The sequence below is a fragment of the Helicoverpa zea genome, chromosome 27, assembly GCF_022581195.2.
Source record: "Helicoverpa zea isolate HzStark_Cry1AcR chromosome 27, ilHelZeax1.1, whole genome shotgun sequence".
NCBI lineage: Eukaryota > Metazoa > Arthropoda > Insecta > Lepidoptera > Noctuidae > Helicoverpa > Helicoverpa zea.
The window spans coordinates 509208-581296 of NC_061478.1; the positions used below are offsets into that span (position 1 = coordinate 509208).

General features: G+C 39.0%; 2 protein-coding genes across 2 annotated transcripts; one reads left to right on the forward strand and one right to left on the reverse strand.

Moving 5' to 3' along the window:
• The first annotated feature begins 16286 nt into the window (after window positions 1-16286).
• On the forward strand, window positions 16287-38058 carry LOC124643245 (cysteine dioxygenase type 1). Its single transcript, XM_047182141.1, has 7 exons — window positions 16287-16578; window positions 20346-20442; window positions 21022-21171; window positions 31113-31259; window positions 35459-35751; window positions 36399-36568; window positions 37259-38058. Exons 2-7 carry the CDS (start codon window positions 20351-20353, stop codon window positions 37295-37297), a joined length of 891 nt encoding a protein of 296 aa, XP_047038097.1. The 5' UTR covers window positions 16287-16578; window positions 20346-20350; the 3' UTR covers window positions 37298-38058.
• LOC124643244 (chitin-binding domain protein cbd-1-like) lies at window positions 37898-53035 on the reverse strand. Its single transcript, XM_047182140.1, has 7 exons — window positions 52899-53035; window positions 47327-47556; window positions 46301-46832; window positions 45224-45402; window positions 43988-44245; window positions 41012-41422; window positions 37898-39305 (listed from the first exon to the last, which is right to left on the reverse strand). Exons 1-7 carry the CDS (start codon window positions 52903-52905, stop codon window positions 38496-38498), a joined length of 2427 nt encoding a protein of 808 aa, XP_047038096.1. The 5' UTR covers window positions 52906-53035; the 3' UTR covers window positions 37898-38495.
• Window positions 53036-72089: the final 19054 nt, after the last annotated feature.

Sequence of the window (72089 nt, forward strand, 5' to 3'; positions counted from 1 at the left end):
CAACCCAATAACCCCTTAGTAAGACAGACTTACTGGTTTCTGACTACCCGTAACGACTGCCAAGGATGTTCAATGACAGCCGGGACCAACAGTTTGTCGTGTCATCCGAAACACAGTCATTAGTGCTGAAGGTATGCCTACTTAGAAAGTACATACAAAGGCACAAAGTTACCATAGTTAGATTGGTATCCTGGTGTCTGACTTTAATTGTACCCACACTCATACTAGGAAAGTTGCTTCTTTATCCACTAGACCACCACAATATTAACTTACTCAATACTTTTTTTTATTCATGTTATTATTCTATTTTTCTCTTTTTCTTTTTTTTGAACTTAATTGTCCAGAGAAACATTCTCCGAGCCTTTTCCCAACAAAACAATTAATATGCACGAAAAAGCACCTTATCTTTTCAGTTTTTTACCTCATTAACTTAATTTAAATTTAATTTTAATCTTTCAGAGAGAGAACTATTTCTTTATCTGCAAGAATGCGATTTATGTTTTAGTTGCTGATCTCCTTAATATATTTGTTAATTTAGTTTTATATATTCGTAAGTGTCCACCGATTACATACAAAATAAAGTTAATGTTATTTTCTGACCTACAAGTAGGACTGCCATCTCGAATTTCGCCAAACTCGGACAAACATTAAAAATACCCGGACATTTGGCGTAAATCGCATTTTTTCCCCGAACGAGTACGATTTTGTTTAAACAAAATAATACCTAATTTGTAATTTATTTACTATTAACATATACTTAAATTCAATGAGGTGCTTCCTTATACGAAAAGTGTCCGGGTTTTACCCGGACACTTCTTGAATCCCCGCCCGGACGGCCTCCAAATGAGGACAAATCCGGGGAAACCCGGACGGATGGCAACCCTACCTACAAGCAGAATTTACGCATAAAAACCACAATGTCATTAGAAAATAGGTCCCCAAGATACAGGCACAGCCTAGTTTGGGGACCACAGAACTGATAAAAATGACTCTCGTAATATAGTTTACGGTTTACCTTTATTGTAATCTACCTCATAACATTAAGAAGTGATTTGCGAATGTAACTGTTGGATCAATAAACGAATTTATTATTTATTATTATAAATGTATGTCTCTTCCAGACCTCGGGACTATAGAGTCCCGGATTTTTGGGAGGCGAACGTGGGGCCGAAGCCAACACGCTGAAGCCCTTTTGAGACAACTTAAATGAAATGGTGACACAAAACCGACGATTATCCCTGTATACACTATAGAAATGTACCCAAGGACAATCCCCGGTTCTGTGCTAAACTATTGCTAACTATGGATGAAAACTACTTGGGCTATTGTGATGGGATGCTAATGGACTAGGAATGGGAAAACTATGGCACCTGCCGATAACAATGTAATAAATACACGTAAAAATGGCAGATGGAGACTCGCCACCTCACTTACTGGGCCCCCGGGAATCAGTCACTGAAAAGCAACAAGAGGGCAACAGGGACATGAGCGGCTGAGAAGGGTGAGGATACCTCGGCGGACTTTAAACGCAGATCACGCGCTCCCTGTGGGTCCCGCATCACCGGCCCACTCGCCACTTAACACGAGGCACCTACCCTCCGAGCGGGCTGCTAACCCTACTCTAGCGACTCCACTCTGACCGGCCGATGAAGGCAAGCCAAGAGGCGGGAGACTTATCCCCCGTCATGCTTCACTCCGGCAGGCCGGAGATGGGGGACAGTATACTCTCCCTGGAGCACTCGGATATATAGCCCCGCGGGGTCACTACTCCCCGTCATCCGCCTCAGATGCCCTGCGGGGCTTATTATTATTATTTATTATTTAATACTTTTATTGCTTTCCACATGTATTCTTAGGTAGTAGGTATAATAGTTCACATGGACCCTGTCGGGCACAGCAAAATAAGTGGGTTAGGACAGAGGAAGCTCTTATTGGCTATGCTACTTATAATATTGTTATTATCACACTGAGTAAATATTTCTCGTCATAACCTCAAACCGATTACAATCCAGATAAAATTGGTATTCCACTAGTTATTTTATCATAACGCTTTATAACTAGAAGTTACCGGTGAGTAGAAGTTACCAACGGTCACAGTTCGTAGTTAAAGGTCAAAATATGGTCAAAACATTATTAATGAATAAACGTGATTGCTAAGACCACACATTTGATAGTTTATAAATGAATGCCACCTATGTAGACAGATATATATGTCACCGGAAAATAACATGATCCGTAAGTTTATAAATTTACTAGGAAGTTTATAAACTTTCGTAAGATTCTAAACGGGAGATAAATTGTAATATTTTACGTCCACATTTTCGTAAATTTATCAATTTCCGACGTCATACGGTAAATTTATAAACTAACGATTATCTATTCGTAAGATTTTATATGGTTCGACCAATCACAGAAACTCTTTTAAATATACGATCTTTGAAATACGTAAAATAACACACTGCTCTCTGATTGGACAATGTTCATAGTGGCAATGCTTGTCTCCATAGGGCGGCCGCGAGGAAGGAAAAGTGACACGTGACAGCCAACCAATCGGATCGCGCGTAGCGTTTCGTTACTGCTTACTTATTATTTTACGAGTGAGTTCAGTAAGTTTATAAATTTACGAAAACGTGGACGTAAAATATTACAATTTATCTCCCGTTTAGAATCTTACGAAAGTTTATAAACTTCCTAGTAAATTTATAAACTTACGGATCTTGTTATTTTCCGGTGACATATATACTAAAATATTTGCGTAAAAACGGAACACCATTAGATACTAGGATAGGTACCTAGACTAGAATAGGATATTTTATTTATCTGAAGGTACTATTTGAACGATAATATAATTGGTAGGTATGTATGAGTCTATAGTTTACGATTTTGTTGTTTTGGGGTATAGAATTCTTTAAAAACACTGGCAGATATGCTGCAGAACTAACTTGCTAAAAATCCTATATGTATGAACCGTAGGATCTACTTAGAGCAGTCGGATAAATGGGCTAACATTCGAATAAATATTCAAATCGGAGTAGCGGTTCCTGAAATTAGGTATAACGCCCAAATAAACTAATAGAATAGAATAGGGTATTTTTATTTGTAAAACATAGGTATTGACAAAATAAAGATCTTATGTGTGTATAATTAAAACGCTATATTTTGTCATTAAGACGTACAAATGTAGTAGAGAAAAAAAAACTTAACATTAAATTAACGAAAAAAATAGTAATTAAAACATCAGAAAACAAAATAAACAACAATAAATACAATAGACCAGACGGCATGTCGCTATTTCCGTGGAAGGTGGGTAGGACTTTAGTGTGGGACGCGACATGCGTCGACACTCTTGCGCCATCTCACCTTCCCGGAACTGCATGTTGTGCTGGCTCCGCCGCTGCACAAGCAGAGAACCTCAAGCGGCGCAAATATAGTAACCTTATAGGCAATTACACGTTTGAGCCGTTTGGGGTTGAAACTCTAGGGCCGTGGGGTCCGAGCGCCCACCTTCTTGCCAGGGATATTTCCCAGCGCCTGGTTGACACTTCCCGGGACCCAAAGGCTGGCTTTTATTTCGCACAGAGGTTGAGCATTGCCATCCAACGTGGCAATGCTGCCAGTCTTTTGGGTACATTACCCAGTGACAGCGATGAGGAGCAATTTTTTGATGCACTGTATTAGTTTTAAGTTGTATATATATATAAGTTTTTTTTTTTCAATTAATGTAAGTATTTTGTGAATAAATGTGTTCTCCTAGCAGTAAAAATACAATTCACAGAGACATATCATTCAAATATTCATCCAAAGAGTAGTAACATTTTTCGGTTAATACTGCCTGAAGAGCCCTTTTGAATTTACTAAGAGGTAGTACTAAAAGGGAGTATTACTAAGAGGTAGTATAAACTTAGGAATTATAACCAAATCCCATTCATCACAAAGTTACTATTAATATATTCCACAACTACCTACACTTAGGTACTTAAACACACTTCAAATGTTTAAATACCTAATTATATACAATACACGTTCAAATTCGCGTGTTCACCTATATTAGAACTATGCTATCAGAATTTTTATTCACTCAACACCAACTCTTAACTCTAAAACGTCTTAAGTCAATACATTTTAGCTACACTTACAACATTTTAATATTTAGTCGAAAAATATAGTATACTACTTTTGCTCGATATTGTTAAATTACTAAAAGGACGTATGTGTATAGGAATTTGGCAAAAGGATAAGTCTTTTTGGTAATAAAAAGGTTTTAACTCGGTTTAAGAAATAGTATACTACTTTTCGCGCGAATTGTCTGTGGTTACAAAATGGCGTAAGTGCAGTAAGATTGTAGGAAAAAAATGTTGTTTTGGTTTTCAAGGGTTTTGGCTGATTTTTTTGAAAGCGTAACAGAAAAATTGCTTTCGTTTACGAGTTGGTAATACTTAAAAATGTTTTTGTATTTTAATCTGGTTAATTCAGCGTTTGTTACACTTTCTCTATGGGATAAGAACTTTTTAAAATACCCATGTGCATAGTTATTTTTTAAGGTTCCGTACCCAAAGGGTAATACGGGGACCTATTGTTTTCGCTCCCGTGTCCGTCCGTCTGTCACCAGGATGTATCTCATGAACCGATACAGTTAGAGAGTTGATCACAGATGATGTAGGTATTTCTGTTGCCGCTGTAACGGCAAATACTGAAAACTAGAATAAAATCAATGTTTTAGGGGGCTCCCATACAACAAACGTGATTTTTATGCTCATTTTCTAAAAAATGGTACGGAACCCTTCGTGCACGATTTCGACTCGCACTTGGCCAGTTTTATACCGATATATGGAGAAATTTCCCCTACGGGTGAAACAACTAGTGTAGTACACTCATTGAAATAGAATTTCCGCGCAATAGGCAACAATGTGCCAAATATTCGATAAAACAAAAGATAATTACAAATCTATACCTATGTAAGGTTATCCTTGAGTTAATTAATACAACACATACCTTGATAATGCGTAGATTAATTATTTTACGATCTGATTATGTAAATATAAACATTCCAACAATTAAATGTGGCTGTGTTACAATCGTGGGTCGAAAAGGAACGATCCATTTTGCCTGCCAACAGTAGCTTTTAGTAAAGAGAGTCATAACTTTAAAAGTAAGTGGTATCTAGATGTGGAACCACCCACCCCTACTCCAAAATTCTGGACAAATAACATCCATCATCATCTCCAGAGCCTTTTTCCCAACTATGTTGGGGTCGGCTTCCAGTAAGTTTGACACCAGTCTAACCAAGGGGTATTGGGTTAGCCGGGTAACTGGGTTGAGGAGGTTAGATAGGCAGTGTCGCTTCTTGTAAAGCACTGGTACTCAGCTGAATCTGGTTAGACTGGAAGCCGACCCCAACATAGTTGGGAAAAAGGCTCGGAGGATGATGTTGGGGTCGGCTTCCAGTCTAACCGAATGCATTCGAGTAAGTACTATTTTTTTACAAGCAGCGACTGCCTATCTGACCTCTTCAACCCAGTTACTCGGACAACCCTTTGGTAAGACTGGTTGTTAGACTTTCTGGCTTCTGACTACCCGTAACGACTGCCAAGGATGTTCAAATCCCAAGCGCGAACCACTACTTTATCGTGTCTTCCAAAACACAGATGAACTCGTCATGGCAAGATAGTCACCATCCACGAACTGACCTCTTTTGTTGCTTAACATTATGATCGATCGATCCGCAAGACTTCCTTCTTCTTCCTCCTGCCCTGTTCCCAATTTTATTTGGGGTCGGTGCAATACGTCTTCCATTTTCCCCTGTCACTCGTCATACTGACACTTACTCCCTTCTTATTCATGTCATCTTTCAGGCAGTCCATCCATCTTTTCTTAGGTCTTCCTCTCCATCCATCTACATTAATACTTAGCACACATCCCTCCTCATTACATGCCCATACCATGCCAATCTTCTACTTCTCATCTTTTCTGTAAGTGGCGCTACTTTCAGACTTCCTCTGATGTAATTATTCCTCACTTTATCCATTCTTGTAACACCACGCATCCTTCTCAGCATTCTCATTCCTCATGCACGATCCGCAAGGCTTCCATTTTACGTGAAATAGTAACAAACTTACGTACATTCTTACTTTCCCATTTATAGTAGGATTAGCTTCCGTCCGCGGCTTCGCCCGCGTAGAGTTCGGTTATATTCCGTTTCCAGGAGAATTCTTCAAAAGTCCGGGATAAAAACTATCCTACGTTCTTTCTCAAGGTCAACTCTGTTTCTGTACCAAATTTTATTCAAATCAGTTCAGTGGTTTAGATGTGAAAGCGTAACAGACAGACAGAGTTACTTTCGCATTTATAATATTAGTAGGGATGCTACTCAGAAACAATGTAGCTTACCAACAGTGAAGGAATTTTTCATATTGTACTTACTTTACGGAGCCTTTGAGTACAAACAAACAATTAAATATTTCCTCTTTACTAAATTAATATGTATAGTAGGATATACCTTAAATAACCGTAGTTCTAAGACACAGAACAAGTTTCCTACATAAAAGTTAGACAAACCGGTTTGTCCTACCACAACGAGTTTGTAAAACCTTGCGACTGCACTCGCTAATGATCAAGCAATGCAGTTTTATGCATAGATGCAGGTATTCCTATTCGATTTCAAGATCTATCTAGTTTCCTTCAATTTGTAGACATTTATAACATAAAACTAGCTTTTCTTAGATAATTTTAAATGCGTCCCGTGGGAACCGTTTCGCACTTTTGGATATAAAGTAGCCTATGTCCTTTTTTCGCGCTTTTGGATATAAAGTAGCCTTTTCAAACTCGGAATTTAAGCTCAAAATCATTTATTCAAACTTAGCTGCAAAACAACACTTTTTGAACGTCAAAATCTACAAAAGACAGCCCCCAAAACGCCCACCATTATGTGTTTTTGCTGGGAAGAAGAAGTGGTGGAACAAACTCCCTAGAAATACACGTCTGTCTGCAAGTTAGAGGAACCATTTTTTCAGGCTCTAGGCTTTCTTCTATAAAATGATCGGTTCAGTAGTTTCAGCATGAAAGATAGACGGAAAGACTAAATTAGTTCCAAGTGCCAGTGGCTTCACTCGCCTACCGGGAGTCACTCTTTTACACACATGGATAAAAAGGACCTACCTACGGCTTCCTTCGATAAATGGGTCACTGAAAGTTTGATTGATAGATTTGTAGTCCCTGAGATTAATTCATTCAAGTAAATAAACAAAATCTTCAGCTTTATAATGCTAGTAAAAATAGGTACCTAATAAAGTAAGGATGGTATGGGTTGATAAGGAACGAAGCGCAAGTTTTGTAAATATTCTCAAAAGTTGTTTTGTAAATATTCTCAATAGTAGAGATATAGTTAGCGGATGTTCAGAACACCAGTTGACCTCAACTTGTGTAGAATCTTCAAGTTTCTATGTAAATAACATTCGGAAGATAATCTAGTAATATCCTACTAATATTAAAAATGCGAAAGTTTGTCAGGATGTGTGTTTATTTGATAATCTTTCTCTTTCTTCTCCATAAAAGTAGCAAATATGTGATCCTGATGCATAGGTAAGCTTCCGGTGTTGTCGGATTGTCGTCACATCGCGCTATGAGAGTGAAGGAATAGTTAGTGCACCTGTGTCTGCGCAATTGCTCGTGCACTATAACCTGTCCTGCGCAGTTGGCTGACCTCCTTAAATGAGAATAGCCAACGCAGCCGACGCCATCATATACTGCCAAGTTTTATAGAAATCAGTTCAGTATTTTTTCCGTAAGAAAGTGCCAAGTGTAATTTTTTTGTGCTTTTACATCTACGTATCCATATTTTAACTTTTGTAATATTAGGTACCTCTTGTTGGTTTACCTACATATAATAATAAGTACCTACCTAAAGATAGTTTTAACAGACCACCCCTTTTGAACCGACTACCAAGAAGGGCTGAGTATATACTTATCTTCACATAAAGTGATATCTCAGCACGTGTTTTCAGCGTCTATCAAAACGTGTCATAAGCTGAAACTGAAAACAATTCCGTTTTATAATTAGTTAATTACATACAACGTAAATGTAAGATAATAAAATACTAAATTTTATGATACTGTTTACGGCGTACAGAAAGGTATAGAAAATATTATAAAGTCTGAAAATGATATTTGTTCTTCGTGTCTTAATTAGGAATCTAGAGAAACCATAAGACACACCTATCTTATTTCTTTGACTGCCAAAAACCCATAGTTTTTTTATTATCTTTTTTAACCGCAAAGAACCAGCCAAAAAACACTTATGAAGTTGCGAAAGCCGAATTTGAGTTCGATACTTATAAGTTTCATTATTTAAAGATCTAGGCGGCTGGCTGAAGCGACAAAGGATCAGCATGGCCATCCAACTAGGTAATGCTACCAGTCATCGTCATCATCATCATCATCTCAGGCATAGGACGTCCACTGCTGAACATAGGCCCCCTTAGATCTCCACAGATACCTGTTGGAAGTTAGTCAGCTAATACTTTCAGTAATAACACGTGGGAAGTGATGAAGGGTGGCGTGTTCTTGGGGCTGTCCCTGACATTCGAAAAGTTCTGTTTTTCAGCCTACTTACTTTGAAAAATAATTTTTAGGGTTCCGTACCCAAAGGGACCCTATTGTTTTCGCTCCTCCGTCCTTCCGTCCGTTTGTCACCAGGCTGTATGTCATGAACCGTGATAGTTAGAGAGTTGAAATTTCACAAATGATGTATTTCTGTTGCCGCTGTGTAACTAGAATTAAATAAATATTTTGGGGGGCTCCCATACAACAAACGTGATATAATTTTGTAACACCCTTGTCCGTCTTCGTCATACAAACAAATCAGTCGCTAATCTAGAACAAATATTTTCGTGTGACGCACCGAACTACGTATAATATAATATCTACGTATATATATAATAATGTGTGTGTTGATGTTTTGTCAACTTCTAAGACCTAGCGACCTTTATCTAGAAGTAAATACAGTTCGCGAAAACACGCGATCTTGTGAAAAATTCCCCGATAAACTGATAAGGCATATTTTTAGCTACACCTAGTTGGTTTAATTATAATAGGTAAGTAACTACATAATTAGTTGAAGTTATTTTGGTTCCTAAGGATTATATGTTATCGGCCTAGCCTCTTCCCAACTGTGTTGTAATTTAAGTCCTCATGACTAAATGGTCACCCACAGCTCAGGACAGCTCCAAGAAATGCTTATCCTTATGATCGACGTACCCGTGCGGCTGTAACTGAAAAAAAAAACACAACGAAAAAGCCTTTATTCATAATTAGTTGAAAAACAGTACTTACAACATTACCTACATGAAACGGCTATCAAAACGCCCGACCTTCTCTATTCCCTTCTTATGTATCGTTGCTTGGAAGAAGAAATGGCAAATAAACTTCCCAGCAACACACGGTAAGCCCACTTTTTTCGTCGTATGTCAATGGTTTACTACCCTTTTTTATAGGAAATCATCAAATGACTCCTCCCGCTGTGGGTGCAGCATGAGGGAGTGTCAGTCTCTTACTGACTGAAACCCACCATGTTCCTTCTTAAACCCTTTATGTACCAGCGCCGCGGTAACTCGCGCGGACAATCCCGCAGTCTCTTCTTGGTTTTCTACCCCTGGCCTGGAACCTTCGAGATCAAATCCGTCAGATTCACTTGAAAACCGTTCGCAAACAAAGTGCGATGTTTCATAAACATACTTCATTCAGAAAGCAATGTACTTTACTTCGAAATATGTGTGTGTTGTGTAAATCAGCCTTATTAGGTGTTATACTCATTTATTACTAGAAGAGTCGTGGTGGCCTAGTGGGTAAAGGACCAACCTCAAGTACGAGGGCGCGGGTTCGATCCCAGGTCAGGCAAGTACCAATGCAACTTTTCTAAGTTTGTATGTACTTTCTAAGTATATCTTAGACACCATTGGCTGTGTTTCGGATGGCACGTTAAACTGTAGGTCCCGGCTGTCATTGAACATCCTTGGCAGTCGTTACGGGTAGTCAGAAGCCAGTAAGTCTGACACCAGTCTAACCAAGGGGTATCGGGTTGCCCGGGATACTGGGTTGAGGAGGTCAGATAGGCAGTCGCTTCTTGTAAAGCACTGGTACTCAGCTGAATCCGGTTAGACTGGAAGCCGACCCCAACATGATTGGGAAAAGGCTCGGAGGATGATGATGACTCATTTATTACTAAGTTACCTTTTGTTTTTAATTTCAAGTTTATTCTATGTCTTACTTTCACAATAAACTATAAGCTAGTTGTCATATTAATATCATTTATTTGTCGGTGAACTGGGGCTTCAAATATGATATTATACCTAGGTACTGTGCGTTTTGCAAATTAAAAAAAACTCTGACGCTAAGACTTGTTGGATAAACAAGAACATATTTAGTGATTAAAACAAGAAAATGTATTACAATTACAACTCATTTGTTACCAATAAGATTGAGTGAATTCAAAGCGCTACTTACTTAGTTTATAAGGCTTATAGTATTGAACCAACTGGTACCAGAGTATGCCAGATACCATGTAGTACCAGAGAGCACATTTTCAGGCCTGCACCTGATCTCTCTCCGGTGGTATCGGATTGTCGTCCCATCGCGCTACGAGAGTGAAGGAATAGTGAGTGCACCTGTGTCCAAGCAAATGCTTGTGCACTATAATATGTCCTGCGCAGCTGGCTGATCTCCTTAAAATGGGAACAGCCGCCGTGGTCGAAATCGGCCTCCTTATAAGAAAAGCCGTTGTTATCGAGTTGTTTAAATAGTCTTAGTTCTAAGGACAAGTGATATAATGACGTAAACCAAAAACTGGATAAAACCACACAAACAATGCAACAATTATATTATTATCTTGCAAGAGCAAGTTAAATATTGTCAATAAAAGTAAAAGAAAGGAAAATAAACAAGTAAATGGTACCAAGATGTACAGGATGTGTCGTTCACAATCACATTAAATCTTATCACATGTACTTTATGATATTCTATGGCGAATTGTAAAAAAAATAACCTAATCCATTCAGTGGTTTGACCACAGGAGTCATTTTTCGTATTTTTTATAATTTACAACATCATGTGTAAAGCAGAGATAAAGTTAGGAGTATCGAATGTTATGATCAGTTGACAGCTGTCAGTTTTCAAGGGAGGATTTCAGTTGTTTGTAATGACTGACTCTTATATGGTGTTCTAATTTTCGCACATTTTTATTCTATTTACTTTTTTGTTTGTGTAATCGACATATATTAACCAGTATATTAACGCCTTTCATTTAATGTGATTGTGAACGACACACCCGATATAGGTCTGAACTTATTGTTCTGTTGTCAAGTTTCTGATTGCTGTTGGAAGGGTAAAGAACTGTTACATTGTAAATCATTGACGAATAGTTATGTGAATAAGTAAACGTAGGTTTTCGTCCTTCGTCCTCTGATATTAAACGATTAGTAGTACTAACCGTACACAGATAGTCTAGTCTGACCCCTGAGAAAGGAAAAACTATTTTAGTAATCAAAGATGAGTGAACATTATTCCATGAAAAGTTACAACTGCATTTTTGATTTCATAAGGCACGTTAAATATTTTGCCTAAGTCTAAATAAGTTCCGATGTAGGTACGTTTCATATTTCAGCATGTTTGGCTGTCGTCACGGGCAGAAGCTAGAAATAGTGACAACCAGTCTTACCAAAGGGATATTGGGTTGCCCAGATAACCCAGTTGAGAAGGTCAGATGGGCAGTCGCTCCTTGTGGCGCACTGCGTAGCTGCGTCCGGCTAGACGAGAAGCCTCGGCCGAATATGGTAATGGAAGTATAGAAAAAGAATAAGCAAATGTTTCGGCTTAAAAACACTTAGTTTTCGGCCTAAAATGAAATAGCAATTACATTCGGCGTGCAGCAAGCACATCTCTACGCAGGTATGCCACTAATGTTCATTGGGTATCGTTTCTTGCTATTTGCTACTAAAGGTAGCCTTCCACGAGTTTTTAAGCAAGAAATTATTACAAGACTGGGATTTTTGGAATTACTAAAATAATGGCAATAAACGACTTTTTCTTCTCTCTTTGGATTGTATAGGTTTACAGTTTAACTTTCAGTTGCATTGTATAACTGTGTCAGCTTACTATTGTTATGTAATAGACTGTTTGAGAAAATATTACTTTTTAGAGTGTCTATGGAGTTTCTTGCCGGCTCTTCTCCATGAGACCAACTTTTTGGAACCGTGCAATTAGTGTGACGTTTCATAGGAGCCTGCAAAGGCCTATTTGAAATAAACAGATTTTGATTTTGAATGAAAAGGTTTCAGTTATTGGGGTAGGTTTAGTTTGTACGTTACAGGCTCCGAAACTATAGAAACGATTTGGAAAATTCTTTCACTGTCGGAAAGCTACACTCTTCCCTACATAGGCTATATTTTATCCGGGTATGGGAAGAAGTTTTTGGGAGACGAGTGAATCCGCGTGATTCGCTAGAAACTAGAAAATTCAATTTGAAAAGATTTTTGAAAACAGTTGTTTTAAGAAAACTGACTTTTATGATGTTGGTACCTAAACTCTCATGAACATTTTCACCAACAATCTCTTAGCGTTTCCCTAACTAAGTGTCACTTGGAATAAGGGCTTCCCCAACAATAAAGGTTATTTAAGGGACACTTAAACTTTGGTGAAAACGAAATTCGTATTAAGTGTTCCTAAATCCTCTTAGGGGATCCCTAAATTTAGGTATTTTTTGGTGAAAATGGGCATCAGTCAATAGGCCACTACCTAAGTACAAATGATTGCTTAAATAGGTACCTATATATCAATAAAATATTTTTATTTGACCCGATATTTATCACTAAGTTGTTAAGCAGTTTTTTCCTAGTAATTTACTTAGTTCGGGTAAAACCATTTTGATATTTTTTCATATGTTGATGTTAAACTATTACGTATGCAAGTATTAATTGATGATAAAGATGTAAATTTCCAATACCTAGTTATTTTATATTTAAATACAGAGTACTTTTTGATACAGTCAAATATAAAACTCCTTTGCTAATATACAATTCTATGTTAAGGATATTATTTCATAGTTGATTTTCTTCAGTGAATAACAAGAATCTGTGTTTCCGAGGAAAATTAACGCTTAGCGAAGGAAAGCAGATTTTTTCATAAATTGTGAATATCTTTAATTCCTTTACCAATTATCATTTTTGAATAATCTTCAATCCTTTTTTTTTATGGGAAATCATCAAATGACCCCGCTGTGGGTGCAGCGTGAGGGAGTGTCAGACTCTTACTGACTAAAACCCATCATGTTCCTTCTTAAGCCCTTTATCTACCAGGTTCTTAGAAGTAGCAGTTAGCAGTCGAAGTTGCTTTTATACATGTATAGGTATTTATTTAAAGCTTGGAAGTTGGTGATTGATACACTCGTGTATCGGAGAGCACATAAATGTCGGTCCTGCGCCTGATCTCTCTCCGGTGGTGTCGGATTGCCGTCCCATCGTGCTATGAGAGTGAAGGAATAGTGAGTGCACCTGTGTCTGCGCAAATGCTCGTGTACTATAATATGTTCTGCGCAGTTGGCTAATCTCCTTACATGAGAAAAGTCGCCGTAGCTGATAATCGTCTAGGAGGACATCATTTATTTTAATTTATTTTTTACTTAGTTTAGGCTTAATTGAAAGTTTTTAGCCCACACACAGAACACTATCTCCCTATCAACGATTAAAAATGGCGCATCCATATCTTATCAATGTTTTCATTTAAAGTCATTAATATATTATTGTACTGCTTATTTAATATTATTATTGCGCGACAAGTATTTAGATAAATTATAATCGCACTTTATTACAATCGTGGGAGGCCAATTATTAGAAGATAAAATTGTTATGGTGTTTTACTGAACACGTCAATTAGGGATTAGAAGAGTGACGCATAGTTACGGACGTAACAAAAAAAATTAAGAAGATATAATATGTATCAAATTGATAAGAAATCACGACCGAAGCGACCGCAATTTTTCAGTTAGGTATTGAGGAAACCTGGACTATATAGTCTGAAATCACCAACCCGCATAGAGCAAGCGTGGTGATTAATGCTCAATCCTTCTCCGTGTGAGAGGAGGCCGCAGCCCAGCAGTGGGACGATACAAAGGCTGTAACAGTAACAGTACAGGACAAAAAGTAAAGGTACTTTTTAAATACTAGCTGCCGACCGCACATACCGCGGCTGCATGAAGTCGGCCGCAGCTGCACCACTGGTTTGCATGTATTTACATGAAACCGTTGTGGATCCAAGCGGCAGTAAGTGCAGTCGCTGTCAGATATCAATTGTTTTCATGTAGTTGAAATCTAGCTAGTATTTAAAAGTTAAGAAAGAGCGAGCGAAGCGAGCACGAATTTTTTTTTGTGGAGTCATTGTCAAAAATTTAAATTAAGAAGAAAACACAAGAGGAGTAAGCGCAAATTTTTCAGCAATTTTACCTACTTCATAACTCAAGAGAAATATTTCTCAAGTTCTGTTTCTGAACATCGTTGACAGTCGTTACGAGTTGTCAGAAGCCAGTAAGTCTGACAACTATTCTTATCCAGGGCAATCGCTCCTTGTGGCAAAACTGGTACTCAGCTGTATCCGGTTAGACTGGAAGCCGACCCCAACATACTTGGGAAAAAAGCTCGGGAGATGATAGTTTTGTGAACACGTCAATTATTAGAAACTATAGTTAGTGACGTCACGGGTGTTCTTATCATCTGTTTGGTAAGTTACAATAAATATCGTCAATCCAGCAAATAATATGATAACGCTTGAATGAGATGAAAATCTTGACGTTGCGTTGGTGTGACGTGTTTCTTGTTTTTTTTAGCTAGTTAACTCGCTAAAACGTCGTGGTGGCCTAGTGGGTAAAAAACCAACCTCTCGAGTATAAGGGTGTGGGTTCTATTCCAGTTCAGGTGGACACCAATGGCTGATAAAAAGGTGAAAGAAAACATCTTGAGGAAACCTTCACCACCCTGCACTATATAGTCTGAAATCATCAACTCCCATTGAGCAAGCGTGGTGATTAATGCTCAATCCTTCTCCGTGTGAGAGCAGGCCTGTGCCCAGCAGTGGGACGATAAAAAGGCTGTTACAGTAACTCGCGTTTTCAGTGTGTGATTTGTAAATAAGTATATAAATAAATACTCTAGGCAGAACCTAAGGAAGAAAGAAAGGAAGGAATAGGTTACAAAGTTAAAGATTAAAAACTTTGACTTTTTTAGGCTTATATGAAACGTCAAAATAAAATATCAACTCTTGTCACCATGCACATCCTTTTAAAGCATATTTTGACAAAAATATAATTATCTGTCATAATGGTTATCTTTCTTAATTAATCAGTATCAATGCAGACTTTAAACTTCTACCTAAAATACGTACATGGTTGTTATAGGTATGTAATTAATTAAATTCACGTGTTTTCTATTATTAAATCACTTTTATACACTTCTTCTTCTTCTTTCGTGTCGATGACATGTCATATATTGAGATTACACTTTGTCAGAACAATATGCCGCCACAGCGAGAGCACGGCCCGATGCTCTCATTAAGTTATACACTTAATTACTTTACTAATTAAAGTAAATATATAAAACTTGTAAAATAACATTGTTTTTTTGGTATTATCATTCCTTTTTTTGAGCTTTCGCCCGCGGTCACACTTTCATCCCGAGGGACCTACTTCCCACACATGGATAAAAAGGCTATAGGTATGTTACTCTACATAAGCTACCTATATTACTGCCAAGTTTCATCAAAGTTCTTCCAACAGTTTTTGCGTGAAAATGGAATAAACATCTATACATTATACGCGTTTATAATATTAGTATGATTCATCATCATCCTCCGAGCCTTTTCCCAAACTATGTTGGGGTCGGCTTCCAGTCTAACCGGATTCAGCTGAGTACCAGTGCTTTACAAGAAGCGACTGCCTATCTGACCTCCTCAACCCAGTTACCCGTGTAACCCAAAACTGGTTGTCAGACTTACTGGATTCTGACTACTTTAAAGAAATCATCTAATTATTTAATTTAGGCCGTGCTTGTCATAGTTTTAAGAGCATTTAAAAATAAAATACCTATGTAAAAAAAAAACGGTAAAAATATACCCTATTTTATACAACAAAAAAATCACGCAAAATTCTTGCAAAATGGACCGTCTACGCGCGCCTTAAAAATGTAACTTTCGCGCGCTTATAACATGCGCGTGCGATCCTACCTCGGTATAACAACTTTGTTCGTACCAACGAACGCACGCACGATATATTGAGTTTAAACATACTTCTATATTGTTTACTTAACTCTTAAAACTATAAACTTTCTTTTGACAGTTTGTTCAAGTATTTTTTATCTTTATTTTAAAAGTAAACCGAGTGTTTTACAATTGATAAGTATTTTTTTTATCTTGTGAAGTGATCAGTCTAAATAAGATTGGATTTTCGTTTCTTTGTCAGTTTTCTGTGTGAATTGAACAGTCTGAATTTGGAAGCTGTTGCGAGTTGCTGGTTTTTTTTCCGTTGGTGAATTTTTGTGAAAAGAGGTTTGTATTTATTTTTAACCGACTTCGAAATAAGGAGGTTTTAATCGACTTCGAAAAGGAAAATTTTTAACTGACTTCGAAAAATGGAAGGTTCTTTAACCGATTTCGCAAAAAAGAGGTTCCCAGTTTGACCGTTTTTCAGCATGTTAGGCTTATTATTTTTTTAAGTTTATCATTACCTATAATTTTTCAATTAATTAATTACTTTTAATGAGGATTTTTTATAAAAGAGTCTGAATCAATGTTTATGATTAGACTACTATTACCTACTGATAAAAAATACATAAAGATTCAAATAATAAGAAAAAAAACATGGCAACCTGTAAAACAGTAAGTACCTACAAATATTTATTTTTGGTCAACTTGGGCTGCGGGCGAAATCGCGGGAAATAGGCATATAAAATTAATCACGCAAATACCTATATCGGGTGTGTCGTTCACAATCACATTAAATCATATCGCATATACTTTATGATATTCTATGGCGAATTGTAAAAAAATAACCTAATCCATTCAGTGGTTTAACCACAGGAGTCATTTTTCGTTTTTATAATTTACAACATCATGTGTAAAGCAGAGATAAAGTTAGGAGTATCGTATGTTTTGATCAGTTGACAGCTGTCAGTTTTCAAGGGAGAATTTCAGTTGTTTGTAATGACTGACTTTTATATGGTGTTCTAATTTTTGCACATTTTTATGCCATTTACTTTGTTTGAAAAAATCTTCTTTTTTTATTTTTACGTATTTTTCTTTTATCTTTGTGTTAATCGACATATATTAACCAGTATATTAACGCATTTAATTTAATGTGATTATGAACGACACATCCGATATATAGGTACTAATATAACAAAGAGGAAATATATTTTTGTTCGTACCCAAATGCTCCCAAACTATTGAACCGATGTGAAAAATTCTTTCACTGTTGGGGCGCTACACTCTCCCCGAGTAACATAGGCTATATTTTATCCCGTTTCGAGCAGTAGTTCCTACGGGACACGGGCAAAACCGCGGGCAACAGGTAGTTTGAAATAAATCACGCACAAATCTGGAATTCTTTATAAAAACTAACCAAGTTAGTTGCGTGGTTACAAACTGGATGCAGAACTGGTTAGTGCAGGTTCGATACCCAGTCGATGTAAAGGTAAAGTTTATAAAATGGTAGTTTATTTACCAACTAGCGACCCGCCCCGGCTTCGCTCGGGATAACAGTATTTCCCCACTATTTAATGTTTATATGTTATTATACATGTAAACCTTCCTTTATTCACTCTATCTATTAAAAAACCGGCCAAATGCGAGTCGGAAGGATTCCGTACCATTATTTATAAAACGGACAAAAAAATCACGTTTGTTGTATGGGAGACCTAAATATTTATTTAATTCTAGTTTTCAGTTAAGTATAGCGGCAAAAAAAATACTTACATCATCTGTGAAAATTTCAGCTCTCTATCTGTCACGGTTCATGATCGGATGATGATGATGGACAGAGGAGCGAAAACGATAGGGTCCCGTTTTACCCTTCGGGTATGGAACCTTATAAACCGCTTGAAAATCGGTTGCGTAGTTTTGAAGACATAGGGATATAGGGACGTATGGACGGAAAAAGCGACCATATATGTTTTAAACTATGTAATTAGTGATGATTTGAGGCTTAATTTCACCGTCAGCATAAACGGCCGTTTTTCTTATAACGACTGTTTTCTTTAAAAATTGCACGTGAAAATTCGTAGTAAAAAGTTGTTTAAAAAAAACCTAACCTAACCAAACCGACTGTCAAAATTGTAATGTACGACAAAATTACTGACCCGATTTAAATGAAATCTGGTATACAGATAGCGTAGAGCCTGAGAAAGGATATAGACGATGAACTATTATAGTACTTAATGATATGATATGTATTGTAAATATCTATGTAAATAAAGTTTAAATTAAAACGGACATCTGTGATGTAGGCTGCTTTTTATCCGGGTGCAGAAGATAGTAAATCATAAGACAACTAGGTATAGATAGGGTCCCATTTTTGGTATAAAACAAGCTAAGTATGATTTCCGCAAAGGAAGTGATTACTTTATGTATAAAGTTGACCTTATTGCCAACATTCCATAGACAAGTTATGTAGCATACCTCTACTAAATGCTAAAGGTTTGTAACTATGTATGCGCAAAACAAAGCAACATCTGGCTGTCATTTGCACATCTTTGGTAGTTAGAAGCCAGGGGCCCGATTCTCCTAATTTTACTTAAGCGCCGTACGATTCACGTTCGACTCGATTCGACTGAGATCCAATCCCGACTCGATTACGATTGAAGCGTGTGTGGCATTCCGCTATTTTTTCTTTGAAATAAACGTTTTTATCCTTTTCTGTCATTCAATAATGAATCGTTTTGTCTGCAAATGATTTACGATTGCAAAATGATTGTACAGCAAACTACCGTATAGACCAAAATCACCAAAATAGCAGACCAATCGCACACCAATCAAATGTCAATCGAATACGATTGGTCTTTTATTAGTAGCAGAATGCCCGATATGGTTAAAACTGCTATTGCGATCATATTGCGATTCGTTTTCTATTCGATTTTGACATTATTAACTTAGGAGAATCGGGCCCCAGGAAGTCTGACACCGGGTATTGAATTGCCTTGATAATTGGGTTCAGGAGGCCAGGGGCCCGATTTTCCTAAGTTAATAATGTCAAAATTGAATAGAAATTTAATCGCAATAGCAGTTTTAACCATATCGGGCATTCTGCTACTAATATAAGACCAATCGTATTCCAACGACATTCGATTGATTTGCGATTGGTCTGCCATTTTGGTGATTTTGGTCTATGCGGTAGTTTGCTCTACAATCATAAATCATTTGCAGATATTATTGAATCACAGAAACTTATATAAACGTTTATATAAAAGAAAAAATAGCGGAATGCCACATACGCTTCAATCGTAATTGAGTCGTGATTGGATCTCAGTCGAATGTGAATCGTATGTTGCTTAAGTAAAATTAGGAGAATCGGGTTCCAGATAGGTAGTCGCTCCTTGTGGCACACTGGAACTGAGCTGCTGACTGAAAACCGACCTCAGAATAGTTGAAAAAAGCTTAGGCAGGTGGGCAGTTTCACGTTCTTAATATCAACATTAGTAGGTACTGTACTAGCTTCTGCCCGCGTTTCACCCGTAGCCGGTGACTTGAAAAATTATTTTTTTTTTCGCAATTTCCCTGCTAAAGAAACATACAAATTATTCCTAAGGAAAAATAGTCAATCATTTAATCTATAATATTGATTATGTACAACGACAATCTATAGCTTTTAATCTACACAGATTATTTTATTTACATTCAACAAAGGTATGGCTTCTTGCTCAGTAACAACCGTATTGAAAGAAACTGAAATTACTTTTCAACCAACTTTCAAACTACAGCCTTTTTTTATAGTCTATAAGTTGGTGATTGATACACCCGTGCATCGGAGAGCACGTTAATGTCGGTCCTGCGCCTGATCTCTCTCCGGTGGTGTCGGATTACCATCCCATCGCGCTATGAGAGTGAAGGAATAGTGAGTGCACCTGTATTCAAGCAAATGCTCGTGCACTATAATATGTCCTGCGCAGCTAGCTGATCTCCTTACATGAGAACAGCCGGGACCGACAATCGGTCTGTCCGATATAATATTATTATTAATCGCGACATTTCTGTATAAAAACAACGTTTGTTCAGCTGAAGAACAATGTATTAAAATGTTAAGTTTGTTTTAATTGTTTCAGTGAATATGGACGTGGAAAATGCCAATTGTAAGATCAAGGTATCACAATGTGCTGATATGGAAGTGTTACCCATTGAGAGACCATTGAAAGTTGATGTGTAAGTATCTTCGGAGCCGTTTCCAATATACTATCTATTGGTTATTTATCTTACTGGAGATAGATACAATTTTTACATTACTTGAAAAAATGATAGACATGACATGCTGCATAGATACTTTTTAGCACAAACTCATACATAATAATATATATTATTTATTTTAAAAATTGAGTGTGAAAATTCATAGTAAACAGTGTATTTATATTTAAGAAAACTAATATCACACTATAATTAGGTAAACGTGAAAGTTTGGATACTTTCACGTTGGCCCGGTGGTAGAAACCAAATTGTTTTATAAAAATCGTGAGTTCTATAAAGTTTAAGTCAGTCTGAAAACGGACAAATACCTGATCGTATGTATTTCCATTCATTTTCATAATGATATTTAGCCAAAAACAACTATCGACCGACTAAAAGTTTACAGTGTGCGTATGCTGAACTGACTTAGATGAAACTTAGCAATGATATATAGCTTACCTATACATCAGAATATCTTATTACCAAGCCATGTGCAAAAAGTAATTTCCTGCTAGGAAACAGCTAGTTTCATACTTATATATCTTACAATATTGTTCACAGTGAAATAACCGGCCTAGACATACTGATACAGGAGCTACACAGGATGTTCTCTTGCGACCACGTCAATGTACAGGATGTTCAGAAAGTGATGCTCGGGTACAAATCCAACCCGAAGGATTGGAGCAAATTCGCGAAGTTTGATCGTTTCCGGTGAGTTATAATTCATAAGTTATTTTATAAAGGTCTGTCTGTTTCTCTTCCGCGTCAAATCTACTCCAATTAAATCGAACTGCAAACTTGCAGTCGGCCGATAGTTTGTTTGGGCTCATAAATATTGGTAAATTTTACGATTTTCTTTAAAAAAAAAGCAACCGTCGGGCCATATCCTATCAGCCGACTATTTTGTCTGCAGAGTGCTATTATAAAGATTCTTGAAATCTAACAGGCATACATGTATTGTTGGGGAATTTGTTGCGCCACTTCTTCCCAGCAACACATAAGAATATTTATAAGTTCAAAAAGTACTTACTGCTTTTCAGCACTCTTTGAATATATCTATTTGATTGTGACCCACGCGTTGCTGTATGGAAAAACAGAGCGGTAAAGAACAATGTCAGGTTTCGGCCCACCCAATCAACTTTTAAAACTAAATTCTCACGGACACAAAGTTCTTTACTACAAAAATTTTAATAGAAAATACTAACTTCTTATAAAATATTTAATTGTTATCTAGAACTTTTCAAAAAAAAAAAATCATATTACTTTGTTTATCGAGTTCAGGTTTTTCGTTTTAATAATTTGGAATAATTTGGTTTTGAGAAGTTCAATGCAAAAGTGGAAAACATAGAAAAGCTTCTGACATTAAACTACACAAAAAACTGTAAGAATTTTCACTGTACATGAAATATTTTTATTGAGCCTAAGTTACTATGGACGTCTGACATTGTTCTTCGCTAGTGTGAAAGCGCTATAGTGTATGAAAGACCTAAGTAGGTATTTAAAATCGGATGATAAAAAAATTCCATCGTCAATCTTAACTACGAGAATGTTCGCGTGTGGTATATTATAATGACATTATCTAAGGCTTGTTGATTTTGACAAGGTAATTAGCTAAAAATGTTTCTAAACATGCTAATTTTATATGCCTAATCGTTGGTATACTAAACCTAAACGCGTAAAATTTTATCATTTTCACGTTTGCCATTTGAAAAACAAATGCGCATGCATTGAAATGATTATTTTCAGAATTGTAGAGGTATTTGACGCCAATTATAAATAAGATAAAATATTATTTAAAAAAAAGTCTGACTAAACGTACACAATATTAATCAGCACCTATATAACATCTGTACTTCTATTCTGAATAATAAGGATTTTTTTATTTGTTGTTTGTATCCGAAAGGCTCCGAAATTATTGAAACGAATTGAAAAATTATTTCACTGTTGAGTAGTTACACATTTTTCCCGAGTAACTTAGACGTATATTTTATCTCGGTACAGGCAGTAAGTAGTTTCCACGAAAAACCGCAGTAAATAGCTACGTATGATAAAAACCAGTCATTTCCAGTTTCAATCACCGTCACCCATCCAAATATTGTCCTACGCTACAGCTTAACTTCTCAAGACTATCAGTCTATATGTACTCGTTAACAGTAGTGAATAAACTTTCCATGGTTAAAATAATAAACAAAATCTTCAATTAGTAACAAACAGTTGCTATGTAGATAAGGTTTATCTGCATACAGGTATTTATTATTTATTTATTCTTAAGAAACTCTTTTGATAACTGGAGGGCAATTTTAATAATAGTTTGTTGTTGTTTGTCCTTTTGTCATACTTTTTATTATACCATTGACTCATTTATTTATTTTTAAACATATATTTTACATTTTTAAATATTAAATATAAAAATAAAAAACATTTAAAAATATAAAAAATAGGTTGCCACCGATATCGGGCACAGGGTCCAAGGTACCGGTGGTTAGGGTCCCAGAGACAGAAACCTCCTCACAATACGCGCCGTATCAAGGAGTACTGCCTTCTGAATCAGTCCCTTGATCCAGCCGCCTAATAAGAGCCTCCAGAGGTGTTGGTCGTGGCTCTTGGCTATTAGACCATTGGCCGTAACGACAATTGGCACAATGACAGCCGTGTCGACATTCCATATGGCGACAACCTCGTGCGCTAAGTCAAGATACTTTATTTGTTTCTCTTTCTCAGCTTTCACAAGGTTCTCGTCATGCGGAACGGCGACATCGACTATCATCGCGCGGCGCGCTAATCAATCTATCACCACTATATCAGGCTTATTGGCTGCAATAGTCCTGTCAGTGATGATAGATCGATCCCAGTACAACGTGATATGGTCGTTTTCGAGAACTGGGTCGGGCGCATACTTGTAGTACGGTACCTCAAGATCTACAAGTTTGTATTGCAGAGCAAGCTGCTGGTGGATGATCTTGGCCACTTGGGTATGTCTGTGCAAATATTCACCGTTAGCCAAACGAGAACAACCAGAAATAATATGTCTGATAGACTCACCCGGATGGTGACATGCCCGACATATGTCAACCGTCCCGTCTCTCATGATATATCTCCGGTAGTTATTCGTAAGGATAACTTCGTCCATAATTGCACATACAAACCCTTCGGTTTCTCCAAATAAGTCACCGAAGCATAGCCAAGATACGGACGCTTTGAAGTCTACATCGGGGCCATGAAGAGCCCCGAAGAAGCGTCCGTGTAGCTGTTTGCTCTGCCATACCTCCTTGCGATCATGGGTAGTTAGTACCACAGGTTTGCGCCAGTTCTCATTTGCCAACGATAGCGGGGCGAGTCCTCTGTCCACTGCTACCACATCACGGTGCATACCCACGTCGCTTTTGAAAAAATATTCTCTGAGACTGCACACCTCGCGGTTGTGGAGCGTCTTTGCATTTAAAAAGCCTCGACCTCCACATTTCCGCGGGATGTACAGTCTCATCACCGACGATCGCGGGTGATGCATTCGTTCTGCGCTCAACAGTGTGCGGACTCTCCTATCCAGGGCATCCAATTCAGTTTGAGTCCATTTGAGTATGCCGATGGAGTACATCGGAACTGGCATGACCCAACCATTAAAGGCGCGAACCTTGTTGTCGCCCGATAAGGAACTTTTTAGAACCCTATTCAGGCGGCCAAAGAAACGCTCCCGTAATGATTGTTTCATGACAGCCACATTGAAGCATAACCCCTCCGCCATACCCAGGTATTTATATGTATCGTTTGCGGAGAGTGATTTCAGGTTTATAGAATCTGAGAGTTGTACTTCCTCAGATTCCACAATTCCCAAATTCCATCCTGATGCAACTACTGAAAGTTTCAGTGACCTTCAGTAGCTTCATTATATTTATTTATTATTTATTTTACCTTTTTATTTGTCATTTATTTATTTTCAAACATATAATTTACATTTTTAAATATTAAATATAAAAATAAAAAACATTTAAAAATATAAAAAATAGGTTGCCACCGATATCGGGCACAGGGTCCAAGGTACCGGTGGTTAGGGTCCCAGAGACAGAAACCTCCTCACAATACGTGCCGTATCAAGGAGTACTGCCTTCTGAATCAGTCCCTTGATCCAGCCGCCCAACGAGAGCCTCCTGAGGTGTTCGTCGAGGCTCTTGGCTATTAAACCATTGGCCGTAACGACAATCGGCACAACAACAGCCGTGTCGACACTCCACATGGCGACAACCTCGTGCGCTAAGTCGAGATACTTTATTTGTTTCTCTTTCTCAGCTTTCACAAGGTTCTCGTCATGCGGAACGGCGACATCGACTATCATCGCGCGGCGCGCTAATCGATCTATCACCACAATATCAGGCTTATTGGCTACAATAGTCCTGTCAGTGATGATAGATCGATCCCAGTACAACGTGATATGGTCCTTTTCGAGAACTGGGTCGGGCGCATACTTGTAGTACGGTACCTCAAGGTCTACAAGGTTGTATTGCAGAGCAAGCTGCTGGTGGATAATCTTGGCCACTTGGTTATGTCTGTGCAAATATTCACCATTAGCCAAACGAGAACAACCAGATATAATATGTCTGATAGACTCACCCGGATGGTGACATGCCCGACATATGTCAACCGTCCCGTCTTTCACGATATATCTCCGGTAGTTATTCGTAAGGATAACTTCGTCCATAATTGCACATACAAACCCTTCGGTTTCTCCAAATAAGTCACCGAAGCGTAGCCAAGATACGGACGCATTGAAGTCTACATCGGGGCCATGAAGAGCCCCGAAGAAGCGTCCGTGTAGCTGTTTGCTCTGCCATACCTCCTTGCGATCATGGGTAGTTAGTACCACAGGTCTGCGCCAGTTCTCATGTGCCAACGATAGCGGGGTGAGTCCTTTGTCCACTGCTACCATATCACGATGCATACCCACGTCGCTTTTGAGAAGATATTCTCTGAGACTGCACACCTCACGGTTGTGGAGCGTCTTTGCATTTAAAAAGCCTCGGCCTCCACATTTCCGTGGGATGTACAGTCTCATCACCGACGATCGTGGGTGACTCTCCTATCCAAGGCACCCAATTCAGTTTGAGTCCATTTGAGTATGCCGAAGGAGTACATCAGGACTGGCATGACCCAACCATTATAGGCGCGAACCTTGTTGCCGCCTGATAAGGAACTTTTTAGGACCTTTTTCAGGCGGCCAAAGAAACGCTCCCGTAATGACTGTTTCATGACAGCCACATTGATGCCTAACCCCTCCGCCATACCCAAGTATTTATATGTATCGTTTGCGGAGAGTGATCTCAGGTTTATGGAATCTGAGAGTTGTACTCCCTCAGATTCCACAATTCCCCCTCGCTTTACATGCATGACTGCACATTTGTCCACACCGAACTCCATCGTGATGCAACTACTGAAATTTTCAGTGATCTTCAGTAGCTTCATCAGCTGCAGTTCTGTAGTGGCAAACAGTTTCAGATCATCCATATAAAGCAAATGGGATATAACCTGACCCCCTCTCCGCAAAGGATAACCCAGCCCTGAACCCTCTAGCAATGTGCTCAAAGGGTTCAAGGCCAGGCAAAACCAAAGTGGACTCAAACTGTCACCCTGGAATATTCCCCGCTCGATCTTAATAGGATCGCCGGTCCCTTCAATTTGTCTACATCCTGGATAGTGAAGAACCGTTCTCCATTGCTCCATACATGACGCAAGAAAGGCGCGTAGAGTTGTATTTATTTTATACAACTCCAGTACCCTCCTAAGCCATGTATGGGGGACCGAGTCGTAGGCCTTCTTATAGTCTATCCAACATGTCGACAAATTCTTTCGGGATCGTCGAACCTGTTGGCTGATGACCATATCAGTGAGGAGCAGCTCCTTAGTAGCACGGGACCCCTTCTTACATCCATTTTGAGAAACTGACATAATTGAATATTTTTCAATATGTTGGTTTATTTTTAATCTCAAAATAGATGTAAGAAGTTTATAGACCGTCGGTAAACAAGTGATCGGTCTATAATTTTTGGGTTCCGCGGTACTGCCTGATTTATGGAGCAGATGGGTAACTCCTGTTGTTAGAAACTGTGGGAGCAACCCGGCTTCTAAGGATGACTGAAACTGTGATGCTAAACAGGGGTGTGAACTTTGCAGCCACTTTAACCAGAAATTGTGCAGTCCATCCGGTCCTGGTGATTTCCAGTTTTGCATCGGACGAACTGCTCAGGCTACGTCGGAGGAGGTAATATTGACCTCCTCCATTTCTGGTATTTGTTCACACTCCCGTTCAACATCACGTGTCCAGTCACCCTCCTCGTGAAATACGGGCGTCGACCAGAGGTTGCGCCAAAACATGTTTGTGGCACCATCATCCGGCCGGCTCCCGTCCATCACGTATTGCTCAGGTCGCTCCCAAGTTCTATATACCCATCTTTGATCACTCTGGAACATACGATTCTGGGTGTAACGTTCTACCCGTCGTTTATACCTTCGAATACGGCTAGCCCATGCACAGACTTTTTGCTTCAGGAAGTCGATGCGCTCCGCGATACGCGGCATATATTCATGAGGACTGAGTCCAGTCCCCATGAATGCACGCCTCACAAAGCGCATCACCCGTGGTCGGGTATTACCCTCCCTGAAGCAATATAGTTTGCCGATGAGTACTCTGGCCCCCTCGATACGACGCTCAATCCTGCACTGCCAAGCTGGTACCGCTGATTTTGGTCGTGTAGCTCTGTTACTGTCATTAGCTACACGACATGCAGCAACAGCCGCGCAATACATAATTGAGTGTGTATCAAGGAGGTCTTCGCTGTTTTAAAAATATTTTTCCAACAGCGAATCCAGAGCACACACCAACGCCCTATTCTGTCTATGCATAGGCAAGCGAGGTAGTCGCGGTCGGTTTTCGACGGGTGAGTACCTAAACTCCTGGATCGCATCCTCCAGAGCACACCTCACACGTTCGTTGCACTGAGTACTTACCGTTACAACCCTATTGTCCTCATCCCGTTCAACGAGATTGGACCGCGGCGTGACTCCGCCTGAAGGTGGCGGTGGTACCGCGGCCTGTGACGAGGTGGTGACCATAGGGCTGCTCAGCATCTCTAAGCGCAGCCTATCAAGTGCGGCGTCGTCCAGTCTGTGATTGCGCTGGATAACCCGCACCTGATCCGACAGTCGTTGGGCCGATACGTTGACGGCTGGCTCAAGCACCTGGAACAGAGACAGCATCCTATCACGGTACGCAGTGAGGTTAGTTCCTCCCTCTGTGGACCCGTAGTATGCGCGCATGACGTTCTCATTCATTTTCTGAGTCCATCTCATGCGCTGCACACAACCACCGGTAGCGGGGACCCTGCTAGGGACCTGATGGTCCCCCGATCCCAAGCCCGTCGGTGGCCGGCGTCTCCCCTGCCGATGTACAGGTGGTGGCGACGTCGGCGGAGAGAAGTACTCGTCGCTCGAGCTCGACGCAGCTGCAGCCGCCGGTATCACTGGTGGTCCGGGGTCCGGCGGCGGCGAGGCGGAGCTGAGCGACGATCCCGGAGGTGGTAGTCGTGCGCGTAGGCGGGCCGCTCTCGTCAACATTATTCGTTTTCTCTCACATAGCCGATGCACATTGCTGATTTTTTTAAGTGTTTCTTGTCGTCTTTCTCGTATCTCATTTTAGTCGTGTTACTATTTTGCTTTTTTTTTGGGTATTGGGTATTGGCGTGCAATACATTATGTATAAAATATACAAGCTGTTGATTTGCATCCGTGCCATAGTCAAGGACGTAAATATGCTAATGATTCTCGACCCAAATCAACGAAAAAATGGGTAGGTAATTTTTTCATGTTTTTTTCTTATTTACGTATATCCGTCAGTGTAACCCAGCCGTACTTTAATTCGGCGCGTGTGTTACTAGCCTTACTACCGCGCTGCGCACTCACACAAACGCAAACGATACATGCACAAAGCATACGCAACGATCGTTCAATAAAAATCGTAGATCATCCAGCCTACCCAAATTCACCCAATCACAGTGCGAGTACTCCCACACACTCGCCTCGCCGCTCCCCGCGTGCCCTTGAAGCCGGAACAAACAAGCGCCGACGGCAAGCAGTGTGTTTGATGTCGCCGCCGCTGCTGCGTACGTGCGCTTTGAATTCCGCGACGTGTAGGTACAAAGTGCGAGATGACGGAAAACTACACGAACACGAGTTGGTGGCGATGGTCCGCCTGTATGCCATCAGTGACAACAGTGTACTAACAGCCATCCATCCTCCGAGCCTTTTCCCAATCATGTTGGGGTCGGCTTCCAGTCTAACCGGATTCAGCTGAGTACCAGTGCTTTACAAGAAGCGACTGCCTATCTGACCTCCTCAACCCAGTTACCCGGGCAACCCGATACCCCTTGGTTAGACTGGTGTCAGACTTACTGGCTTCTGACTACCCGTTACGACTGCCAAGGATGTGCAATGACAGCCATACATACCTATGTTCCGGGAAATGTTTACCGACCGGGAACCCTCATCACGGAGGGTCATGCTGGTCATGTGACAGACTTATGTGCTAGGACCGTTAACTTAGTGCTTTCGACACATTAAAAACGAATGTGATAGTGTTATGTTAGCTGAAGGACAACCAGCTACTTCGTCGTGCTCGATTGTGCCAAGAGTGTGAAGGTGACAGCTTTGAACAGTACCTCCGGGTAACTAAACTAGGTAATTTATTTATTTGTACATTTTGTAAATACGTAGTCAGCTTAATCAATTTTATTAGTGTAAATAAGTTGATTTCTTAACCACGCCAATAATACCTACCTACGAGCCGAAAGAATCACCTCGTGCCTACACTTAACTAACCCATCATTCACCAATTTAATCGAAAAGTAAAAACAAAATTACTACGAAATCTTTACGCTGAATGTTAAAGCAAACCGAAAATGTTATCAATCAGCTGTTAACAGGTCAGTGAACTTTCCTTTAGCGCACTAGTATTACGTCATTAATAAGATTTCCGTGTTCCAAGGTCCTAAGACCGTTAAGAAGGAAGCAAAATTTCTAATTATCAACCAATTTAATTCAAAAATAAAAACTAAATCACTGCGAAAACTTTATGCTGAAAGATAAAGCAAAACGAACATTTTATCAATCAGCTGTTAACATGTTAGTGAACTTTCTTTCGCGCACTAGTATTGCTTATTACTGTAGTTAATAAGATATCTGTGTTAAATTTATGCTCAAAAATTAGTAAGTAAAGTAAAACGAAGTTAATGACAATAATGAAGGTGATTTTCGAAACTTTAGGTAAAATGATTGCTATCGCGTATCACTCGGTCTCGCTCGCTCGCGCGCTCGCGCTGTCATGTCGTAGACTCGTAGATAAGACACTCACACATCGACAATCACGCACACACGTAGACATTAGTTTTCTCTGTCTACGCACACATAGCTGCCATCACGCACACACTGTGGCCGCGGGGGAATTCTGTTATGATTTGTGTTTAACCGTGGGCTAAATTCTGAAATACCATGAAATTACAACATCAAAAAAAGCAGCGCATATTAGCTTTTTCCCACCTACCGTAATTCAAATCGATTATTTACGTATTTAATTTTAACCTCCTTGACTATGGCACGGATGCAAATCAACAGCTTGTATATGTAAATTATTAATTTTTATTAAAAAGATTTGGAGAGCAAAAAAATGTGATAGTGACGTTGACGTTGCGTTTAAATCTACGTTTTATTTATTATACCTATTATTACTAGCTGCCGCCTGCGTAGAGTTCGGTTTTTTCGGATTACCAAGAGAACTCTTCAAAAGTCCGGGATAAAAACTAACCTATGTTCTTTCTCAAGGTCAACTCTATCTCTGTACCAAATTTTATTAAAATCAGTTCAGTGGTTTAAACGTGACAGCGTAACAGACAGACAGACAGAGTTACTTTCACATTTATAATATTAGTAGGGTTTATAATATTAGTAGGGATGTAATCCAGGGTGTATTTTCCTCACAGAGAAAGAAAAACGGTTTTTCAAAACGGTGAATACAGTTTCGGAGCCTTTGGATACAAGAAACAAATAAAATGTTTTCTCTTTAGAATAGAACTATAGAACTTCTTGAATGAATATATAGTTATCTACACTTTTTACTTATGGGCTGATTCAATGAAACCGGTAGAACTACGAACATTATCAGCAAAAAACAAGGAATTACAATTTTACATAAATATGCAAACTAATTTCTTCAAGACATGGTTAGAATTGCGAGCAGTCAACTGCCTTGTTGGTCTAGTTGTCGCAAGCGCGGCTGCTGTGCATGAGATCTCGGGTTCGATACCCGGGTCGAAATTGCTTTGTGGGCTTTAGAAACTTTCACAACCAGCCAGAGCCTGAAAGTTGGTGATTGATACACCCGTGCATCGGAGAGCACGTTAATGTCCTGCTTGTGATCTCTCTCCGGTGGTGTCGGATTGCCGTCCCATCGCGCTATGAGAGTGAAGGAATAGTGAGTGCGCTTTTGTGTCTGCGCAAATGCTCGGCGTCCTGCGCAGCTGGCTGATCTCTTTACACAAGAACAGCCGTCGTTTCCCATAATCCACTAGGAGGACATCGTCATTGTACTAAAACTGCTATTTCCCCTATTTCAGATACACACGTAACCTGGTAGACGCTGGCAACGGTGCCTTCAACATCATGATCCTCTGCTGGGGAGCTGGTCATGCCTCCGCTATCCATGACCATGCTGACTCACACTGCTTTATGAAACTCTTGAGTGGCAGTCTTGAGGAAGTCAGGTAAATACAGCATAATATTACGTAGGTCTTTATTAACTTAAAGGCGTCTAATTTCGAGAAAGTCGACCCGCATTCAGCGCACGTGGTGATTAACGCTCAATCGTTCTCTGTGTGAGAGGAGGCCGCAGCCCAACAGTGGGACAGTAAAAAGGCTGATGAGGACGATGAAAGCACAAAAATGTCCCAATAGAGGTTTTTAAACTTTCGCGAGTTTTACACATACGTAGGTTATTGTCAACTTTTACGTCTGATGGCGAGAAGCGCTCTTTTAAATAACATAACTCTTTCAAAAACTCTCAAAAGACTAACGAGTCATTCGAAATATGTCGTATGCGTAAACGCAAAAAACGAGCAAATAGACTAGCGTCTGACGAAAACCCATCCATATTCCTTTTGGAGCGTTGCATTCCGGGACTACATTAAACTATTCGAACATTCAATAACAGGCTTTTTAACTTCACTGTTAAATGGGTAAATACCCCCGAGCTTTTGTTATTATTATTTAAAACAAGAAACACGTCAATACGAGATAAGTCTGGAAGTTTCTGACAAAACATGTCACACCGTCAGACCCTCCGATAAGCAGATGACGAAATAAATAATATATTGTGTACTTTACACTGCCTTAGCAATAATATTTGTAAATACTAAATATACACTGTAAAGTTACTGTCAAAACAGTTTAATCTTTGCAAATAAGGTGAATTAACTGACATTAGTTTTTGTCAAAATAAAGGATTCTTGAATATTTGCGCGATACTAGTCATAGGAAAAGTTAAAAGTTGGTTTAATTGAGTAGTCTGTTTTTGATAACAATCTGAGTTTTGGTTCAAAGTCAAATGCCTTTATTAAATTTTAATTTTCTTAGCCCGAACTGTCCCACTGCTGGGCAAAGGCCTCGATCCTCTCGATCCTTTGATTGTTCCCAACAATCAGGGTTGTTTATTGAAATTAGGCTTATTTAAATAAGCACTTTTTGACGTCAATTAAATTGGACAGCACCCCAAAAACCGCTTTCTAATGTTATGGTTGGGAAGCGGTGATTTACCAATTTCCCAGCAGCACTGCTGACTTTTGAAGCTTAATAGTTTGAGAGAGGTACATACATAAGGCAACGAGAGAACCATGTCACATTTTAAAATAATTAAAAAAAAATATAAGGCCCGGGAAAATAAATAAATAAATAATGAATAAATAATGCCGGGACACCTTTTCACACACGGTTGGATAGCCCCATGGTAAGTTATTAATTAACTTGTGTTATGGGTGCTAACACAACTGATAAACTACATATAGCTACATATATACATATTTATAAATACATATTGTAACACCCAGACCACGGCCAACAAGCATGCTCATCACACAAATGTCGACCGAACCGGGAATCGAACCCGGGACCTCAGATTCGGCAGTCCGGCTTGTTGACCATTGCGCCATAGAGGTCGTAAAAAAATTGAGAGCATATCTAGCCTGTTCAAATTTTAACCTACCGAATCCAAAACTTTTGAACCAATCTGAAAAATTCTTTCACTGTTGGGGCGCTACACTCTTCCCGAGTAACATAGGCTATATTTTATCCCGGTACAGGCAATAGATCCCAAGTGAAACCGCTTGTTTATTTTAAAGCTCTTCATAGATAAGACTGGTATTTAACTTTTAGGTAGTAACATGCAATATCTGATGCAACTGAGTCAGGATTTAAGTTTAGATAAGGAACGAGTTCAAAATAATATAAATTATATGCTTGACAAAACAGATAAACATTGTATACTAGGTGTTTCTTGCGGTTTCTTCTCCGACTAATAAAAAGTTCAGCATTTGGTTCAGCGCCCTATTAATTTTTATAAAAGACTTTCGTAAAAAAAAATATTTACAAAAATATTTTAAATACAGGTACAGGATACAAAGATATTTTAGGTACAGGGACTACTCCACGCTCCCGGATAAAAGTGACATTATTTTAGCCGTCTTCGACAAATGGGGTACCTAAATCTGTTCTTTTTTTTAAATCGGTCCAGTAGTTCCTGGGGTTAGCACGTTCAGACAAAACGGAGCAGAAACGTCATGAGCTATATAAAAATAGATTACAAAATCGCACCATGTTGATTGACGTAAATTCTTATAAAATCTAATAATATAATAAAAGCAAAGCGTCACTATTTTATTGACGTAATCAACTTTTATTAAGGCGCGTTCCCGTGCAAAACGAAGCGGCAGTCGTTTTTTGTGCAGTTTTTCAGAGTCAACTTCTCTTTATCCAATAGCAATACCTTCTAATAAAAAATACATTAAATTTCTACATAATCTTGACTCCAAAATGGTAGTTTTCTTTTTTATTCTAAGTATCGTAATTAGAGGGTCACAACGAAACCACAGAAATTAGAAATAATCACTAATAAGATGCATCTCTTCGTAAAGTAACTATTATTTTTATTTGCTACCTAAACTAATAGATAGGTAATTTAATAACGAACATTATGGTAATTTTATTTTTTTCAAAACACGAACATTTTATTTTATAAAAATTTTAAACCAAAATATGGGCGATCTCGCTACGGATTTCTTGCGCCGAGTTTGTATAGCGCAGAGGCTCAAGGTCATTTGCTCGGGGTACCGTCTTAATAAACTTTCTTATCAAAGCGTCAAATCACAATATTGAATAAGATAACAAAAACATGCCAGTGACCTGACCTCAAAATATGAAAGACTGAAATACTTTTGTTCAGTAATCATCAAAGATAAACAAGATAAGCATTGCTCACGCCTCTTTTCTCAAAAAAATTGCAAGTATATAGACATATTTATTATATTTTACCTAAATTTTTTATGGTAAATTATTTGATAATAAAACACCATCAATGTTGAAGTCTATAAATACTCGTAAGAGCGTACATTACCAGACTTTCTCGGTTTTACCTTACGCGACCAGTACGCGGCAGCCCGTTTACACTACAGGATTTTCGGCTCTTAACAGTCTTAAAACAGTGTCTAATGCACACTGCAAACTTTTAGTCAGCCGATAGTTTGCTTAGGCATATAAATCACTATGAACATGAATGGTTGTATCAGGTCAGCCGGTATCAGACCGACTGAAATATTTGATTGAAATCAAGACTTTCTTTAGAAAAAAAGATTTTGTTGACGTAATTTGATTAAACATGGAGAATTCTTTCACTTGAAACGTTATCCCTGGGGCTCGGTTCTCCTAATTTTACTTTTCCGTCATTCAATAATGAATTTGCAGGCAAAATGATTTACGATTGCAATATGATTATAGAGAAAACTACCGTATAGACCAAAATCACCAAAATAGCAGACCAATAGAATGTCGTTGGAATAAGATTGGTCTTATATTAGTAGCAGAATGCCCGATATGGTTAAAACTGCTATTGCGATCATATTGCGATTCGATTTCTATTCAATTTTGACATTATTAACTTAGGAGAATCGGGCCCCTGTTCAAGAACCTACCAGAACCGAACAGTATAAGAAAACATACATTTAATAAACAACACAAGTTAAGGTCAGTTACATACGAGCCAGTTATCAGCCCTTATTGTTGACAACGGACGCTTTTAACTCAAACAGATAAAGTTCAGATGCAGTATTAACTGGCTCCTGTTGACAATAACTTTATCGGTATTCATAAGTCAGTTAGAAAGTAGTTAAAGTGACCTCAAGGAATTAATTTTGGTAGTTTCTAACCGATTTTTGGATAAGAGTCATATTCTAGTCGGATCTGGCTGGCCTTTTCTCAGCTATGTCAGACTTATCGGGAGCAGCTCTGTACCAGTGTTTTACATAGAGCGACTGTCTTCCTAACCTCCTCAACCCAGTTACCCGGGGCAATCCGATATTGCTCTGTAAGACTGGTTGTCAGACTTTGTGTACCCGTAACGACTGCCAAAGATTTATTCATAGTTGTAATTAAAACGGTACAATACCAATTACAGTGTAAATATTTGTATAAGATGTTCAAATGACAGCCGGGACCCACCAAATGCCTTCCGAAACATGGAGGACTCTTCGTGCCCAAATGGCCATCCATCCACTAAATTGCTTTTGATTTTCTCAACCTTTACATGCGATGCAATGTTCTTTCAAAAACATATAACGTGAAGCATGTTCATAGCTACCGAAAACAAGTTCAAACCAATTACCCAAGTACTAAAACAGAAATAATTACCAATTTCCAGATACGAGTGGCCTGAAAACGTGCAACCGGAAGTGGTCAAGGTTTTAAACAACAACAAATCGCGAAGGAAATGCTGCTCAGAAAGCCAAGACCTGCCGGACAGCGTATCCGAACTCACCATAGACAACCCGGATGACAGCTGTCAAACTGAAAGTTGTCAATGTGACAGGTGTCAGAAACGTGACAGTGACAGGTGTCAAAATGGGCGGGAATATGAAGAGGGATACGATGTGAGGGATATGAAAGTTAGGGGGAGGACACGAATGGAGGTTAACGATGTATGTTATATAAATGGTGAGTATATAGAGTGAACATATCTTTTGTAAATTAAAAAAACACGTTCATTGGTTTAAGGAATGGAATCTAATTCGATATTACAAGAGTCGCACAAAACTTCGACGAAAGATTTTTCACGACTGTAAGACTATTTATGTAATGATTTAAGAGCTGCAGAGCTGTTATTTGCTATTCTACTATTAGTAGGTGTTAATGGAACTAACTTGTGATCATCGATTTTTGATGTATGATAGGCTTGCGACAAATACCTTATTTGGTGTAATAATAAATTCAAAATTATACACGGTGCTTTTCCAAACCATTTTTTACTGACTTCCAAAAAAGACTGAGTGCTACTTATATTAAAATCGTATTTGTATTTTTTACGAATTCTATATCAATTGCCAATCTATCCTTTTCTATATACCTAGATAGTTATGGAGTTAACTTATCTAATTTTTCTTCTCTTTTACCAGCTATAAATCAAAATCAAAAGTAATTTATTCAAAGTAGGCTGAATATCAGCACTTTTTGAAGGTCAAATTTACAAAAGATAGCCCAAAAAACGCCCGCCATTCACACTACAAAGTTTTGAAAGGGGGTGTTTTGACTATCTTGTTTATATTCTTTCCACCAACTTATAACCATTTTTCTTCTATCCCCAGATGCCCTAGGCCTCCACCGAGTAGAGAACCCGTCTCACGTAGACGGGGCAGTCTCCCTACATCTCTACTGCCCACCGTTTGACAGCTGTCGTGTGTTTGACGCAAGGACAGGCAAACCCACGGAGGTGAAAGTTACCTTCTGGTCTATGTATGGCAAGAAGATTAAGAGGGTATGTACCTTTATTTGTTTTAATAGACTTAAAAAAAATATTAAAATAAAACCGACTTCAGGAAGTAATATAGATCTAGTTACCGGCACGGATAATGAGCTCTCGGCGGAAGAATGGGGATCACTTTGCGCACCGTACACTTAAGGCAATAAACCAATAAATCGCTTCTGCGCAGGTGAAGGTCAGGGCTCAATATCCTTGCCGATGATTATACCTTAAAACTTTTCGTCAGTCATCACATGCAGGTCAAATTGAGAATCTCATTATTCAACTTCATTCAAAATTGGTTCTTAGTTTGGTCTGTCTGTATGTGCGCGATTGTTGGATTTGATGCGGTTTTCAGCATAAGAAGTATTTGTTAGACTCTAGGTACCTATATTATGTATATTATGTGAAGTCGGTTATATTTTTTCATAAAAAGAGATTTTTAATTATTTTGCTTAATGGAGTTATTAGTTTTTTTTCTGTGTATTTGATGAAAAAGGCTAGCTACGGGCTAATTTATGTGTAAAACATTTTGAAGTCACTCTAGGTAGGAACAGTGACGGAAAAAAATATAGAAAATTAACTTTTGCTGTAATTTAAACAATCCTACCTATTTCTTTTATATATTTTATGTTCCTTGTTTATAATATTACTCACTTTATAGCCAAATAACAAAATCTCATATAATTTTCGTTTATTTTCCAGGTTTTGCAAGCAAATGAACCAGCCGACAGTCAGCAGTAGATTTAAAAAACAAATAAAATAAAAACTAAGCATTCCAATCTAGTATTTTAATGAAAAAATGTTGATTAATTAGTAGAAAGACAAAAAAATCATGTTATACGATTATTGTATATTATATATTTTTTACAGTAGAAGCTACGATCCAAAGTAGTCATTTTTCTATTTTTTAGAAATATTTTTGTGTATTCACCCTGTATTTTGTATCTAATTTAAAAATTAAACATCTTTGGCAGTCGCTACGGGTAGTCAGAAGCCAGTATGTCTGACAAGTCGTAATGGGTTGTTCGAGTAACTGGGTTGAGGAGGTCAGATAGGCAGTCGCTTCTTGTGGCACACTGGTACTCAGCTGCATCTCGATAGACTGGAAGCCGACCTCAACATAGTTGGGAAAAGGCTAGGCAGATAATAAAAATTTTATCGCAGCGTAAAAATAAGCTGTTATTCAACTTTAATGAATACAATATTTTTCAGCAATAGTCATTTAGTTTAGTGCGATATTTTGTTAAAAATAAGTAGTTCCCATTGGTATTTTCAACCGATTTCCCAAAGAAAGAGGTTTATTTTTTTTAACTTATAAAAAGGGGCCTAATAAAAATCACATTTATTAGCAATAATAATAATATATTTTAATGTGCCTTATGTAATTTTAAACTAAGATAAACTTAATATAAGACATAATGCTAAGAAACGATTGAAAATTGTGAATTTTTATATTTATTTACAATATTTTACAAATAAATAATATTTCTGAGTAAAGTTTACATGTATTGTTTTATTTACATTCTTTGATTTATCAATAAAATAATCATAATTTATAAAAAAAAAACTTTTAATTCTCCTCATATAGCATTTATTTTAAAATGATACAGAGAGTCATTCATAAATATTTTATAAAAAAATATTATTTTATTCATAAAAATGACATATTTTTTTATCTTGGACCACAGACAAATACTCTCAGCATACTTCTATCAATAAATATATAAAAAAATAAAAAAATACAATTACAAAATCAAAAGAATTAAATAAAATTGCATTCATTTATTTAGCAGTAAAAAATTTTAAACAAGTTTTTTTTTTGTACAATTGATTGAATTTGTCATTTATTTTGAAATATAAATAAATATATTTACAAATCTCTCTACATTGGCAAACGGAACATCCTATATCAAAGATTTTTTTAAAAACCGTTTTAGAATTAAATCTTCAACAATTTCTTCATCTCGCTATCAACCTTATCCCAGGGCAGGAAAACTTTCACGCCACTAGCATCAGCAGTTGTCTGGACATTCTCCCTAATGCATCCAGCATTGCACTGGAAGTCACAAGTATAGGTGCTAGGGTTGAAATGAAGACCTTCGGAGCAGGTAATGAGGATAGGAGTACTGTCTCTACAGATCCAGTACTTGTCACAGTCGTCATGAGCCCAGGGGGCGACGTTGCACTCGTTAGAGCAAATGTCTTCGGGGGTAACTGGGGATGGGCATGAGCCGTCGCAACCTCCGTTGTCACCGTCATTTCCACCGTCGTTGCCACCGTCATTACCACCATCGTTGTCACCGTCGTTGCCACCGTCATTGCCACCGTCATTTCCACCGTCGTTGTCTCCGTCATTACCACCATCATCGGGGCAAGAGCCATCGCAGCCTCCGTTACCACCGTCATTACCGCCATCGTTGCCACCGTCATTGCCACCATCGTTGCCACCATCGTTGTCTCCGTCGCAATCTCCATCACCACCGTCATTGCCACCGTCATTTCCACCGTCGTTGCCACCATCATTACCACCGTCATCGGGGCAAGAACCGTCACAGCCTCCATTGCCACCGTCATTACCACCGTCGTTTCCACCATCATTGTCTCCGTCATTACCGCCGTCATCGGGGCAAGAACCGTCACAGCCTCCGTTGCCACCGTCGTTGCCTCCGTCATTACCGCCGTCATCAGGGCAAGTGCCATTGCAGCTTCCCGACTCTTCACATCCAGCTAGGTGAGGCCAGTCACAAATCTGAAATTTAAGATGAAGTTTTATTATTTGAATGAAGTAAAAATCAAGTGTTGAACTTTTGAATTATTATAGAATCCATAATCACTACATAGTATAAAACAAAGTCGCTTTTTCTATCCCTATGTCCCTTTGTACGCTTAAATCTTAAAAACTACGCAACCGATTTTCATGCGGTTTTTTTATCAGATAGAGTGTTTCAAGAGGAAGGCTTATATGTATAATGACATCCATTATATAGTGGGGATATAATATTATCCAGTTCGAAGCTGGGGCGGGTCGCTAGTATTTTATATATAAGCAACCTCAGGTAAGGTTAAGTTATTGACTGTGCCTAAACTTTCTGATAAAACTCCTCCACCTAAAGGTTGACTGGTAGAGAACGCCTAAGGCGCCTTTGTACCATTCTTTAACATTATTTAGAAAATATGCAAAAAAAATACGTTTATTGTATGGGAGTCCCCCAAAATATTTATTGTGTTCTAGTTTTCAGTATTTGTTGTTATAGCGGCAACAGAAATTCATCATCTGTGAAAACTTCAACTCTCTAACTATCACGGTTCATGAGATACAGCCTGGTGACAGACGGACGGACAGAGGAGCGAAAACAATAGGGTCCCGTTTTACCCTTTGGGTACGAAACCCTAAAAACTAAAGGCCGTCTTTAAAATGTCAAGATTTTCATAACTGCAATCTCTGATACGTAATTTCCGAAAAAACAAAAGAGATTAAAATCTAGATTCTTTAAACAGATACGTTTCTTACTAATTAATTAATTAATAACGGCAATTTCAATAAAACTGATTTCCATCAAACATGATTAATTACTGATAATTATTATTTTACGGGCATTTAAGCATTGCACTGCATTCTTGTTTATTTAGTTTGACTCGACTTTTGAAGTAGGTAACTGAATTTTTGCAGTGATCAGTGTTTTATATTTGTGTCTAGAGGAATTTTGCTCTAAAATGTATTTAAAGATGTGTATAATGTGAAACTTATCAGGTTGGTCAATCAGTTTTTTTTAATGGATTAATGTTAGATATCATTTATCATAACTTATATTCTGTTTCTAGCTTCCGCCCGTGGCTTCGCCCGCGTAGAGTTCGGTTATATGGCGTTTCCAAGAGAATTCTTCAAAAGTTCGGGAGAAAACTATCCTATGTTCTTTCTCAAGGTCAACTCTACCTCTGCACAAATTTTATTAAAATCAATTCAGTGGTTTAGCGCGAAAAAACAGACAGACAGACAGAGTTACTTTCGCATTTATAATATTTATAGGGATTGAAGACTGAGACATGTGGTTATTTATAGCTCTGTCTTCTAGCATTTTGATGCAAACCTTTTCTTCTAATTTACTTTGTCTGGATATACTAAAACGTCTATGTTTAAATTACTCCTTTGACTCAAAAATATCTTTACAGTTAATGAAAAATTTCAGGCATGTACAAAATTAGTATCACGCATTCTTATCCCTATTATAAACTTCGAAAGTAACTCTCTCTCTCTTACTATTACAGCCTTTTTATCGTCTCACTGCTGGGCTGCGGCCTCCTCTCACAAGGAGAAGGATTGAGCGTTTATCACCACGCTTGCTCAATGCGGGTTGGTGATTTCAGACTTTATAGTCCAGGTTTCCTCTAGATGTTTTCCTTCACCTTTTTATCAGGCTTTAGAATATAATAAAATATATATAGGAAAATATTTACCTGTTCTTTAACACTGAAGTGAGTTCCAGGGGGACACTGGGCCGGTACAATCTCTCCATGCACACAGTAGTAGAAGCGATTGCAATCATATTCATGTGGAAGCAGATGGTGGATATCGAAGTCAGCTGGGCATCCATTAGGAAGTGGCACGAATCCACCGTCTTCGCAATCATTGCCATCTCCATTACCGTCATTACCGCCGTTGTCTGGGCAAGAGCCGTCGCAGCCTCCGTTACCGCCATTGCCATCTCCATTACCGTCGTTACCGTCATTACCACCGTTGTCTGGGCAAGAGCCATCGCAGCCGTTACCGTCATTATTGTCATCTCCAACGACATCGTCTTCGATGCTGTTGGAGTCATTTCCGTTTCCTGATGATGAGCAGTTTACGTTGTAGGGCCAGTCGCATGCCTGCAAGAGAAATGTTGGTTTTGTTTTAATTGTTTATCTTTTGGTTAGATTCAGACACAAGTATTCATCATCATCATCATCATCATCTCAGCCATAGGACGTCCACTTCTGAACATAGGCCTCCCCCTTAGATCTCCTCAGACACCTCTTGGATTCGACCTGCATCCAGCGTCTTCCGGCGACCTAAGTATTACCTAACTGGAAAATCTGTTTTCTTACAACTGTTAAGAGCCCAAAAATTAATCAATATTTTCAGCATTTTTTGTGTGTTTATTTGTGTGTGAAAAATAAAGAATTTGATTGTTTTTTTTACCTACATCATCATCCTTCGAGCCCTTTTTCCCAACTATGTTGGGGTCGGCTTACAGTAAAACCGAATGTAGCTGAGTACCAGTTCTTTACAAGGAGCGACTGCCCTATCTGATCCCTTCGACTCATTTACCTTGTCAGACTTACTGGCTTCTGACTACCCATAACGACTGCCAAGGATGTTCAATGACAGCCGGGACCTACAGTTTAACGTGTCATTGGAAATACAGTTAAAGTTAAGCCTAAGTTTGGCTAATGATGATGAATATTGATTTTGATTTTGATTTTGATTTTGATTTTTAATATAATAAATAGGTAAAGTACTAAAGTAATTTGGAAAAATATTTCACTGATACGAAAATTATCTGTAAATACATACGAAGTTATTTCCTGTTTTTTTTTGTTAATCACAGCATTTTATAACATAGGTATAGTACTTATTAATGATGACGGGGACTTCCATAGATAAGCCCTTTATCAAATAATATGTCGGCAAAGTCACATGAACAATTCAAAGATTATATTCAAATAATTAGTCACGTTGATTAATCGTATCGTTAGATCTTAATTATTTTATCTGATGAAGATAAAAATATTGATTATATAATTATAATATGACGCAGAAACTACTTTGCATAGGTAACAAATCATTACCGTCTGTGAATGTAAGTTTGTAACTTCTTCACATGCAAACGGCTGATCAGATTTTGATGAAACTTTACCGTTGTATAGTTTATTTATCGGAATTTTATATAGGCTACTTTATATCTGGGTGAAGAAAGTAATTTCCTCAGGAAGCCAGTGTAACAACTAGCGGAAGCTAAATTATCTATCACGTAGATTTTGACCATTCTGATAGTAAGTAGCTACGGAGAAGAATGGGCAAGAAAATATAAATATGGTTGCAAATTTTGAACTTGTTTTATTAATATTTTATAAATACTTTCAATAATAGCAAAGGAAAGTGGTGTCTATATTCTACTATATTCTAGTTAATGAAAATGTGAATTACTTTTAAATATATATTCCTAAGTTACTCTTTAAACATAAGAAAAGTAGCCTATCTCCGTTTTCCTGCTCTAAACTATTTATGTACCATAGTTTCATTGAAATCGTAAGAAGAAGCAATTCGAAGAAATCGAAGCATTATAATTCCGATTTCAGGTATGAAATTATTTTCTATACTTTAAAATACTAATCATTGTTAATCACGAAATATTTCCACTATCGCGTCATTCTTTGATAATATAATCTTTTAGTACCGTCATCGATATAAAAATATATTTAGTTTCATAGTCATTTTACTATCTAAAAATCTGTGTTTTATCAATACCTATTAGAATTTGATTAGGTTTTAGCTATTTCATTATATTATTTGATACTAATAGATTTTTAAAGCGAGATTGCGTGACGCACTCCGCATGTATCTCGCGGTGTACTCGCTGTAGCAAACAGTAACACATTGCGCGCGAACATTACTAACATGGCCACGAAATTGCAGATGGTTTGTAAGTAGTTTTTATTCGAGAGTATCGTAGTCATAAAACAATAAAGAATGATTCTTTGTACAAATGAATAATCAAATCAAAAACTCCGTAATGCGCATAATCTTAAGATAGGTTATCAACATATTTTGGAAGATTAGTCATTTTTTATGACACATTAACTTCTTTGTACTTTAAAAACAAATCAAATGATATTTGTAAGGATTTTAGACTAAACAATTTTTTTTTCCTCAAAATTTGTACTGGCTATCATCATCATCAGAACCTAGAAAGTCAGAAAACTCGTCTTACTAAGTGGCTTCTGGTTACTTGGGTAACTGACTTACTTCAAATTTAAAAAAATAGTAATAGAGTGTCATACTTATTTATAATGTTATCTTATATAAAAGTAAATGTTTTGGTACAAAAAGATAAGTTTATATTATTTATGATTCTACATTAAAACAAAACTTTTTCTTCACATCATCATCTGCCTAACCTTTTTTCAACTATGTTGGGATCGGCTTCCAGTCTAATCGGATGCAGCTGAGTACCAGTGTTTTACAAGAAACGACAGCCTATCTGACCTCAACCCAGTTACCCGGGCAACCCTAACATTTTTACGTCACAAACAATTCAAAAAATCAAAAACGCAATCAAGACAAATTAATTTACTATTATTTCGAAAACCCTAACAGCTAACACACAAATAAATAGTCATAAAATGCTTAGGTAACTTCTTCTTAAAAACGTATTTTATAGACAAACTGACCTGTATTTCGTAGTTGAAATATGTGCCGGGAGCACAGATCCTTTCGACTTTCTCCCCGAAAACGCAGTAATAGAATTTATCACAATCAGTTTCGTGGGGAAGAAGGTGGTGGACGTCGAAGTCAGCTGGGCAGCCATTGTCCAGGATGTCTCCGGAGTCGTTGTCATTTCCTGGACCCTCGGTGATTGGTGGTTGAGGAGTAGGAGTCACTTCACTGACTCCTTTGTCGCAGTCTACGTTATGAGGCCAGTCGCAGTTCTGTAATTGAAATTTCGTTGTTTTGAGTTTGTTTTGTGACTTTTGGAGAATTGGACAATTTTGGGCAAGAAATGTTGTTGGTGAAAGTACTGATTTATTTTGTAGCTGTGTAGCAAGTGTGTTTTGAATATAATCTTATATCCATTCAAATTGTTACGGTCGTTTTCAATATGCTATCTTTCTATTTATTTACTAGCTAGAGAAGGATTTCAGAGATAGAATTTTGACATAAGCCTCCATGCAAGTAATGTGAAATTCCTATCTCTCTAGTTAATGTTACAGCCTTTTTATCGTCCCACTGCTGGGCTGCGGCCTCCTCTCACACGGAGAAGGATTGAGCATTAATCACCACGCTTGCTCAATGCGAGTTGGTGATTTCAGACTTTACAGTCCAGGTTTCCTCAAGATGTTTTTCTTCAAGTAAGCCTCCATACAAGTAATGTCAAATTATTCGTCAATGGTATTCGTAATGGCCATTAGTCTGAAATCGGCCAAATACCCTGATCATATAATATGCGCATTACCAACTATGAGCGACTAAGAGTTTGCGTTAGGTATTTGTGTATTCTAAATCCTATTTAGATACCTAAGTATTTCAAGGATTTTAACACAGGTCTTCCCCTGTATTATCAAATCGTATTTTTATTGCTGTACACCTATATTATTGTATTATTAATGTCGTCTAATAAACTTTATCGGAAACTAATCCTTAATTCGATAATACGAGGTGAAATTTGTTTATTACTAACTAGCTTCCGCCCGCGGCTTCGCGTTAAGTAGTTTTAACGAGACATGAGTGAAACGGACGCATAATTGTATTTACATGGACTTTTAGCCTTATAAAATTTTTGAACCAAGCTTTTAGTTGCAATTGTTAGCAATTGTTTAAAGTGCCTTTTCCAATAAAGTATGAGAAAGACCATCTTTTTCTATGGGACCACCTTGAAGATACAAAGATAAAAAGAGCCCAAAACTAACCTGAATTTCGAAGTTAAACCAGGTGCCAGGAGCACAGTCTCTCTCCACCTTCTCACCGAAAACACAGTAGTAGAACTTGTTACAATACTCCTCATGGGGAAGAAGATGGTGGACATCGAAGTCAGCTGGGCATCCGTTGTCTAGGAAATCACAGTCAGGCTGGGCTGTGCTGGATGGAGCTGAAAGAATAAAGAAAAAGTCTTGAGAATTTCGAATAGATATAGAATTGATTAACAGGGGGATTCTTTAACCGATCTATTCGTTGACTTGCGATTAATTATTGAATTTCGACTTTAGAACCACATGCATTTGCTGAATTTCAATTTCTAATTGCAAGACAACGGCTACTGAAATCCGCAGAGGAGCTCGTGGCAAAGTTCTTAGTCAGACTGTTGTCTCATAGATCGATTGATAATGAGGCTAAGCAACGCCTGGCGCATGAGTCACCATCTTGTCATGACAAGGTCCTCTGACTTTCGTTGGTGAGTTAAATTGGTCAGTCCTGGCTGTCATTTGAACATCTTTGGCACTTGTTACAGCTAGTCAGAACCCAGGAAGCCTGACAACCGGTCTAACCAAGACGTTTCAGGGTCAAAGAGGTCAGATAGACAGTCGTTCTATGTGTTATACTAGCTGGAGAATTGGTGATTTGGAATACATTTTTGAGACTCTTTGTAAGATTGGTGAATTTCCTTATGTTAATATTGATGATGATTAGACAGAAATCTGGGTTTATGCCAGGTCGAGGGACAATGGACGCCATCTTCGCACTTTGCCATAGTGCGAGAAGTACAGACGTGTGCACAGAAATCTGCACATGGTGTCATGGTATGGGCATGCGATGGGGAGGAATGAGAGTCATGTGGTGATGAGTATGAACATATACGGATTTAATGGAAGAGGAAGACCAAAGAAACGATGGATGGATTGTGTGATAGTAGATATGATAAAAAAGAATGTTACTTGTGAGATGACACAGATAGAAGAGTATGAAAGAAGAAAACAAGCTGTGCCGACCCCAAATAAAATTGGGATAAGGGCAGGAGGATGATGATGAGGATTAGACAGAAATCTTACCAGCAGTGGACGGCGCATCTGTAGGGGCTACAGTGGATGGCACTGCAGTTGTTGAAGGTGCAGCCGTTGTAGGCGCAGCCGTTGTTGTTGTTGGGGCTGCAGTTGTTGTTGTTGGGGCTGCAGTAGTAGTCGTAGTCGTAGTAGGAGCTTGTGTAGTAGTTGTAGTGGTTGTTGGGGCTTGTGTAGTCGTTGTAGTGGTTGTTGGCGCTTGTGTAGTTGTAGTAGTAGTTGTTGGAGCTTGTGTAGTAGTTGTAGTTGTTGTTGGGGCTTGTGTTGTTGTAGTAGTCGTAGTAGGGGCTTGTGTTGTAGTTGTAGTGGTTGTTGGGGCTTGTGTAGTAGTTGTAGTCGTGGTTGTTGGGGCTGGTGTAGTTGTTGTAGTAGTTGTAGTCGTAGTTGTAGGTTCAGGGGTTGTAGTCGTAGTTGTGGGTGCAGCAGTAGTGGTTGGGGCTGCAGTACTTGTAGGAGCAGGGGCTTCTGAAGTGGTGGAGTATCCAGGGAGGGTACATCCGGCGCTAGCAGGATGAACACAGACCTGTGGACGAAAAAAATAATAATTTAATTTATGAACACTAAGGTTGTAAACTATAACCAGCCGTGTCATTGGTTGGTGAACCAATATCCGTTATTCTTAGGGTAACTGCTTACTTTGAAAATTGAACGTAAGATTCATAGTGTGCAGTTGTTTTAAGAAAACTGACTTTTGTGTTGTCTAATATAACTTGACAGACATACATAAATTAATATAATGCATAAATAGGAATGTAGCTATAAATATACATCAGTTTGATCCCCCAGTGAAATCAGGGGTCATGATAATTAAGACAGATTAGGTAATATTGTATGATAGATGGATTGCTTGAAAGATGACATGAATAGGAAGGGAGTGAGTGTCAGTATGACGAGTGACAGGGGAAAATGGAAGAGGATGACATATTGCGCCGACCCCAAATAAAATTAGGAACAGGGCAGGAGGAAGAAGAAGGTAATATTGTATTTTTCGATAAACAGTTTTGAGTTTGATCTTACCTGAATTTCAGCACTGAATTCAGTACCCGGGGGACAATCCCTAGGCTCGATGTACTTCAGTCCATATTCGCAGTAGTAAAACTTGGTGCAGTCATACTCGTGAGGGAGGAGGAAGTGAACTTCCGCCGGGGGGCAGTCAGGGTGGTACTCTAGGAGTCCATTGTTGGGAGACCCTTCTTCGCTGGGACGAGCCAAAGCTGACGCTAAGGCTGTCAGGAGTATGAGGGTTTCTGAAAGAGGAGGAGATTCTTTAGTACTTATCTTCAAATAATGGATCTATAGTAAGCTGTAGTGGCTGTGGTCTGAGGGACTCTATAAGAAGACCAGCCAGCTGCGCAGGACATATTATAGTTCACGCACATTTGCTTGGACACAGGTGCACTCACTATTCCTTCACTCTCATAGCCCGATGGGACGGCAATCCGACACGACCGAAGAGAGATCAGGCGCAGGACCGACATTTACGTGCTCTCCGATGCACGGTTGAATCAATCACCAACTTAAAGACACATGCTCCTTTGTGAAAGCTTCTAAAAGCCACAAAGCGATTTCGGCGCGACCCGGGAATCGAACCCGAGACATCGGGCACAGCAGTCGCGCTTGCGAACTAGACCACCGAGGCTGTTAAGCATATCAGGATACCTTGCATACATAGATAGTCTTATAATAGTGGAATATGTAATCATACAGACCTGCATGACGTATTTCCACACAAAACTACCACGTCCTTTTATATGAACTTTTATATGGGCAAGTATTTTCTATTGTTAATGAACTAAGTGATTAATATTAGGTATACTAATCTACATATATTATCAGCCACATTTGTCGAATGATTATGTGGACAGATTAAAAGTTATCGTTTTAACAAACATTTGATTAGGTTTCGTACTACCGGAGTTTTTTTATGTAGTAAGTTTAATGGAAGTTAAAAGTGTTAACACTGCATAATAAATGTGTTTAATAAATATTGTATCGTAGTCTACTATAAATGTATTTATGTAATGTTTGCAAATTTTTCACAATAACTACGGAACATAAAGGCAACTTTTTATCCATATGACGGAAGTAGTTCCTTCCGGACGCGGATTAATGGCAAAAAATTGTGAAAAATAAATTGTTAATGCAATATTTAAGTAGGTAGCAATGGGTATTTGTTTTACAAAGTTTTTGCGAAAATAATACTGGAAAGAATCAGCGCACTACTAGATGACCAACAACCAGTTGAACAAGCTGGCTTCAGAAAAGGTTTCTCAACTATCGACCATATACATACCATCAAACAGGTGCTAGAAAAATGCAACGAATACAATAAGAAAATTTATCTCGCTTTTATAGATTATGCCAAAGCCTTTGACAGCCTAAACCACAAGTATATATGGGAAAGTCTAGAACAACAAGGAATACCAAACCAGTATACCAATATTATAAAAACCATCTACTCGAACAGCAAGGCAAAAATCCAATTGGAAACACTTGGGGAAGAATTCATTATACAGAGAGGCGTCAGACAAGGTGACCCACTATCACCAAAATTATTCTCTGCAGTGCTTGAAAATATCTTCCGCAAACTGACCTGGGACAAATATGGTATCAACATAAATGGATCAAAATTGCACCACCTAAGATTCGCGGATGATCTCATTCTACTCGACGAACATCCTGAAAACCTCGAAAGTATGATAAACAGCTTGAACGAAGAAAGCATTAAAGTAGGGCTTAAAATGAACACCAGTAAGACCAAAGTAATGACAAACACTGCAAAGGTCACCATAACAGTGAATAACAGTGCCCTGGAATATGTTGAAGACTATATCTACCTGGGTCAAGTCATTTCGACTAAAGACCAAATGACAAAAGAAATCAACCTCCGAATAGCCAGCGGATGGAAGAAATACTGGGCGCTGAAAGAAATAATGAAATCTAAAGAATTGGGAATCTCAATGAAGAGAAAGACATTCAACTCCTGTATACTTCCCTGCCTAACTTACGGATGCGAAACCTGGACCCTCACAAAAGCACTAAGAGAAAAACTGGCAGTAGCACAGAGAGCAATGGAGAGAAGCCTGACCGGTTATAAACGACAGGATAAGATAAGAAATAACGACCTAAGGTCAATAACAAAACTCACGGACGTACTAACACGAGTCGACCAACAGAAGTGGAGGTGGACAGGGCATATGATGCGTGATAAACTAGGAAATTGGAGCAGGAAGGTAACGGAGTGGTATCCGAGAGATGGTAAGAGAAACCGAGGAAGACAGAACTCTAGATGGGAAGATGAGCTTAAGAGGACCGCAGGTCCTTACTGGAGAAGGGTTACTCAGGACAGGCAACAGTGGAAATTGTTGGAGGAGGCCTTTGCCAATAGGCACGCCGAAGTCAGGGATATATTATAAGAAAAACTCAATGTATATTATACTTCGGCCGTTCAGAGAATGCGTTCCTGACACCTATCAGTTAGTCACGACTAGTGATGGGCACAACATAACACTGAGTTCGTTACCGTTCCTTCAAAATGAACCGCCGCATTATTTTAAGATTATTTTCGTTTTAAATTGGCGGAATCATTTGTTTTATATTTTAGTTATTTAAGTGGAAACCAAAAAAAGGTAATATTCATATAATAAAATTGTTTTATTTATTCTTTGTTACAAGTACATTGAATTGAATGTGCGAACAGAATATTAATCAGACTCCGATTTGCTTGAGGAGGTGGTGTCTTCATCATCATCTTCGCCTACATGTATAATTATATTATTATCAATAACAGAATCAATCCTGATATCTCGGTCTAACAAAAGCCGGGTAATCAAATAAAAACAGATCGAAAACACTTGAAAAACGTGGTCTATGCGCACGAAACGACAACGGACGACTGTTTTAGCGTCACAAAATGGCGGCCCATAACGCCATTTGGGGTTACCATTTTTAATCTAAGTATAAAAATGCGGTTTGGTCATAGTTTTATTTTTATTTTTCATAAAAGTTATAATTAAGTCTTATAGTCCATTATTTTCCAATTCTTAAAAAGAAAATCAAAACGTATTATTTTATATTATAACTGTATAAGAACAGATTACGATACTTGCCTGTTATTTTTAGCACAGCACTACAAAATATAAACCGCTGACATAACCTTGTAATAGCGCAGTATAGATTTAGAAAAATATTGTTTACCAAGTTATTTGACACTCAGTTTGGCACAAAATTATAACATTCATTGATTATTGATATAATAATGTTGTTTTAATGCTCCTCAATTGTTAAAACGGTAAACAACCAGCAAAAATATTTTTATCGTAACTGCAACGCCATTGCAAAGTTACGTCGTCAGTTCAATCGCGACGTGTCAGGAACGCATTCTCTGAATGGCCGAACTATAGTATTATTATTTTCGGAATAAAGGGCTTTTTTATTTTTTTATTTATTTATTTTATTTAATGGGTATTTTAAACAATATTTTGTAGGAATAAATATCGTTTGATTTTTCATAGAATACATAGAAACTGGAGAAGGATGGGCTTTTTATCATTCTTACATTTCAAAAGTGCTGATAAATAGCCTTATTTGGCTAATTGGAGGTTTTCAAACAAATGCAACTAAAGGAAAAATATTTAAATAAATAGAATTAGACCGACCGGATAGCCTAAATAGACTGAAAAGCGATTAGCATTTTAGTATCTAAAATAAATATCCAAATACTATGCTATCTATATCCTTTGGATTGCACAAATGTTGTTTATAGAAAACTTATTTTTTATTTAAATACTAACTTTTCCACCCAGAAGAAACTGCTTTATGCATCTGGATAAAAATTTTGTCTACGTGCTTTCTTAGGCTCTAGACTCAAGGGTCCCCATTAATAATATTAGTAAGGATTTAAGTTAAGGATTATAGTTTAGTTACAAACACTGGTACTCAGCTACATCCTGTTAGACTGGAAGCCGACCCCAACATAGTTGGGAAAAGACTAGGCAGATAATAATGGATAGTTTTAGTTTTACCTATGCCTATTTTACTAAAGGGTGAGAAGAGTTTAGAATATTGCTTTAATACATTATTTATTTTTGTGATGAAATAATGGGTACCTAAGACTTATAATAAAGACAGAATGGTTATTGGTCAGTGATAATTAGATAGATAACAACTTATTTATCGTTTTACCGATAAAGTGAATCATCATTATATTTTCTTACGTTACGTAGGTAATTATTATTATGTTGCAATTAATATGATTTTATGTCTCTTAATATTTGCGTGAAGTAGCAGTGGGCTGGCCATATTAGCCGAAGAACCGATAACCGTTGGGGTAAACGAGTTCTAGAGTGGAGACCACGCCTCGGCAAACGTAGTGTAGGACGTCCTCAGGCGCGGTGGAGTGATGACTTGCGCAAGACGGCTGACAGGAGCTGGATGCGAGAAGCTGAAAATCGATCTCAGTGGCGTGCACTTGGAGAGGCCTATGTCCAGCAGTGGACTGCGATAGGCTGATGATGATGATGATGATGATGATGATATTTGCGTAATATACACGAAAACTGAAAGACAGTGAAATCAGCCGTAAATTATTACTACATTTGTTACTAATCTTTCAATAATTTAAAGTTTGTGTGTTTGTATCGCTGTAAGTGAAAATTCTGTTACCGATGAAAGCCATATTTTTTGTGAGTAATATAGGCTATAGTTTTACTAAGTACGGGAAGTATTTCACTTATATAATGTTGAGGGAATCGTTTAAGATAAACCTTATAATTTTTAATGACTACCTACTATCTTTTGTTTTAAATTAAAAACAAAAGAACAATGTCAGACGTCCATAGTAACTTAGGCTCAGTAAAAATATTTCATGTACAGTGAGAATTCTTACAGTTTTTTGTGTAGTTTAATGTCAGAAGCTTTTCTATGTTTTCCATTTTTGCATTGAACTTCTCAAAACCGAATTATTCCAAATTATTAAAACGAAAAACCTGAACTCGATAAACAAAATAATATGATATTTTTTTTTTGGAAAAGTTCTAGATAACAATTAAATATTTTATAAGAAGTTAGTATTTTATATTTAAATTTTTGTAGTAAAGAACTTTGTGTCCGTGAGAATTTAGTTTTAAAAGTTGATTGGGTGGGCCGAAACCTGACATTTTTCTTTGAAGAATTTCTTGCCCATACTTCTCCATACGAATATTCTTTGGAGAAGACAAAAAGCTCTACACCAATGCAGTGTGCTTTTAGTAGGCCGATAGTTTGATTGGGCTCACAAATCAGTATGGAGATGAATGGTAGTACCGGTTTCAGACTGACTAAATAGTTTGATTGTATTCACGACATGATTGGACCTTCATAATAAACTGTCACCCATTGCCACATGCCACATGGGCCAAATATCGGCCGACAGTTTACTTTGCAAATGTGGGGGCTCTTAACTTTTTGTTTGAATAACTATGACAAACTGTGTTACTGAAGTAAATGAATAGAATTTTGAATGTCAAAATGGTTCTCACTAGCATCTTTATCACTTTTTTCGCACTTCAAAAGCGTTTAACGTAATCAAAATATTCAAAAAGAAACTTACTAAACATTCCTTTATTTCGTTTTCACTTTTTTCGCACACACAGTCAAAAGACCACTTTTGTAATGCGCTGATTGCAAAAAACCAAATATATTATATAGTTTTATAATTATCTTTAGATAAAGTATGATAATAATTAGTGATTAAGGAACAATTCTTTTTTGTAAACATATACGTATTGATAAAGTTTTAGAGTTCCGTGTAGTAGCAATTGTTAAAAGATATGACATCGCGATTATTTCGATAATGATCTAAGATTAGGAGCTACCCCTGCGTTTACGCAATTTAATTTTAGCATAACATTTCATTAACATTTAGTATGAGATGCAACTTTTCTAAGTATGTAGGTATGTACTTTTTAAGTAGGTATATCTTGGACACCAACGACTGTGTTTCGGATGGCACGTTGAACTGTAGGTCCCGGTTGTCATTTCAACATCTTTAGCAATCGTTATGGATAGTCAGAAGCTAAGTCTAAGCCGACAGTTGCAAAATCAGATCATTTTATTTCATTTAGGCCTCTACAAGAACTTGTGAACGTCAAAAATATAAATAAGATTAATTCTAAGTGTCCATTCCAAAAGTATTTTCATATGGAGAAGAACAGGCAAGAAACTCCATGGTTACTCTTTTTCTGAAGAATAGGTATTAAACTTTTATTGTATCGATACATAGAATAAAAGCACGCGAAGATCATGAATTGCAAACAAAACCTATGAGAATAAAATGACAAAATTGGAATGCACATGGTTTTTTTCAGAACTTTGTATTTATATCCAATATACGGAACCATTCTCAAAAAACTTGTCTAAACAGCTAAACGGCTTCTATCAGCGGAAACGTAGTCTGCAAGCGTTGAAAATATTCGCGGAAATGATAAATCCACAGTTTTACTTTGAAAGGATTTAGCGTTTAATCCCACAGTTAGGAATATAAGGAAAGTCCTTTTGTTAAAGGGAAATCTGCTAAGTGAAGGTCAGTTTGTAGATGGGTAAGTATTTTAACTTACTACTCACTCAATATTAATATACTATTTGCTGGGGAGTTTGTTGCGCCTCTTCTTCTTCCCAGCACAAACACATAGGAAGTGGTGAAGGGTGGGCGTTTTGGGGGATGTCTTTTGTAGATTTCTGACTTTCGAATAGTACTGTTTTGCATAGTGTTGCAAAAAAACTGTTTTTTTTCTAATGTGAAAAAAAAAACCTGATAAAAATCTGTTTTATTTCTGGGCCTTATTTTTTTCAAGAGTATAATAACTCTATAATTGTTAGGGCGTTTACCGTTAAAGATTAATACTTAAGATTACATAATAGTGTCTTAGGTTTATTCTTGAATCTACGGTTATTTTCTGATAAAACAGTACCAACATTTCATAAAAATATTGGCAACATTCATTGATATTAACTCAATGAAAGGGAAATTTTGAAAATTTAACAATTTTTTTTCTAGAAAAAAAAACAAATTTAGAAAAAAAACAACGATGCAAAGTTTTTTTTCATGTTTTTTTTTCAATAAAGTGAAAAAGAACAAATCGTTTTTTTTTCATTTTACATCACTAGCTTTGCAGCCTAATGATTTTTGATTTTGATACCTAACTGTTCTGTAAATACATGCAAGTAAATTTTAGTTTTAAGGAGCTCATGGTCTTGTATCAGCCACACGGGTCGAATGATCATAGAGCAATGGTTCTTAACCGGTGGTCCGCGGACCACTGGTGGTCCCTGGAGGCATTCCAAGTGGTCCGCGAAGCTTTGCTTCGCGACGTTGCTATTCATCTTATTTGTCCGACAGAAAAAAAATTAAGGTTTGAAATGTAGCCCTTTTACTTTTGGTTCTGAGTCTTAAAAAATAATTAAAATTTCCCGCTCGCTTCACTCGCGTATTCAGAAATTATATGCCCTCGTTTTTACATTTGGCAACAAACAAAAAGTTAAGTACGTTTGGGATACATTTTACGTCCGTACGAGTTCGAAAAAAATTTCGCGCTCGTTTCGCTCGCGCATTCTGTGTATGTCTTTCTTTACATTTACTTACCTACAAAAGAATAGAGTACTTGCGTTTTGTAAACGCTGAACATTGCGTTTGTAAGTGAAAGATTTAGTCGAAGCTAAAACTGTTTTTTTACCTAGTGGATCCCCAAAGTCAAAGCAATAAATTCGTCCGTGGGTTTTCAACACTTCTGAATGTTAAAAAGAAGCATAGAAATCTGTTGCATGCCACTGCCGACATGCGTTTAGCTTTGAGTAGTACTGAACCAAGAATTCAGAAGTTAGTAAAGAGAATGCAGTCACAAAAATCTCATTAAATTAAAATCTGTAGGTTTTAGTTTTTTGCTAAATAATAAAGAAGTGAGTGCTAATTATAAAGTGTGCTTGTATTCTTTATCAAAGAACCCTCAATTTAGGCAAACCAATGGGGTGGTCCCCGGCAAGACAAACTTTTGTTAAAGTGGTCCCTCATGACAAAAAGGTTAAGAACCACTGTCATTGAGTGTAAGTAACGCTTGATGTGTTGTGTCCATGGACGGGTGACCATATGTTTTTATTTATTTATTTATTTATCACAAAATACAACATTCATTACAGGAGAACCTAATGCAATAGTGTATTGACAATTTTACAGATACTTAATCTAAACTACTCTACACACTTAAAATTAAACATTAATTACATTAAATTAAACATTAATTATATTAGAGCAGGTACAGTACACTACTCTTGTGAATTCATTCAGAGTACAATGAAATATATCGATTTGTCCCGATTCCGACATCGCATTGAGCGTGCGCAATGCACGCGTCACGTTATCGAGCGTTCTTCCGAGTTTCGGAAGGTGACTCAAAATGTGCATCCCGGCTATTTTGCATCTTCGGCAGACGTTACATGTAGTTAAAAGACAAAAAAAAACAATAAATTCTAAATAAAAAGATACCGCGGTCCTGAAAGGGCTCTAGAAGGAACATGATGGGTTTTAGTCAGTAAGAGTCTGACACTCCCTCACGCTGCACCCACAGTGGGAGGAGTCAATAGCCATTTATCTATTTATTTATTACTGAAATCAGTAATAAAGAACTGTCAAAAACGATTGTTTTTAGGGTTCCGTACCCAAAGGGTAAAACGGGACCCTATTGTTTTCGCTTCTCTGTCCGTCCGTCCGTCTGTCACCAAGCTGTATCTCTTATAAACAATTCTTAACTTCTATTATCTTCTAAGTGCGCACACTCTAACACTTTTCAAAGTGTTAATGAATTTTCAAACAAACAGGATGTGAGATACAATCAATCATAATATTGGCAATATCCTAAATCATTTGGTTCTAATATGATAAGTTAATGATTGTTTAATCTTTCAAAGACTGCTAACATTTAGTCGGCTGATAGTATGTTAGGGCTAAATCAGTTTGAAGATGAATAATAGTAAGTACTATCATTTTACTATCATACACCTTGTTTTCATTGGTGAACATAGATTAAACAATAAAATTATGAAAGTCGTAGTGGCCTAGTGGGTAAAGGACCAACCTCTCAAGTATGAGGGCGCGGGTTCGATCCCAGGTCAGGCAAGTACCAATGCAACTTTTCTAAGTTTGTATGGTCTTTCTAAGTATATCTTAGACACCATGGACTGTGTTTCGGATGGCACGTTAAACTGTAGGTCCCGGCTGTCATTGAACATCCTTGGCAGTCGCTACGGGTAGTCAGAAGCCAGTAAGTCTGACACCAGTCTAACCAAGGGGTATCGGGTTACCCGGGTAACTGGGTTGAGGAGGTCAGATAGGCAGTCGCTTCTTGTAAAGCACTGGTACTCAGCTGAATCCGGTTAGACTGGAAGCCGACCCTAACATGATTGGGAAAAGGCTCGGAGGATGATGATGATGATGAATGCGAAAGTTTGGATGTAAGTGCTCGTTTATTCTTTCACGCACAGACTACTGAACGGATTCTGATATTTATAACTTGGCAGTAAACAGCGTTTACATTAGGGTGCATCTACACAGTGCGTGTAGCTGGAGCAAGTTAATATACGCAAGTGACAAGAGCACGCGGGTGGGTATGTTGCTTTGGTACATGCTTATTAACTTGATTGTAACCGTTTCAAAAATTTTCTGATTCGGCGTAAATGTTTGTAATGATGTTGTGGAAACTGTTTTGGATTGTTTGGTTTAAAATGTGTGACTTTTTGGTGTAATGTATCTGTTTGTTTCCCAAATCTATACTAATATTATAAAGTTGAAGAGTTTGTTTGTTTGAACGCGCTAATCTCAGGAACTACTGATCCGATTTGAAAAATTCTTTCAGTATTAGATAGCCCATTTATCGAGGAAGGCTATAGGATAGGATATACTTTTTATCCGGGTTCGTGCCGAGGTTCCCACGGGATGCGGGTGAAACCGCTGGCACGAGCTAGTAAAAAATAAATTACGCACGTTTTTAAAATGCGCCGCCGAATGTCAGCGTCTGTGCATATTACGCATAACATATCGTCGGTTAGATGTGAACGAGAAAGTGAATATGTATGGAAATACAATAAACTGCGTAACGTTCGCTCACATTCGGCGGCTGACAGTCAGTTTGGTTGGCACAGGGTAAGATGTTCCTTGGGTGGCATCGTCATTGTGGGGGCGTATTTCTCCCCCAACAAGAGTCTCGCCGACTTTGAGGGTTTCCTTGTCGAGTTGGGCGCCGTCGTAGGCCGCTATCACTCGCGTCCCGCGCTGGTGCTCGGGGATTTCAACACCAAGTCATCGGCGTGGGGATCTCCGGTCACTGACCCTCGGGGCGAGGTTCTAGAAGAGTGGGCGGTGACGACTGGTCTGGTCGTCCTGAATCGGGGTTCAGAATACACGTGCGTGCGGCAGCGGGGCGGGTCGATAGTGGATGTCTCGTTTGCGAGCCCCTCTGTCGCCAGCGGAGTCCGTGACTGGCATGTCGCCGTGGAGGTGGAGACGCTGTCGGACCATCGGTATATCCGGTTCGACGTCTCTGCCCAGACCGAAAACGGCCGCCATTCAACAACCCCGATTCGCGACGGCCCGCGTTGGACGCTTAAGCGCATTGACAAGGAACTACTCGAGGACTTCCCTGAGAGAGCGGAACACGTTCCCCCGGCGATGGCGTCGCCCCCAGCCACAGGTTTCGTCAGAAGAGGAGAACACCGATGTCCCCGAGGTGACGCAAGCAGAGACGAGAGCGGCCGTGTCGCGACTTCGGGCTAAGAACACAGCGCCGGGACCCGACGGAGTTCCTGGTCGAGCTCTAGTCCTGGCTCTGAAGGAGCTGGAGCCCCAGCTAAGGGGGCTCTTCACGGCTTGTCTCGAGCAGGGTCAGTTTCCCAATGTGTGGAAGGAGGGGAGGCTGGTGCTGCTCAGGAAGGAGGGGCGCCCCGCGGACTCGCCGTCCGCGTATCGGCCCATAGTGCTGCTCGACGAGGCGGGAAAACTCTTTGAGCGCATCATAGCAGATCGCCTCGTCAGCCACTTGTGCAGAGAGGGGCCGGATCTGGACGACAACCAATTCGGTTTTCGTCGGGGGCGCTCCACCATAGACGCCACCATGCGCGTGAGGGCCCTGGCGGAGGAGACTGTGTCCCGGGGTGGGGTGGTGCTGGCGGTGTCCTTAGACATCTCCAACGCATTTAACACCCTTCCCTGGAGTTGCATTCGGGAGGCTCTCAAATACCATCGAGTTCCTCCCTACCTCCGCCGTATAGTAGGGGCCTACCTGGAGGGCAGATGTGTCAGGTTTCGGGGACGTGACGGTGCCGGTCGGCACCTTATGTCGTGCGGTGTTCCGCAGGGATCGGTCTTAGGACCCCTCCAGTGGAACATCGGCTACGACTGGGTGCTAAGGAGTGAGCTCACACCGGGCGCCGACATGACGTGTTATGCGGACGACACACTTGTCACTGCCCGGGGGAGCTCGCACAGGGAAGCGACGTTAATAGCCACAGCTGCGCTATCACAGGTGGTGAACCGCATCCGGCGCCTGGGCCTGGAGGTGGCCCTAAACAAGTCGGAGGACATCGTGTTCCATGGTCCCCGACGTGCGCCGCCGCCGGGATCACACATCGTGGTCAGCGGGGCCCGGATCGCTGTCGGCCCACCATGAAGTACCTGGGCTTGGTGCTCGACAGCCGATGGGAATTCGGGCCTCACTTCCGGCGGCTGACGCCCAAGCTGATGGGCGCTGCGGGCGCGCTATCATCGTTGCTTCCCAACTTGGGGGGACCGAGCGCCGCCTGTAGGCGGTTGTACGTGGGAATCGTGCGGTCCATGGCCCTATATGGGGCCCCCGTGTGGGCGATGGGCATGACGGCCGGCACGCTCGCCATCCTGCGCAAACCGCAAGGGCGATGGCCGTCAGAGTCATCCGAGGGTACCGCACAATTTCCTACGAGGCGGCTTGTGTCCTGGCCGGATACCCGCCCTGGGACCTAGAGGCGAAAGTACTCGCGTCATTATACCGATGGCGCGAGGAAGAGCGGTTACGGGGCTCGAGGCCGGTGCAGCGGGAGATCGAGCTGCGCCGAGAGGAGCTCCGTCGAGTCCTAGTGGCGGAATGGCGGCAAAGGCTGATGCGCCCTACCGCCGGCCTTACTACCGTCGAGGCGATCCGGCCAGTACTCGACGACTGGCTCGGGAGAGGGCACGGCTCCCTGTCATTCAGGGTGACGCAGGTACTGTCGGGCCATGGGTGCTTCGGCAAGTTCCTGTATCGCTTAGACAGGGAGCCGGACGCTCGGTGTCACCACTGTGTCCATTGCGGGGAGGACACGGCGCAACACACGCTCGCTGAGTGTGTAGCTTGGGAGGAGCAGCGCCGTGTCCTCACAAACGAATTCGGAGGCGATCTGTCGCTGCCTGCTGTGGTGCGGAGTATGGTCAGCAGTGCAGAGTCGTGGGACGCGGTGGTTTCCTTTTGCGAGGACGTGATGTCGCAGAAGGAATCTGCGGAACGGGAGAGGGAGATTTTGACTCCCTTCCCCGGTCGCAGAAGGCGCACCGGGCGCAGGAGAAGGGCGGACAACGCCCTCTTCCGCCCCCCATGAATGGGTTCAAGGGCGAGGGACTTGGGGAAGTTCCCGCCCCTACTCAGTGGACCCGAGGCGGTGGCACGCGCGTGTGTCGGCGCGTGCCCCTGAGGCGATGCACGGGGTAGGCGAACACCTCACTACCCCGTGCAAGAGACGAGGCCCGTGCGAGGGCCAGCACTAGTGTGGGGCTGCGGAAGAATCTGGATTCCCGCGGCCCCGCGCACACGTGCAAGGAGGACACAAGGGGGTTTTAGCCGGTAAGAGTCCGGCATGTCCATGAGGATTTCCCCCTACCAAAAAAAAAAAAGGGTAAGATGTTCAGACAAACTAACATTATTGTATACTAGATAAACAGTGTGTTTTTATCTAATATCGGGTGTGTCGTAATTAATTACATTTTAATTACGCTTATATACTGTACTGGTTAATATATGTCGATTAGCACATAGAAAAAACATTAAATAGGTACCTACGTAAAAATATTTTTTTTAAGCAAAGAAAATAGAATAAAAATGTGCGAGAATTAGAACACCATAATATCTTATATTATAAGAGTCAGTGATTATAAAGAACGGAAATTCTCCCTTGAACTTGACAGCTGTCAACTGGTCAAAATATTCAATACTTCTAACTTTATCTCTGCTTTACACATGATGTTGTAAATTATAAAAACGAAAAATGACTCCTGTGGTTAAACCACTGAATGGATTAGGTTATTTTTTTACGATTCGCCATAGAATATCATAAAGTATATTATGATAGGATTTAATGTGGTTAGGTACGACACACGCGATATAATTAATAATCGATATGAATGCTGATTAAAGCTGTGATTTCAGGTATTTTACGTAGGCAAGTAATTAAGATATTATTTATAATGTATCATCCATCATTTATAAATATGTAAAATTAGATACTACCTATAGGTAGTCATTACAGCAGTACCTACCAAAACCACTGTGGTCAATAAATTTTAATTATGATAAAAGAGCTCGTGGCAAAGTTAAGCAACGCTTGGTGCGGTCGGTCCGTAGCTGGGTAACCATGAAGAGTTCTTCCGTGTTTCAGAAGGGGTAGTAATAAACCGAGTGACTGTAAATTAAAATTTTAAGTGTCAAAAGTAATTAATTTGGGTTATATAATTACTAAGTGAGCGACTGACTGTTAGTGACGAAAAATCAACAGAATAGTATCTTTCAAACATTAATTTGAGTTACTTAAAATACAAAATGAGCAGTTACATCATATTTGAGCGACTTAATATTTGTTTGAGTGTCAACGTTACGTCCTGCATTTTTTTCAATATTTGGCAAATGTATTTTTTATACTGAGCGGCATTTTATCTTAAATGAACTGTTTCGAATACAAAATGTGTGAAATAAATTACATTAGACACATTTCCTAGGAAATCTATACATTTCCTAAATAGTAATCGGAAATGTATAATTTAGATATCAAGGGGTAAGCGGGGGATAGCAGAGCGAGGGAAGGGGATTGAAGCGAAGCATGCAAGCAGGCATGCAGCATGGAAGCACAATGCAACATGCAGCAAGCATGGCTTCTGCCACGGCTCCGGCGCTGCGGGGCTCCGGCGGTCCCATGCGAGCTTATCGTCGCAGATGGTTTTCACGCTCACCACCGCAGCTTCGGCTTGCTGCCTCAGCCGCGGCGGCGAGCGTTAAAACTACCTGCGCCTCAGCTAACAGGCCGCCTCGCCCCTATTGCATCTAAATTTGTAGCATGCATTCTAACAGTAAACTTCTTAATTATTATTAAGTGACATCATAAAAATATTTATTTAGCTTCTATTTTTTTAACTCGTACTGAGTTTTTTGTTTAAAATATAACACATCCCATATTAATTGACCCAGCATGGAAGTAAGCATGCAACATGCAGCAAGCATGGCTTCTGTCACGGCTCCGGCGCTGCGTGGCTCCGGCGGTCCCATGCGAGCTTATCGTCGCAGATGGTTTTCACGCTCACCACCGCAGTTTCGGCTTTCTACCTGCGCCTCAGCTCGCAGGCCGCCTCGCCCCTCCGCGCCTACACGGTTTTGAATTGCACTCTAGGGGTAGGGTAGACAAGACTACGTGGAGTCGGTTTTGCAGCGATTCGTTTTCGTCACTAACTTCAATTTTTAATACAATGTTTTTTAATTGAAGGTTATAAATGGCAATATGCTAAATAAAATGAATCCAAATTAAATTCTACCATCAAAAAAAAAACAAGCCAAGAAAAACGAGATCAACGTTTTTCTTGACTCGTTTTTGGAAAAATGAGGCCGAGTTAGTAAATTAGATGACAATGTATAAATAAGAAGGACAAGTTACAATAATTGATGATCTTTTATTGAACCTCTCTAGTAGTTGGCGTTGTAAAAAAGACGAATTAGTTTATTAGAGGCTATGTAATTTCCCCGTTGCTTAGTTATAAAATTAGAAGTTTAATCATGTGTCCAATAAATAATTTTGTGGCTAGACTTATAATTTCCCTTATTAATACAGTATGTCATCATCAGTCGCAAAGCGTTTTTTTAATCGCTCGTTTTATAATTCTCCTTTCAGAAGGCACGATAAACTGGTCCGGGATGTCATTTGAAAATCTTTGGCAGTCTTTTAGTCAGAAGTCAGTAAGTCTCTCAATAAGTCTAACCTCTCTATCTAATAAGTCTAGGGGTATTAGGTTGCCCGGGTAACTGGGTTGAAGAGATTAGATAGGCAGTCCCTCCTTGTGGCGCACTGGTACTCAGCTGCATCCGGTTAGACTGGAAGCCGACCCCAACATAGTAGTTGGAAAATGCAGATGAGAGGATGACCGTTGAAGAGTTTTAAAAGTGAGATCCCCCGCACACTGCAAACTTTTCCTAGTAATAACAGAAATTGTACTCTAAGCTTTATCTACACAGAAGCTGGTGGTAAACCCTTTAATAAATAAATAAACTTTTGGTCGGAAGATAGACATATCAATGGAGATGTATTGTAACGTGGACGTTACAAGATATTCATAAGAGTCTGATACTCCCGGGTCCTCTAAAGACATAGATCTGTCATCACCAACAGATTAAAGATCTTTGACTTTAACTTTGACTCAACCCATTTTAACAGGCTTGTTAGTAGTATTAGCACTTGTCATATAGTTGGTAAATATATATCGATAAGTATTGGTATGTAGTTGTTGTTGCTGGGGAGTTTGTAGAGCCACTTCTTCCTCAGCAATAACACATGGGAAGTGGTGAAGGGTGGGCGTTTTGTGGGCTGTCTTTTGTAAATTTCTGACTTTCGAAAAGTGCTGTTTTGCAGCCAAGTTTGAATGAATGATTTTTAATTTTGATTTTATAATCATGGAAATCTAATAACGTACTTAGGTAAGTAGGTAATACTTATCTAATAGTCTTCAATAATAATAGATTTCTAACGCAAAAATAAATTAGAAAAAAATATTCCGCTAACGATATAGATAGATATATCGGCGGCGAAAACAAAAGAAAATGATAAACGACTTATTGTCAAAATATCTTTTTACGATAGGTATATCATATGATAATCAGAACTTGAAGATTGAATCTCTGATACATATCTAGTAGGTAGCTCTGTTACATTATTACCTGATTATGTTTACCAAATTAAAATATGATGTTTTTCTTACTGTGTAATTGGTTACGTGAATTGGAGCACGCAATTTCATGTTGTTATTAGAAACTAGCTTTTATCAACGGTGAACCCTGATAAAAACTAACCTATCATCATCTCAGCCATAGGACGGCCACTGCTGAACATAGGCCTCCCCCTTAGATCCAGCGTCTTCCGGCGACCTTTATAAGGTCGTCTGTCTACCTTGTTGGTGGACGTCCTACGCTGCGCTTGCTAGTCCGTGGCCTCCACTCCAGATAGCACTTTTCGACCCCATCGGCCATCTGCTCTGCAAACAATATGGCCTGCCCATTGCCACTTCAACTTGCTAATCCGGTGGGCTATATCGGTGACTTTAGTTCGTCTACGGATCTCCTCATTTCGGATTCGATCACGTAGAGAAACACCGAGCTTACTGCATATCCCTCTCCATTGCTTGTTGAGCGACTTTGAGCTTTGAGATGATGAACCTATAGTCATCATCATCATCCTCCTGCGCTTATCCCAATTTTATTTGTGTTTCTCGCAGCATGCTTTCACCCCTCACACTTTCTATCTGCCGTCATCTCACGAGCAACATTCTTTCAATTCATGTCGACTTTCACACAATCCATCCATCGTTTCTTTGGTCATCTCCTTCCACTATATCCATACACATTCATGGTCATCACCTTCCTCAAAACATGACTCTCATTGCTGCGCATCACATGCCAATACCATGAGAGCCGGTTTCCACGGAGCTTCTTTGTTACGAGGTGCCAATTTTAAACTTTCTCTAATCTACTCACACCACAGAGCTGGCTCCGAGCCTTTTTCCCAAATATGCTGGGGTCGGCTGCCAGTCTTACCGGATGTAACTGAGTACTAGTGCTTTACAAGGAGCGACTGCCCTATCTGACCCCCTCAACCCCGTTACCCGGGAAACCCAATACCTACCCCTCGGTTAGACCAGTGTCAGACTTACTCCAATTAGTAAGTAATACCCGATCTTGATGTATTCCACGATAAGTTGCGTATATTCAAAAACAAAATTAAGAACGCACCCTAATTCTAATCGTTATTCATTTGTTGTTTTATACTGACTTGATTTTACTTATATTTCTTAATTTTTTTACATGACATTTATTGGACATTTATGTTAATATTTAAACAATTATACTGTATTATTTGTTAAATTTCAATTCCAAAGTATGTATTCATTAGATATTCTCAATTTTATTTTTATAATTTATTATTGTATTCCATCTTCGAGCCGATGAATTGCGAATGTTATGTACGCCATTATTGTCACATGCATCAGGCCATAAACTAAAAAAGTAGTTTAAGTTAACGAATGTTAAATGTTTGTGATGTGGCAGTACTTATTTAAATAAATAAATAAATTAGTCTTCTACAATAATAAATAATTTAACACTGAAAAACAGCTGGTTATACAATAACTTAGGTAGAATTTCGGCCTCACGGGGGGCATTTCCAATCATAATCGCTTTGTTTTCCTGCAATTAATCATTATGCAGATCTATATCAGAATTACATACAATATTAATTGCCTAAAGTCAAAAATCTAGCTGTTTTGATCTAAAGTATTGCATTGTTGGTCGATATGGTCGATAAACGAACATTTGGGAAGTCGTAGTGGCCTAGTGGATAAAGCACCAGCTTCCGAAGTACCTACCTACAAGTGTGCAGGTTTGATTCCAAATCGTAGAGGTAAGCCAAAATAAAAAAAAAGAACAAATAGGTCTATAACAGCTCTTTCAAAACGTCCAGCTAGGCGCACGGTAGAGTGGGTCTCATGGAGAAGAGCCGGCAAGAAACTTCATAAACACTCTTCTAAAAGAAAGCTATCAATGTAGTGTTAGTTTTCTTAAGTTACCTGTATGAAGGTACTTTATAAGTATGTATATCTTGGCATTTAGTAAGTGTGAAGAAAAACTTCTTCAGGAAACCTAGGCCTCACCGACTAATCGCCTTGCGGCTACCGTGCAGTTGTTATGTAACTATGAGCACCTCTATCTACACAAACAAAATAGAAACAAACAGCTGAAATACGTAAGCAATCGGACGACAAAAATAAATCTGTTTATCGCGCAGATTCTCCGAAATAATATCGATTAGTTAATCGTAGTGACAATAGTTTATCTGTCATCTTTTACGTACGATATTATCGCGTTTGCACACACTCGCTATTGAATATAGTTGTGTGCAAAGTTTTTGCGTAGGTGTTGATAGAATGTGCATACGCCCCCTATCAATATCGTCATCAAGTGGAATCATTAATACAAAATCACTTCAAGGTGCCTCAAGACTGCCGGGGCTGCGGGATTGTTCGCGCGAGTTACCGTACATAAAAGGCCTGCGACGGAACACGACGGTTTTCAGTAAGAGTCTGACACTCCCTCACCGCTGCTAACCCACAGCGGGAGGGGTCATTTGATGATTTACTATCAAAAAAGAAAATGTTGCCTCAAGACCCTGTTACCCGGATACAGTCCGGGATTTCTTGGTAAGACTGTTTGTTAGACTTAATGACTTCTGACTACCAAATAGGGACTGATAAACACGGAAGAAATCGTCATGGCAAGATGGTCACCGATCTACATACCGACCGTGCTCTGTACATAGTCACGAGGTTTTCCCAGCTCAAACTCTTCAAGATAAATACATGTAGAACATACTTGATTATTCAGATTACAAAACAATGAACACTGCATTATTTTATCTTAAACTGTGAAGTAAAACATATCCGGGCTCTATCTTGATTATACTATTAGTTATCAAACTTACGTCAGGTCATATTATCTAGATTTGTTGAATAGGAGGATGCAGTTATTTGCAAATACATAATAATGAACATTTGAGAATTAAGGCCAAAAAGTGGCAAAATTAAAATGGGTAGGAGCTGGATACTCAAGCCGAATGAATCCAGACTGATGGGCGGGCCAACATTGTCACTCAGTGGATACCACAAGACGGTCACTGCAGACGAGGTAGGCCTCGGAAGAGACGGCAGGATGACCTGGACCCCTACAGGCTTGATTGGTGGGAACACTCAGAGGATCGAAAAGTATGGAGATGAAATGAGGTCTTTGACCAGCAGTGTAACAATCACGTAGGTACTAACATGAGAAACCTGGTCTCTAAGGGGAATCCCTATCCGGAAATTCGATAATTTAAAGCTAACATTCTTACTCATCACGACATTTGAGTAAACCCCCGGTTTTCTTAATACCACGTTGTAAAACTATCAAAAATAATAACAAGGAAAATACCTTCTTAATTCTATATTTATTACTTCCTCAGAAATACCCTACTTATCTAGAAATACTATACGGGTTAATCTTCTTTACATTAATTCATTGATAAAATTATTTGCCATTCACAAAAATTAACTACATGTACAATGTACCTACATAGTGGTGATTTAGCCTCAAGCTATGCACCTCACAACCTACCCCAATCTGCCTTTCTTCAATAGATATTCTTAAGCCCTTTAGGACTGCTGGAGCTTTTTGTAACTTCTCCATCACGTTCTTATTTATTTATTCAAGTATATACATTGCCATCTCTTGAAGGGAGCAAGAATCACTTGCTTTGATCATTCAAGAGATGTTTTGTGTTTGTTGAATAGGAGAGAAACTTTGAAAACCCTACATTTAGATAGCAACTGTTTCATAGACTTTTGTAATGGGTGTCTAGATGGCAGCACTAGTTTCGAAAAGCAAAATTCGTTGTTACATTTTCATAAAACATGTTCAAGCACACTGCCAGTTGGTAATGTACTTAATCTTTTTTTAAGTAAAGAGTTAATCTAACCAGATTTTAGTCTATCGGCTAAATACCTGAGCGTTGTAATTTCATACTAATTTATGAGCCCCGATAAACTACAGTTTGCGGTATATGGGTACTGTAGAAAAAACGTAATGCTTTCCTATAAAGAGCTTTCAAATAATATTATTCTAGTTAGTCGGTCTTCTAAAACCGCAAAAAGAAACATTACCACCCGATTTGCTACTAAGTAAGAGTAGGTACATACGCACTAAGTAGGCACTAGAAATATACAGAAATACGTACTTAGGATGTACTTACCTCATTACCTACCTATCGGTTCAAAAAGCTAACTGATTTTAAAGATAAGTATTCCGGTAATGAAAAAATCTGCACATTAATCATGACATTATATTTTTATCGTTTACAAACTGACAGTTAGGTATATTAACAGTTTAAGCTGATTATAGTTCGGCCATTCAGAGAATGCGTTCCTGACACGTCGCGATTGAACTGACGACGTAACTTTGCAATGGCGTTGCAGTTACGATAAAAATATTTTTGCTGGTTGTTTACCGTTTTAACAATTGAGGAGCATTAAAACAACATTATTATATCAATAATCAATGAATGTAGTTACGTCGTCAGTTCAATCGCGACGTGTCAGGAACGCATTCTCTGAATGGCCGAACTATAGTTACGTTCAATCTCATCAAATAATCTTTCGTAGCGTAGGTAATACTTATTTTAATTTTTGATCTCATCTTCTACTTGATAATATCGTTATTTATCCCTAACTAGCTTCTGCCAGCGGTTTCACCCGCATCCCGTGGGAACTACTTAACGTACCGGGATAAAAAGTAGCTTATAGCCTTCCTCGATAAATGGGCTATCTAACACTGAAAGAAATTTTCAAATCGGACCAGTAGTTCCTGAGATTAGCGCGTTCAAACAAACAAACAAACTCTTCAGCTTTATAATATTAGTATAGATTGTCCACTGTGTACATACTACAATAACATAATTACCTGACCTGACAGTCACACTTAGCACATAAGAACCTCAATGTAACGATAACCCAGGTCCCCAAGATACAGAGATGTCAGCAACCCAAGCGGGGCCCAACAGGGCCAAGGTCTGCCGGGGCTGCGGGATTGTTCGCGCGAGTTACCGCGGCGCTAGTACATAAAAGGCCTACGACGGAACACGACGGTTTTTAGTCAGTAAGAGTCTGACACTCCCTTACCGCTGCTAGCCCACAGCGGGAGGGGTTGGGGGCCACAGAATTGATGAAAATGTCTCCCGTAGAGTACTTACAGTGTACTTACTACTTTATAATTCATTTAGTCTTAAGTAAAATCTGTAAATGTAACTGTGGATCAATATAGTTTTTATTACATATTTTATTTTATATTATATTATTTGGAAATATAACTCGGAGCGTAAACACATCTAGGTATTCTAGATCTCAAGCTAACCCCTAAGGCCAAAGCTTGCGTTTTCCATTATGATGTCCTCCTAGCCGATTATCGGCTACGGAGGCCGTTCTCATGTAAGGAGATCAGCCAGCTGCGCAGGACATATTATAGTGCACGAGCATTTGTGCAGACACAGGTGCACTCACTATTTCTTCTGCCTCGTTGGTCTAGTTGTCGCAAGTGCGGCTGCTGAGCACGAGGTCTCGGGTTCGATTCCCGAGTCGGGCCGAAATCGCTTTGTGGGTTTTAGAAGACTTTCACAAAGCAGCCCGGAGCCTGGAAGTTGGTGATTGATACACCCGTGCATCGGAGAGCACGTAAATGTCGGTCCTGCGCCTGACCTCTCTCCGGTCGTGTCGGATTGCCGTCCCATCGGGCTATGAGAGTGAAGGAATAGGGAGTGCACCTGTGTCTGCGCAAATGCTTGTTCACTATAATATGTCCTGCGCAGTTGGCTAATCTCCTTACATGAGAACAGCCGCCGTAGCCGATAATCGGCTAGGAGGACATCATCATCATCATCATCATCATTTCTTCACTCTCGTAGCGCGATGGGACGACAATCCGACACCACCGGAGAGAGATCAGGCGCAGGACCGACATTTACGTGCTCTCCGATTTCCATTATAATGATGTCTCTGTAAGTTGAGATAGTTATTTTCTGGGTCATAAACTGTATAACGTTTCACATTTTCAGCGTGGCCTACCAAACTGAGTTCTTTAGTCTTCACAGGGAGTACATACGGGAGTACATAGGGAGTACGTAGGGAAGTACATAGGGGAGTAGATAGGGAAGTACATAGAGGAGTATATAGTGTAGTACATAGGGTACTACATAATTTAGTATATAGGGTAGGATATAGGGGAGCACATAGGTAGTACATAGGGAGTACATAGAGGAGTAGATAGGGTAGTACATAGGGTAGTACATAGAGTAGTAGATAGGGTAGTACATAGGATAGTACATAGGGTAGTACATAGGGGAGTACATAGAGGAGTACATAGGGGAGTACATAGGGAGTACAAAGGGAGTACATAGAGTAGAATGTAGGGTAGTACATAGGGTAGTTTATAGGAGAGCACATAGGCAGTACATAAAGGATTACAAAGGGTAGTACATAGGGTAGTACATAGGGGAGTACATATTACTTCAGTAAAACAGTGCTGATACACCTTATCAAAATTGATTCAGCCAAACGTGAGACAATAGCGCACAAACATACATACAGGTCAAATTGGGCACCTCCTTATTTGAATATTTGAATTAAAATAACTGGTCTCATTATTACGATTCTGTATTATTTTACCGGTAGATGTCGCTAGTAGTTCCCATTGCGATCAACGTGAGACTTTACAAGTGGATAAACTATCAGAAAATATTATATACAGACAAACAAAGTATTCTACATAATTGTTTTAGTTTATTTATTGTTATTATTGATATAAAATTAAGAATATACATCTTATTTAATATATAAAGAAGCAATTTCTTGAATGCTTCTGCTATTCGACGCTAGATGGCGCTACTTTATCCTGCAAAAGAAAGTAAAAAAAATAGTATCCAAAATGTGAAATAATTAAGATTTTTCGCCAAATTATACTTTATACCGTTAATTAAGATCACAAACAACATATAATAAATGCCAGTTTGTTTTAATCAATTATTTACTTTGTTATTTTACGTTCCAAAGGAAACAAATGTTATAAGAAAAAACGGACGTCGACGGTGAACGGTGAACGTGGGTCTAACAGATCTAAAGTAATTAAGATACTAATCAAAGGTGTAAAGAACTTATCAATTAATCAGTTCATTTGCACTTGCGTCTAAAATTTGCACTTGCGAAGTTGAAAAATTATTTTCAAGTACATTTTTTTGGTGGGAAATCATCAAATGTCATACCGAAATACTTCTTCCCGTACATGGTTAAAAAGTAAGCTATAGGTATCATCATCTGCCTAGACTACTCCAAACTCTGCCATTTCTCAACCATGTTGGAGTCTTCTTCCAGTCTAACCGGATGCAGCTGAGAGTTTTACAAGGAGCGACTGCCCTATCTGAACTCCTCAACCCAGTTACCCGGGCAACACAATACCCCTTGGTAAGCCTGGTTGATATTTAAGCTTTTAAAAAATTAAATAATGCTGTTATTGTGTACCATGTTAGCAGTCGCTCCATGTGGCACACTGGTACTCAGCTGCATCCGGTTAGACTGGAAGCCGACCCTAACATAGTTGGGAAAAGGTAAGGCCGACGATGAGGTTTGCTTCTTTGCTTGAACATGCTAATCACTGGTCCGATTTCAAAATTCTTTCAGTGTTTTACAGCCTAATTACCGAGGAAGGCTATAGAGACAATATGTAGGTACATATAAGGCCAGGCTTTTTATCCAGGTACACAGCAGTTTCACCCGCATCCCGAGAGAACTGCCTACATCCCGTACATAGACAAAAAGTAGCCTACAGCTTGAATAAATATTTGTTATTTAGCGGTGACGCGATGCATCATCTTCCTGCCCTGTTCCCAAGTCGTTTGGGGTCGGCGGAACATGTCTTTTTCTTCCATTCCTCTCTGTCAGACGTCATACTTACATCCACTCCCTTCTGCTTCATGTCCTCTTTCAGGCAATCAATCCATCTTTTCCGAGCGGTGAAGCGATTGATAACTACAAAAATTTAGGGGCAAGCAACTTTGTTTGGGTTGCTTCCGTATTTTTGCGTGAAAGACGAACCAACATATACAACTGCATTTACAGCATTATTAAGATAATCGGTACTGTTGTACAGGACAAACAAAAGACAAATTAGCTATTCCTGAGACGCGCGGCTCCTCTCGCGGAATAATATTTTAATCCTATCGCGAACAGATGTTTACGGGCGAATCTCATTATTGTAGGGTGGGTAACGCTGTTGTGGGCTGTGGTATATTACTGATTTAAAGACGTTATAATAAAAAGTACTAGATTTTTATTTCCACAGTATATTTTTGGTGACATTATTAACTTAAATATATTCCTTATTACTGAGGATATTCACATACATAGGTATTACTTTTTATGATTAAAACTAACCAACCATGTCTATTAGTATCAAAACAACCCCTCGGTTTAAATACCACACTAATTACAACTTTATTAAATTACACTATTTTATGAAAAACGAATTAACAAAATACTTAGTAATTAACCGTAGCTATTTACTTAGAAAGTTTAAATATTAATGCAATCTAAATCTTTTTACAAATAAAAGTATCAAAAAACCCAGTCAGTATCAACGGAAATCGTGGGAGT

Bases quoted from the DNA above. Each gene is read 5' to 3' on its own strand.
- LOC124643244 (XM_047182140.1), bottom strand. The intron at 46,833-47,326 runs GTAAGATCAAAC...TTTCGTCCACAG, and splicing joins AATTCAGTGCTGAAATTCAG to GTCTGTGTTCATCCTGCTAG. The intron at 41,423-43,987 runs GTCAGTTTGTCT...TTTCTCTTGCAG, and splicing joins ATTTCAACTACGAAATACAG to GCATGCGACTGGCCCTACAA.
- LOC124643245 (XM_047182141.1), top strand. From the start codon at position 20,351: ATGGACGTGGAAAATGCCAATTGTAAGATCAAGGTATCACAATGTGCT. The intron at 35,752-36,398 runs GTGAGTATATAG...TTCTATCCCCAG, and splicing joins CGATGTATGTTATATAAATG to ATGCCCTAGGCCTCCACCGA. The intron at 36,569-37,258 runs GTATGTACCTTT...TTTATTTTCCAG, and splicing joins ATGGCAAGAAGATTAAGAGG to GTTTTGCAAGCAAATGAACC.